The following is a 72089-nucleotide window of genomic DNA, read 5'->3' as shown; positions in this document are numbered from 1 at the left end:
GGATTTTTATACGTAGGAATAGTGGTTTCAAATAGCCACAGGATGACCTCTCAATCTATCACGTGTTCAGTAAGTAGCTTCTTGTCTTCTTCCAGCCTCAGCCTCTCCTGCCCCTTTATTTTCTCATCTAACGGAGCTGCCCACAAAGGCCTTTCTTTTTAAAGGCCTTCTTACAGCAATAATAATTTACAAGGTGTTAAGGAAAGAGTGATACCCAAAAGGTGTTCTTTCTCTGTTTTAATAATTGAATTGAAAAGGCCATTGAAAATTAAATGATGTTCTACAGAAATGTGATCAGCATTTTGTGCAATAAATGTCACATTGTTAATGTCTTGATAGAGAGCATATGGTACTCTCAGATTCCTCTGTTTGTGGGGCTAAGCTGCGTTTCTTAAGATTGAGTAAGGTACCCTGTCTGTGTTATTCAGATTATAGGTGCAGAGCCATATTCAGCTACATGTGTCCCAAATTAATAAGAAAACAGAATTTTAGAATTTTCCCTGATCTTTGGGTTTGCCCTGTAATTTTTGTGATCACTTAGAGAATCTATATTCAGCTGTTATTGTGGAATGCTCTATAAATGTCAGTTATAACCTTTTGGTTGATGGTGCTATTGAGTATTCTATATCTTTGCTGACTTCTGTCTGGTTGTTTTAATGCTAAGAGAGTGATGGTTAATTCTCCAACTACGATTTTGGATTGCCCCTTTGTACTTTCAGTTCTGTCTGGTTTTCCTTCATCACACATTTTGTAACTTTTGTTTGGTACATACACATTTAGAATCGCAATATCTTCTTGGTGGATTGATCTGTTTGTCATTATATAATGTCAACTCTGTTTCTTTAACTCAGAGAGTTCATCAGGTTCTGCCTGAGTTTACCCTTCCTGTGCCACAGACTGGAAAGTCTCAAGGCAATATACTAGGGCAACTGTAGGCTCATCTCATTTGTTTCCCATCATTCAGGGATGCCTGTACTTCACTGATGGTTCAGTGTTTTGGAAACTTGTTTCTTTTTTTTTCCTGTTTTTTTTTTTTTTTTTTTTCAGGATTGGGGTATTTCTAGAGGTGGCAGGGTAAAACTGGTTCCCATTTTATTCCATCTTTGGCATAAAGCAAAGTCTCAATATGAGTTTTAATAGTATTGGATGTAACAGAGTCCTTCCCTGTGTTCCTATTCTTTAAACAACAGCCTAGGAAATTTAGACCTTCGGTAATCTCCAGCTCAATACTATGAATAAGGAGTGAGTCAACTTTGCTTTACAGTTCAGAGATAACGTTAAATTTCACAGACAAGGCTCAGTGACTCTCTTTAAGAGCCAAGTTATGTAGCTGTTCTGAGTCCACATTTTCTACATCTCAAAAACCATTTTGATTCAGTAAATAAAGCCTCTTCTCTGAATGTTTATTATTAATAGACTAATATGTAGAATAGTTTCCTTATAGGAACCAAGTATTTAGGGAGATGTAACCAACAGACATCATTATTAGACAAGATTTCCAGAAATTAGTTAACTTTCCCAAGTTTAGGATTGCTTTTCCCCCAGTACATCTGGATTATACAAGCTTTTATGTAGGTACTATGTGATAATCAGTTATAAGTACAGCAGGTCCTCAAACAATTATTTTCATTCAAAATTGATTTATTATAACGTTAATGAGAGAAAATCAATTCCTATCTGGGGTTACTGTCTGTGCAGAGTTCATATGTTCTCCTTGTGTCTGCATGGGCTTTTTCTAGGTATTCCAGTTTCCTTCCATATCTCAAAGATGTGCATGTTAGGTTAATCGGTGTGTCTAAATTGTCCCAATATGAACGTGTGTGTGTTTGCATGAGTGTGCCCAATGATAGAATGGCATCCTGTCTAGGGCTGGTTTCTGCCTTGTTCTCTGTGACCCTAAACTGCAATAGACAGGATGAAAAATAAATATCATTTGTTGTTATTATTCTTTCTTAGATGTATGTATAGCTCATATTTATTTCAACATTTAATATTAGAAGAGTTTTGGGTCTTTGTTTAGAAAATTGGTGATGATTTTGTGACCAGAAATATGGTGCAAGAAGTTAACTCTTGTTTATATCAATTAGCCTATGGTAAAACTGGTTTTCTTATATACATCATTTTGCTTAAAGTCACAATTTCTAAGAACCTATTGACAATATTAGCTGAGGACTTACTGCACCTTTCAAATACAGTGGTACCTCGATACTTGTTAATTCATTTTGGAACTTGTGATGCGTGCTGAAACCAATGAGTACTGAATGATGAGCATTTTCTCTTGCAGGGCAGCATCCTGACTCATACAAGTTTTAGCAAGTGTGGAGAGACCCAAGTAAGCAGGGTTTGACGGGTTCTGAAGCTGATGAGTACCAAAGTATGACTATAAATGAATCATATATACTTTTCATCTGAACTTTAAATTAAGATTTTATTTAATAAAGATGCCTTTATTTGTAGAAAGAGAATCATGACAGCACTGGTCTCTACCCCATCAGTATAATTTGTCTGAACATTGTATAACATGATAGGGACATTCTCCATTCTTTCCAATTTTTTTCAAGAAATTTTGCATACCAAACTTAGGATCAGTTAACTGAAATAGTGGTAAAGCTCCTCTCTTCCTTTTTTATTTATAGAATACAGTTGATGAAATTGTGAATAATGTTTTCAGGTTGTAGATGAGAGATAATCTTATATTTGATTTTTTACAAATCTTGGATTAATCTTATATAATTACTATTGACTTTCTAGGTAGACCACATTTACATCCAAGAAGTCATAACCATTCTAAACATGTGTGCACCTAATAACGGGGTATAAAAATATGTGAGATAAAAATTGTTGTAACTAAAAAGATAGACAAATCCAGTATTATAGTGGTAGACTTCAATACCCCTCTTCCAAGTAATTGAGAGATCAAGCAAGCAGAAGATAAGTAAAGATATAGTTGACCTGAATAGCACTATCAATCATCTGTATCTCATTGCTGACATTTATAAAATACTCCATCTAACAACAGAATATACATTCTTCTGAAGCTCATCTGGAATATTCACCAAGATAGACCACATTCGGAGCCATTAGGCACACCTTAACAGATATTTAAAAAGTAGAAATTATACAAAGTATGTTCTCAAACAACAATCAAACTAGAAATTAATATATGATAGATAGAAAATGATCAAAATACTTAAATATTAAATAACACCTTTCCAAATAACACATGAATTAAAGAATAAATATCAAGAGAAACTTAGAAATATTTCGAACAAAGTGAAAAAGAGAATACAACTTACCAAAATTTGTGAAATACAGTGACAGCAGTGCTTAGAGGAAATTTTATATCATTTAATGCATTTATTAGCAGGGAAAACAGATGTAAAAATTAATCATCTAAGTTTCTACCTTAAGAAACTAGAAACAGAAAAAATTAAACCCAAAGTAAGCAGAAGAAATAAATGGAAACCAATGAAATTGAAAACAGGAAATCAATAGAGAAAATCAACAAAACCAAAAGCTTTGAAAAGATTGATAAAATCAATAAGCCTCTAGCTATGTTAACTAAGAAAAAAAAGGAGAAGACACAAATTACTAATATCAGAAAGGAAAGAGGGGCCATCACTATTGATCCAATGAGCATTAAAAGGGTAATAACAGAATATTATAAACAAATCTACGACCGCAAAGTTGACAACCTAGATGAAATGAACAAATTCCTTGAAAGTTACACAATCTACCAAAACTTACACCAGGAGAAATAGATTACCTGAACAGGCCTATATCTATGAAGGAAATTAAATCAATAATTAATGACTTGCCAAAACAAAAAGCGCCAAGCCTAGTTGGGTTCACTGGTAAATTCTACCAAACATTTAAGGAAGAAATTATACCAATTCTTTACCATCGCTTCCAGAAAATAGAGGCAAAGAGATTACTTCCTAACTAATTCTATAAGACCAGTATTGTTCTAATACTAAAACCAGGCAGATACATTACAAAAAAAGAAAACTACAAACCAATTACTCTTAAAAACATAGATGCAAAATTTTTCAACAAAATACTAGTGAATCAAATCCAACTATGTATAAAAAAAATTATACATTATGACCAAGTGGGATTTATTTCAGGTATGGAAGACTAGTTGAACATTTTTAAAAAATCAATTAATATGAATATATCAGCAGGTTAAAAAAGAAATATCACATGATTATGTCAATAGATTCAAAAAAGTATTTGACAAAAGCTAACACCTATTTATGATAAAATCTCTGAACAAACTAAGAATGGAAGGAGAACTTCCTCAACTTGATACAGAGCACCTATAACAACCCTATAGCTAACATCATACTTAATGGTGAAAAACTGGATGTGTTCTCCCTAAGATTAGAAAGAAGGCAAAGATGTCTGCTCTCACCACTCCTATCAGAAGCCCTGGCTACTGCAATAAGACCAGAAAATGAAACAAAATAAATAAAAAGTATGTAGATTGCTAAAGAAGAAATAACACTTTGTTCACAGATAACATGAATGGCTATATTTTAAAAATCCAAAAATAATAAATGAAAAAAAAAAATCCTGGAACTGATAAGCAATTATAGCAAGGTTACAGGATACAAGGTTAATATGCAAAAGTCAATTGCTTTCCTATATACTGCCAAGGAAAAATTGAAATTTTAAATTAAAAAAAAATCTTCCCTGGCCAGGTAGTTCAATTGATTAGACCATCGTCCCCATATGCTAAGGTTGTGAGTTGAGTCTCAGGTCAGGACACATACAAGAATCAAGCAATGAATGCATAAACAAGTGGAACAACAAAGTGATGTCTCTCTCTCTCACTCTTTGTCTCTCTCTCTCTCAAATCAATAAATAAATACATTAATCATTTACATTAGCACCAAAAAAAAAAAAATAAGTACAAATATAACAAAATATTCCAAGATCTAGATAAGATAAACTACAAAATTTGGATGAAAGAAATCAAGGAACATTTAAATATATGGAGATATGTTCCATGTACATGGATAGGAAGACTTAATATTTCTAAGTTGTCAGTTCTTTCTAAATTAATCCTTAAATTCAACGCAATCCCAATCAAAATCCCATTTGTGGATATCAACAAACTAAGTCTGAAGTTTACTTGGAAAGGTAAGAGAACCAGAAGAGCCAACACAGTATTTAAAGGAGAAGAACAAAATTAGAAGACTGACACTACCTGACTTCAAGATTTAATATAAGCAAAGCTACAGTAATCAAGACAATATAATATTGGCCAAAAATAAAGGATAAAATAATTCAGTGGAACAGCAGAGAGCCCAGAAATAGACCCCAACAAATATAGCCAACTGATTTTTGACATAGAGGGAAAGGTAACCTTTTCAACAAATGGTTCTGGAAAAACTGGTTATCCACATGCAAAAACAACAACAACAACAAAAATTCAAAGTAGATTTTAGCCTTAAATGTAAAATGAAAACTATAAAACTACTAGAAGGTATCAATAACATAGAAAATCTAGGTGACTTTAGGATTGGCAATAATTTCTTAGATACATCAAAGCCTAATTCATGAAAAAAAAATGGTAAGTTGGATTTCATTAAAATTTAAAAACTTATGCTCTGTGAAAGACACCTGTTAAGAGAATGAAAAGACAAGCCACAGACCACAAGGAAATATTTGCAAAACACACATCTGGTAAATGACTGGTGTCCAGAATACACAAAGAACTCTTAAAACTTATCACTGAAACAAACAACTTAACTTAAAAATGGTCAAAAGATCTGAATAGGCACCTCATCAAAGAATATATAAAGATGGCAAATAAACATAAGATACTCAGCTATATACTTCTGTATGTCATTAGGGAATTGAAAATTAAAACAACTATATATTATGAGACATGTATAATTCAAAACACCAAAACACCAGATGCCGGTGAGGTTGTAGAGCAACAGGAACTATCATTCATTGCTGGTGGGAATGCAAAATGGTATGACTGCCTTGGAAGACTGGTATTACAGTATTTAATATGTTAAGTAAAATAAGCCAGTCAGAGAAAGACAAATACTATAGGATTTCACTTATATGTGAAATTTAATGAACAAAATAACAAACAAAATAGAAGCAGACTCAGAGAGAGAACAGACTGACAGCTGTCAGAGGTGAGGGGTTAGGGGGATTGGGTATAAAAGGTGAACAGATTAAAAAAAGCACCTTGTAGACAGACAAACAGTATGATAGTTATCAGAGGGAAAGGGGGGATGGGGAGATGTATGAGAAGATAAAGGGGGTTAAATGGTGATGGAAAGAGACTTGACTTGGGGTGGTGAACACACAATACAATATACAAATTATTATATATAATTTATTATATATAATATATAATAAATTTTATATAATTTTATTAACCAATGTCACCCCAATAAATTCAATTTAAAAAGATGTTAATCACACTGATAAAGAAATGCTCAGGGAAAAAAAATGGAGGACTTTTGATAGATACCCCCACACACAAAAAAATAAATAACTAAACATAATTTTACCGTGTTATCAACAAAGAAGCCGTTGAGCTTCTTGGTATTAACTAAAAATGAGTTTAATATCTAAGTCCACACAAAAACCTGCACACAGATGTTTATAGAAGCTTTATTCATAATTGCTAAAACTAAGAAGCAAAAGAGGTGAATGGATAAAAACATTTGGTACATCCATACAGCAGAATATCATTCAGCAAAAGAAATGAGCAATCAAGCCATGAAAAAGCATGGAAGAAACTTAAATGCATATAAACTGATCGGAAATTACTACATGCTGTATGATTCCAACTATATAACATTCTGGAGAAGGCACAACTGTGTAGACAATAAAAAGATTAATGGGGTCACAGGTTCAGGGGAAGGGAGCAATGAACAGGTGAAGTGCAGGTGATTTGGGGGGCAGGAAAACTATTCTGTACTCTCCTGTTATGGTGGATATATGTCAAAACCCACAGGATCTATAACACAAAGAGTAAACCCTAATATAGACCATGGACATTAATTTATTACAGTGTATCAATGTTCGCTCACTAATTGTAACAAATTACCACACTAGTAATGTGAGATGTTAATAATAGGAAAACTAGGGCCAGGGGGTTGGGAGGGGTGGGTGGAAGTTCTCATACTCCATATGGGAAATCACTATACTTTCTCTCAATTTTCTATAGACCTAAAACTCAAAAAATAAAGTATATTAATTTTTTAATTGAAAAGAAGAGAGTGAGAAGAGAGCTGAAGTAGGGAAAACAATGAGCATAAGGCTATACTTCCCAATTTCTCTCAATCTGTTCGTGGTAGAAGGGTGAACATACAGGAGGCTTTAGCTGCTCCCAGCCCTACTCAGAAGATTATAACGCACACTATCTCAACACACCTGCAGCCCATTTATGGTTTAGGCCACAGAACACCTGTTGGGAAATTTTGCTCTAAGAAAACAAGAGAGAAAAAAGAATTTTAATGACTTCTGAGTATTTTTATTGTGAAAAATCATTAGTTGTGTACTAATTAATTAGCAAATTTTGAAATGATTATTTCTGTTGCTGGCAAGATGTGATGAAACTGGAATGCTCTAACAATGCAGGTTTCACAGTAAGTTGTTATAGTCCTTTCCTAAAACAACTTACCCATAGTTTTCAAAACCCTAATAATGTTGAATACACTTGAATTCAATAATTCCACTATTGGTAACTTATGCTACGGAAATGAATTTAATGAATTAAATTATTGCATAAAATGTTTATTACAAGATTATTTATAAAAGCAAAACATGGAAATGATCTGACTATCCATGTAATAGGAGAATGATTAAATAATCTTTAATGGATTCAATGGGATGTGATGCAGCCATTAGGAGGTCAGAATCCTTGTTGATAATCATGAAAAAGAATAAATACAAAGCTTCAAACATTATATTCTTTTTGCTTAACCTTCACAAGTTTGTCCACACTTGTCCCATAGCATAGAATAAATGAATTAGTGTACAAATACAACTGTGTAAACACCATATGTGACTATAGAGATATTGGCAAGGCATTGAAATTGAAAAGCCACATGGTGAGATTTAGAATTTTCTTTTTAATTTTTTAATTCCTATCATTGTTTGTACAATAAATAACTTATCTTTGAATGATGAATAGTGCTATGTGTCTCCCAGCTTATTAGAAATTTAAGAGACTTGAATGATTACCCTTGAACAGTCATCATGGCAGTACCTACCCTGACAGAAAAAAATTGGGAATTGAGATGCTTATCCAGATAACTTAGCATCCTGCTCATCCTCCCAAATAATCACTTCTTCAAAATTATATAGATAATTAAAACAGATTTTTTTTTCCCTCAGATAAAACTCTCAACTTACTTTGCTGGTTAAAATCTGTTACAGTAATGCTTCTCAAAGTTTAATTGCAAACAAGTCACCTGGGGATTTTGCTAAAATTCAGGCCTTGATTTGGTAGTTTTAGGATGGGGCCTGAGACTATTTCTAACAAGCTCTGGGGTGATACCTGTGCTGCTGGTCCAAGGACGATGCTTGAGTAACAAATCATACAGCATTTGAGTAATTTGCATATCTAGTTGAATCCAGATAATGCATGTACTTATATATGTTTGTATACATATGCATATATGTGCGCATATATGCATCCAAACATATACATATATTTTTCATGTTCTGTCAATTTGGTTAATGTTCCTAGATTTTGTAGGGGAAAAAAAAGAAATATTGAGTTAAATCATTCTGGGGCGAGGTTTGACTTGTTCAATAATAAAAGCAAAATCTGGTTGTAAATATTCAAAAAGCATCAATAGACTCTCCTAGCTTGTTGATGGAATTGACATTTAGCACTCCTCTACCTCACAGACAGTGCTCAATAAACATTTGTTCAGTGATTGCCCCATGAACAAATTCATGAACACCTACAGCTATATGTCTTAGTAATGCATCCTATGCAGCAATTTTTAGCTACTGGTTGAAAATACTATCTTTTTTCATGGTGTTCTCAAACAATAACTTTATCAACTTCAGCTATGTTGAAAGTATTCATTTTGTAGAAAATCTTAAACCAGTGAGACACTGTTTTCTATGACATAGTGCTTGAATTAATAATATCTTCCAGAGCCAGTGAATAACTCTCAACAAATTTTATTTTCCAAACACTATCCCCAGCAAAAATAATGCTGAGAGATCAGGGCACATCTGCAGAGTGTAAAAAGGCAGCATCTGAAACACTCTTTTCACTTTTGTCTTTACATAGATAATGCATTCCTTTCCCCCACTGAATAGGGATTGTTGCCATAGCAATGTTTTAAAAACACAATATTAGATCAATATTAGAACTGCAGAAAGTATCTCAGATACGCTATGCAATTTGTGAGTCTAAAGCTATATATACCCTTACTCTTGTTTATTTGCTCAATTGTGGAATAAAGATTTGAACAACTCCTCATGACTGGTCAGTTCTATAATGTGAAGAATTAGTCAATCAGCCAACAAGTGTCCTGTGACTGCTTCACAAGCAGAAAGGACTAACTATGCCAGGTGCTAAAACACAACGTCAAATGCAGAGGCTGTGAATCTGCCAATCTGGAAAAAAAAAAGTGCATACCAAAATGTACCAGGGGACCAGGGATCCCAGCTGTGTCTTGAAATGCACCCTCTGATTTTTGCCACATAATATTTCAGAGTACACCTAAGGAAATTAAATATTTTTCTTTTTTCACTGTCCTATTCACCTTTAGCTTCCCATCACAATTCATGGCCTGTCCATATAAATACACCAAAGTATCACACAGACCCTGCACAAAATACGAGAAAAGGGTTGTAATTCCTTATATACTATAGAATGTTTAGAATAGAGCTAGAAGGAAAAAATACATCAATTATGCCTTTCCTTCTGTAACAAAGCTGTACATAAACAGGCAGTGCTTATTATGCCAAGATGCAGACATTTTTTTCAAAATAGCCCATTATCTTCAACTACTGTTACACGAAGCTTCTCAAATTATCCCAATAACAAATGTGCTTCTGAGGAACTGGATAAGGAGAAGGCTGGGTTTCAGCTGCAGATTTGCTTTCAGCCATGTGACCCTGAACAAGTCATTTCATCTTTACTGAGTCAGGTTTCACGTGTGTAAAACTGATGAAGCTGTACTTCACAACCTATGAGTCCCCATCTAACTATAAATCCCTTATGACTCCATGAAGCAGAGTAAAATATGGGATTTCTTCATCATGCTTTGTTTTTCTCCACTTTTATGTTTCTTGCTGACATACTGCAGTACTAAGTATCTGTTCTCATGGAGATTTGGCAGTTAACACAACCTGCCTGTCAAAAAGATGTAATTCAGTGTTTTCCCAGTCATGTATATTATAGGAATAAATTCAAGGATTTACTCTGGGAACTATAACTTCAGAGAGGATACTTGTTATTTCAAGTTTTAATATGTATACATATGTAATATATATAAGATAAGGAAAAGTGAGCATTATGAAGTAATTGATCAAGTTGCCTTAATTTTCTGTAAATCCAACCTTAGAAATAAAATAACATCCTGCTACATATGGCTTTTAACCATCAGTCCTGTTATTCCCCCTTTGTAGAGTTGATTGAAATTGCATGAAGTTAGTCTATTGACCTGTAAAACAAGATTTGGCCTTTATAAATGCAAGCTATTTTCAATATAAATCATCCTCTGTTTGACTTGTAAGAGTCATTTTAGTTATATGAAAAGTGCTCCAAGTGTGGGCACAGAATACTAAATTATAATTTAAACACAATTTGGCATAGAGTTGACTGTGCCACTAAATGAATTCCTGGTTATCTGCATTGTGGCAAAGTGCCATCAGCCTAGTAATTGAAAATTGACTGTATTTTCATTAGTCTGAAATTTCCCTTGGCTTGCGTCTTCTCTCCCAATTATCCCTGGTCACTTAACCTTTCTTTAATCAGGAAAATTCAGGAACAATATTGTATGGGACCTCTAAATATCTAGATATTAGAGAAGTAACAGTATAAAAAAGCATATTCAGTATCTTTCTATTCACTCAAATTAGATGGAATGAATAATTGTGACAACTCCTATAATTAAACAGAAATTTACAAGGCTCTGTAGCTTCAGCTCCACTGGAGAGGACACTCCAGCGTCATCGCAAGATGTCAATTCAACACGGGAGGAGACAGATGCCGTGTCACTCCCGTGTCGGACTGCACAGCCATTCTCGGCGGTGCAGATAGACACTTGAGAAGCTACACCATCGTCTCTCGAGACGGACGGCTGCCGACGACGACAAGGTTCAATGACCATCAGGCAACATAGCAGAATGAGCTGATGTGAGCAGGTTCCCTCCCTGCATCACCACTTTTTACACACAGCTTCCAAAACATAGAGATGCTGGAAAAAAAAATAGGACAACAGCACGATATCATGATACAAACTGAGCACAAAGAAAGGTAAAATGTAGGAAGCAAAGCCAAACCCCAGCCAGAGCAGTGTGCAATGGCAGCCCAATGTAGCATTAGCCTAAAGGAATTGGATGGGATGGAGGCTCTAAGGACTACAAATCAAGGACAGAAAGTTCAGCCTGGGCCCAAGGAGGCTCGCTGGGCCTGGGGCATGGAGGTCTGAGCTGCGCAGCACTGCCTGCTGTAGGGAAAATGGCCTAGGAAAGCTCTCCACTAATCTGAACAAACCTTGAGGAAGTTTGTTGCCTTTCTGGGACCTTGGGTTAGAAAAAAGTCACCAGAAATCAAAACCCAAGTTCTGTGACATATTTTGATGTGCAACTTGAATTTATACTGTTTGCATAGTGGGCAAGACCCAGGCCAAGAAACAAGCCTAAAAATCGACCCAAGCGTATTGGGACCCTACGGCTCAAAGGAAGGAATTCCAACTGGGGATCGGGGAAGTTTTCTCTCTTTTTTTAATCCTTACTGGAGGACTTTGTTTTTTGTTTTGTTATTGTTGTTGTTGCTATTAGAGAGAAAGGAAGAGAGAGAGAAAGAAACATCCATATGAGAGAGAAACATTGATTGGTTGCCTTTTTGTACACACCCCAGTTGAGGAGCAAACCCACAACCTGGGTATGTGCCCTGACCGTGAATCAAACCTGTGACATTTCATTCTATGCAATGATGCCCCAACTAAGCCACACCGGCCAGGGTCTGGGAGGGTTTCTTAGTGAAGGTAATATTTCAGTTGTAGCTTGAAGGATAAACAGAATCTCAATAGACAGAACGAGGGGAAGGGTATTACATATGGAGACTTATCCGGGCAAAGGCACAGGAGTATGTGGCATAAAGTAAGGGATTTGTGAGGTGAGTGGAGTGAAAAAACAGGCTGAATTGGGGGTAGATTAGAGAAACAGTATGGTCAAAATTTTTTCATTGTAAAATTAACGAGTATTTTGTTCAAGTTGATTGCAAATGTCATAATGTAGAAGGCAGAAATCAAAGCTTGTTTCTTTCTGCTATATGAATAATGAATGGTATGAATGAGTTAAAGGGTTATTTAATACTGGCTAACCTCCCCCTGATATTTCTTGAGTGAATTATTGCTCATCATCAGATAAATAAATCCTTGGTGCTGCTACTCACCATGCATCTTGCTATAGAGAAGGCTAAAAGAGAAGCAGCTCTGTCTTCATTTAATTTGGAGCATTGGTTCTAGTTATTTTCAATTTGGGACTCATATTTGCAACTATTGTTTGTCTACTATGTCTCAATAATAAACAATCTCTCACTGAATCTCAGTTTCAGCTGCCTTGGGAGATCCCTACCTATCTCCTGATATTTCCCTTGGATCTCCCTAAACATTATTTAATAGTCTACATAGATTATACTTAAAGTCAAGCCATACCCCCCAAAAAAAGCACTGAAAAAATATACATGGCTTGCTATTTTTGCATGATAGGGTGGATGTCACATAAAAATTTTATTAATATAGATCAGACATAAGCAAATTTTTTCAATAAAGAACCAAACAGTAAATATTTTAGGCTCTATGGGCCACATACAATCTCCAGAGCATATTCTTCTGTGTTGTTTTTTTTGTTTGTTTGTTTGCTTTTAAACTATTTAAGAAATGTAAAAGCTTGTCTTTGCTTATGGGCCATATAAAAACAAGCTAAGACCAGATTTGGCCTCACCAGCTGTTGTTTGCCAAATCCTAACATAGATTAATCTAAGGAATGCAACAGTTTTGGCATTTAATTACAAAGAAGCCCAGAGCTAGCATAAGTGAATGCCTGAGACCCCAGGGGAAGACTGTTGGAGTGCTGAGACCAACTTACAGAGAATGTTAAGAACACAAGGCCATGCTTACCTAACAACCAGAGCATCCAGCAAAAGGAAATCATTTTCAAAGTGAAATCATGCTTGCATGATGAACAGGAGAGTATCAATCCAAACAGATGTGTAGGAGGCAAGGGAGAGTCAGAACAATAGGACAGTAGATTATTAAAAGCAAATGAAGGTAAGTGCCAGAGAAGAAGTATAAAATAGGTTAGAATGGAAGTTTAAGGAAGACTCTACATCAACATAAAACTGTACCCTGCTGCATCCCCCACCACCCAGTTTCAAGTTATTTAATAGCAGCTGACTGACTACCACTAGTATACCTATTATAACTATAAACTTATACATAAAGTAGAAGGCTCTGATCTATGAGAAAGGGGGAAGAGAGGTGATAAAGAATGGGAGGAAGAAAGGGGAATGGGAAGGTACAAAGGGAAAGAAAAAGAGTGGAAAGAAAGGAAAAGGAAGAAAAACAACAACATTATATCTAATAAATATTTAAATAAGTATAAAATGGCCATTGGCATTTGTCTTAATCCTAAAGACACTGACTACAAAAAAACTTATGTTTTTCTTTCTTTTCATTTATTTTCCACAAGGAGGTGACAATTTATTCTCTAGGATTAGTCACATGTCCACACCAAGCTTAAAGAAGGATAAGAAATGTACTTGAACTAAGCACATTGCCTCCTCTGGTAAAATCAGGAAGAAAAGGACAATGATGTTGGGGTAGGTTATGACCATCCTTGCCATACTCAGCTATCATGACTTTCACTTCATCATGGTGATTGAAATATTTTTTTAGCCAAGCCAGAGATCTGAAACCTCTAGAAATTTAAGAAGTATTCAGAGCCACAGGTATGTGGCCAAAGTATTGTGATAGATAGACACTAACTCATTAAACAGAAATGAATGTACATTAAATGTACTGCTTTTTTATGCTATTCAAAACAATGTGATAATAGCCATTAAAAAATAGCAATAGTCCTGAACCAAATGAAACATAGTTTATTAGAGGTGAGTTCTTTTGAAATGAAAGCAACTTAAAAAGCGCTGTTGGAATGAGAGAAAATAGTCACAAGACACACTTGACAAAGCATTATCCAGATTATCTAGAGAACTGTTAGAATTCAATAATTAAAAGGTAAACAACCCAATTTAAAAATGAGTGAAAGATTTGAACAGACACTGTAAAGGAGACAGATAACCAATATGTATGTAAATGATGTTCAACATCATTATTCACCAAGGAAATGCAAATTAAAAATCACAATAAGATACCTGTGCACATCCACTTGAATGGCTATTAGTAAAAAGTCTGACAAAACCAAGTGTTGACAAATAGTAGAGAAACATGAAACTATTTTTAATAGTACAGCCACTTTGAAGAACAATTTGGCAATTTCTTCATGAGGTTAACATACAGCCCAGCATCCCATTCCTAAGTATTTACCCAAGAGAAATGAAAATTTATGTACGAAAAAAACCAACAACATAATCTTCCTTAACAGTTTTTCATAATCTCAAAACATTTGAAAGCAATCCGAATGCACACCAACAGATGAATGAATAAACTAATTGTGGTATATCTCTACAATAGAATTCTACACATCAAGGAAAGGGACAAACTGCTGCACTCATCATCCCAGATGAATCTCAGAAACATTTTATTCTATGAAAGAAGCCAGACACATAAAAATGCATAATGATGATTACATGTATACAATTCTATAACAGATAAAGCTAAACTATAGTGACAAAAACCAGGTAAGTGGTTGTCTGGGCCAGTGGTGATGGTGGGGAAATAGACTACAGAGGAGGACATAGGAAATTCTGGAGATTTGGGGAAATTTCTGTATCTTGATTGTGGTGAGAGTTACAACTGAGTATAAATTTGCTAAAACTTATCAAAACATATACTTAAAACTAAATCATTTCATTGTATGCAAATTATAACCCACTAAATTAGAAAAAAATAAATGCTGTCAGATTGCAATTTCAAAATAGTGGTTTATATGATAAAATAGAGTCATTTCATATTCCTGAACCTGGCCCATGAAGTCCTATTCCTTTCTTTACCAGAAAGCCATATCTCTGTCAGTATCTTATACTTTCACCAAAAATTGCCAAGAACGACAAAGGGTCTGAGATTTTACCCTACTTGCAAACTGATAAAGAGGCCTGCTATAGTTTGATGGATGCTGGCAGAAGACACCGGACTCCTGGTGCAATAGACTGATTGTTTCTCCATTATGATGGTATTTGGAGGCAGGTCCTGTAAGAAGTGATTAGGTTGTGAGGGTAGAGCCCACGTGAATGGGATTAGTGCTCTTACAAAAGAGACCCCATAGAGTTCCCTTGCCCATTCTGTCATTGGAGGGTGCAGCAACCGCAGGACCATCTTTGAAGTGGGAAGAGTCCTCACTAGACACCAAATCTGTTTTTCCTTGATCCTGGACTTTCCAGTCTCCATAACTGTGAGAAATAAATTTCTGTTGTTTATAAGCCACCTAATCTATGGTATTATGTTATAACATAAATATACTAAGATACCTGGTTCAGAGACAGAGTACTTTTTACAGCACAGCAAATGGCATAAGCTTCATGTTTGTGTTACTTCTCCTTGCCCCTCAAATCCAATGGGAAAAATGTGGAAGGGCCCATATGAATGCTACAGACACACTGGGTTGTGTTAGAACCCTGGCCTTAGGGAACCCAAATCTTGTGTACTGGACAATAAGCAGATCTATGTCCCGTCTGCTCCAGGACACTATTTTCCAAGGCTATTTGCTATACAAATATCCATAAAAGACAATTCAGAACAAGAGGGAAGTTAGTGCCTTTGCTCATATATGTGCAGAAACGCAACCCATGCATGGAGCATTGTCTCTAAACATCTACTACTTTTCTTGATACTCTCCTTTTTTGGTTTACTTTTTTATTGTCTTTTGCTCCCTTCAGTACATAAGCTCCATGAGAGCAAGGACCTTCTCTGTCTGGTCTCTGCTCTTCTCTATCATCTAAAACAGCATTTGGCACATAGGAGAAACTCAGTAAATGCATGTTGGACAAATAAATCTCTCAAAATCTTACTTGCTCTTCAAAACTCAGCTTAGATAATCTATCTTCAGAAGAGCCATACCAGATCCCAGGAGTGGGAATGTAGTGTTTAAGCATCTGGGCTTTCACAATCCTTATATTTTTAGCATGATGCATGTAATTGAATTTTTTGTGTTATAGTTCTTTGGATTCATGTTTGTTTGACTAGACTGAAAAATCCTTGAAGACAAAGATGGAGTCTTATTTGTAGGGCTGAGACCAGGATGAAGCAAGAGAAGCACCTTGGGTGCAAAACTTAAGGAAGACCTCACTGCCATGTTTGTGCAAGCGTGCCCTGGGTGCCTTGCTTATGTCACCCTAGTCCAGCCCTGTTTATTTATCTTTGTATCTTCAGAACCTATTAAAGTGGTTCTCATCTAATACATATTCTGTCAGCGTTTGTTCAACTAAAATGAATAGAATTTGAAGAATCACAAACAAAAACTGTTTGAGACCAAGTGCTTAGTACCTGTGCCTGATATTTGCCTTTTGCCACTTCAGAGTTGTGTTCTACATTTTGTCCCACTTTGTGCCACAGAGGCTAACCTCTATGAACTGCATCAAAAGGCACTCTTGCCTCTCTCTATCTTCTAGTTGGGATTGGTCAGTGGGAATTTTCAGTAGGAGTTGGAAAGGCAGGAGGGAAATGGACTCAGGGTATTTACTCCCTCAGCTCCCTACCTGCAGAGTCTCCTTGACTGACCATGTCCACAATGAAGATACAGATCTTGTCAATCAGTCTTCTCTCATAGTCACAGTTACTCTCTTCAGGTTTCAATAATGGCTTCCTACCCTTGCTCTTTTATGCCTAAGATTGGCAACAACTCCCGTTGTGGCTAATCTGGAATGCATTCCCATACCTTTTGATATCCCTCAACACTGCCTGAACTGGATTATGTAGTTCATTTATTAAAATTCTTTCAGTTACCTCATTTGAGTATATTAATTTTTCTTAGTCTCTAAAAGAATATAATATTGGACCTCAAGAGATATTCTATGATAAACATGGGAAAAAGATGTAAAATACACCACTTAAATTTTGATATAAAAATGATACTTTAAAAGATAATTTGATGGGAACTATATGGTATTTTATTGATTTCAACCAAAGATATTTAATTTCAATAGATCATAAAACCTAAAATTGATGAAATAATGATATTAGGACAAAGGGGAACTTTTTGAAGGCTGGAAAACTGGTGATATATTATGGATGATGGATACTAGAGGGTGGAGATACTTTTGTAATTCACCTTTATGTCTTTAATAAGTTAACAGCAAATATGTACATCAAGTTAAAATGCTCAGTTATAATTTAGACAGGACCTTGGATGACTTCAAGAATTATCAGGTTATAAAGACTTAGAGTGAAAATTAAAGGGTACCTATTCAAAACAATTTTAGTTATTTTAATGATTAATAGTATAAGCATGAACAGTCTTAATACAAAATGGCATAAATAGCCCTGACCAGTAAAGAAAAAAACATTAATTGAATAGAAAAGGGTTAAAGTTGATATGTTGATACACTGTTTCATCTGGAAAACCTAATTACTGAAAAGTAAAAGAGCAAATTGATTAATAGGTGGCTTTAACAGTGGTTTTGTGCTTTTTATACAAATAGAGTGTGGTGTGATGGAAATCCTACTAATTAGATTTATAAAATCTTAATAAACCCAGAGAACTTTGGATAATAGGTTTATTTTGATGTGGGGCTGACATGTTACATTAGGTTCTGTCTCTTCTAATAGCATCATTTAAAAAATCTTTGGACAAAATGGAAGAGACAATTCTAAATTCTATTTTTTCCTGCAAGTAATTACCTACAGAAAGAATATGATTGCCCATTAAATTTTAAGTATATTTAGAAGATGCAGAGCAGAATTGAATTATTATGCTTTTCTCTTTGTACAGGGACCAAATCATTGATGCAAGGATGAATTATCCAGACTGTGATCTCATTTCTGGACTAAGCTTTAGTAATTTCAAATTAAAATTCAACCAACATTTATTGAACAGCAACTGATTCTAAGGTTTTTCATGGCTGCCTCAGTTCATCTTTCCAACACCTTTGTGGTATAAGTGTCCACTGCATCTGACAGATAAGGAAACTCAAGTTCAGAGAGCTATTAATAACTTGCCGTGGAGTTGGATTTGAACCCACATCCCCTTATTTTTAAGTCTGGCACAGTTTCCTCTACACCATGCAGACAAATAAATGAGAAATGAAACCTGAACATGGGCATCAAAGCCACAAACTCCAGGTAAATACCACTAGCTCAGGAATGAGTTTGCTCCCCTGAGGTTCTAACTAAAAATGCCTTGATCCTTGCTGAAAAGCCTATCATCAAGCATTCTGAGACAGGGAGGAGAATAAATTTACATCATAATCATTTTGTTTTCTTTATCTGTTACCTGTTACTTTCTCTGGTAACTATTTACCACTTTTACCTGATTTTTGAGAAATAGAGGAAATATTATGACATTAAATGGTTAAAAAGTGACTCATGGTTTATCTAAGGACTATAGAAAAGCTTTTCAGAAGACTCCTTTTCCCTTTGCCAATGTTACAGAAAAACATTTATTTTACATATAGAATATCAAAACTCTGAAAGGAACAAAAAGTATTTTAAATTCCAATACCTGAGGAATAAAATATACCAAAAGAGATAATTCCTTAGGTACTTACTGTCTCCTATTCACAGAAAAAAGAATGCATACGATTGAAAATATTTGAGAAAACTGGAAGAAGCAGGAGGTGGAGAGACAGAACAGAATAGATGTTGTCTAGAAAAGAGCAGATGGTTCTCAGTTGGTAAGAATACCAATCGCATTCCAGTGGTGTGTGACTTAGTAGAACCAAAATAAATGACATATTGGTCCAGAGAGAAAACTGCCGTAAGGATAAGCTGGCCAGAAAAATGAAGAGCTATAGAATGTGTTCAAGGAAACATGATTTTATTTGCATTTTCCCCTTGATATGACTTTGTACCTCACATCTCCAGTCTCCTGAACAGTAAACAATGAAATGAGCTTCATCTAGGCCCTCACTTGGTGACCTACCCAAAATCTGTCTCAGTAAGTTCCCTGTAGAAACCTCAAAGGATCCCAGAGAGGTTCATAATGTTGTCCCACATTTTTTATCCCACTTTCTCCTTGCCTTTCTTTGTCCATAAATTGCCTTCATCAGAAATAGTCTTCAGTGAAACCTGTACTTTTTTTTTTCATCTTTTTCTCCATAAGCTAATAGAGTAAAACTCTTATAAAGAATCAACTAGTCTTTCTGGATAAACCTATTAGAAAAATGACAGTTTCTGTGTTCATTCACTTATTCCCCAATTTATTAACCAGTGCCTAGTCATTTCCAGACACTATGCCAGGTGCTAGGGGTTCTGAGGATCCAGCTTTCATCCTTGATGGGAAGACAAGACACAATACACTGTAGATAGGGTATCTCATAGGAATACCAATGTAGGATAGCAAAAATACAGCACTTTAAACACTTATTATTTGAAATATGCTGTTTGAATGTTTGATAGTGATGTTTCTTGCAAATAAATGTAACAAATTCAAAGTGGGCTCTGACCACAGAACGTTGTCATGTAGATGGCTCCTTTACGGTGAATAGATGTTCTCCTTACCTTAGCGGTTTCCAAGTGAACAAACCCTTGATTCAGGTGTCACAGCCTCTTACTGAGTCCCTTAAAATGTTCTGAGCTCTTTATTTTCCTTAACTATTTTGTGGAGAAAAACTCAAAATAAGGAAAAATGCCTACAAATATTTAACACTAAATGTACTGTAATTTGTATCATGTCAGAGGAAGTACCATAGAAGATGTGCAAGAATGCGGTCAGTTTTATTTTTATTAAACCACAGAAATCCTGAAAATGACAGCTCCTTAGCACAGAGGAGATTTTTCTCCTTTCCCTAAATAACTACTCTTTCTGTTAAGCTTTCAAAGCAGAGAATATAATCCACCGCTACCAACACTGCTCCCATTTCCAGGGTTGGCTAATGCTTCTCTGGAGGGGATGGCGCTGGTGAGGGGCCGGGGGAAGGAAAGAGGGGAGAGTCTCATTCAGCTTTTCCTCTGGAACCTTCCTCCTGCTGCTGAGATGGCAAGCATGGCAGATAGGGGTATTCCCCTGCCTCCTCTCCAACTTTTCATGCTGCTCTTTCTGTTTTGCAGAAAGTCAGAGAAGGTCACCAAGCACATAATCCATCATGGAATGTGACAGAATACTCTCAATGCTGAGGGAAGACACTAGGTCATTAAAGGCTTTTGACACTGAGGAAGAGGAACCGGATTATATATGAACCAAATTACTTTTCTCTTGGCCATGAGGGATATTAAGGTTGAAAATGGATTTCCTAGGGCTGTTGCAGGATTGTCCTGTCTGGGCACCTTGAAAAAAAAAAGTACCACTCTGTCTAATACAAGATGAGGAGAGAAGAACTTGGGGGTGAAGAAGATAGCCCCAAATTTTTCTTCCAGCTTTAGATTTTTATTAAATTCTATTAGATACTGGCCACAAGTGCTTTTGGGAAAGTATTAGATACAATGTGAAATAAATTGCTGATCATTTACCTTCACTTAGATCACCTTTGGGTATACATCAGTTGTTGATGAGAAATAACAAAATAAATGGAAACTGTCTACTGAAGAGAAATTGCCACCTACATTTCTGCTCCCTGTAGACTTCCATAAGCAGGAGAATCAGTTACCAGAAAGCCTCCTGGGGAAAATAAAGTTAGGGGACAAAAACAGGAAGAAATCATCTTTAAGTCAGTGACCCCATCTTATCCCCTTCTAAACCATCACAACCACACTCAACATGTCTATCAATTTAAGTGAAAATGTGTATCGGGCCCCTAGTTCCCATTGATTAATCACACTGAGAGAAAAATGAGCCAAGAAACCAATTGAATTAAAAGGCTTCTTTATTTTCTGAACAAGATAAATAAAACCTGGGAATAATCTTTAACATAGACAATTATAACTCAGTTGTGAACACTCAGCACAAAATGATACTGAGACTACAGAGAGAAATGACAGCTATCATTATTATTGTTAGCATTATTAGTTGCTATTATTACCACATTTTATAAAAAGCTCATAAAAAAATAGATGTGCTATGATAAAATTTATCTCGAGAACTTAAAGTATAGAGAAAAAAAGGGACATTCAGGCTTCCATGATTGTACTCTAATTAATGTTTAATATGTTCTGCTAACTTAATTTTTTGGCCTATGACTGACTGAAACTAAGAGACTAAAAGGACTTGTGCATTTTCAGAAGAAGAAAAGGAAATAAAGAAAGCAGGATGCTACAGAAAAATAAATGCCATGCAGTTGATAATTATCACACATTACAGTAAATTTCAATGAACTTGGTCACAGTTTAATTAAAGCCTAAGTTTTATTTGATCATATCTTCAGGAAGCTAGTAATTTGCATGTGCAGTGTGCTTAGACTGCAAATTTTGTTTACCTCCAGTTGTTATTACTAGGTAAATCAATAATGATTGCTTATGACTAGTCCCTGATAGTCACAGAATTTATCATCTCACTATGGAATGACCCCTGCTCAAGACTCCTTAGGTTTCCCTTGTTCCAGAAGGCCAAGGTCAGCAGCACCTGTCTTTAGATAGCTCATAAGTTATTGGCCCTACATGAGGTTATTACATTGCAGTATACATTCTGGACTGAATGTAACAGAAAAGCAAGCAAACAAACAAATGAAAAATAAGATACTGTCCTTTTCCTTTTGAAATCTGTGATCCAGTTTAGGAAGGTATGTTCTTATTGTATCCCCTCACGAGGGGCTCGCAGCCAGTCTTGCTTCCTCTAGCCTCTACCCTCTACCATAGATCTTTCAGGCAGTCTTCCATCTTATCAGTCATCCTAAAATCACTCTAATCTTGCCACTCTCCTCCAGATAGCTGAGTCCAAATTCTTCCATCCTCAGAATCAACACAATGTGGTCCCAATTATATAAATTCCTTCTCCAGTCGCATCATCAACACCCCATGATGATGTTGGCTCCAGCCTTTGTCCCTACCTGAGCCATCACCTCTCCCTGCTTTGTTTAGCCATAGCATATCTGTACTACAAGTTGAAGTTTTCCTCCATAAAACTTGTGAGAACATCCTACCCTTTGGCTTTCTTCCCTTTTCCCATTCATGGGACTTTCTGCTTTGGCAAAGATTTTGTTTAGCAAACCGCCAAATTAAATTGTTGGTTTTCTGTGCAGAGGCTAAAATTTACACCTTTTTGATATCCCTAGGTTTTACTCCAGTATCTATTTTTCCCTACCTAATAGTCCTTAACAAATGTTAGAAAGTCATTGTGGACTATAATAAAAATGATAAATAGTTGATGATCATTTACCACTCTATTTTAAATTTGCTTATGTCTTGCCTCTCCACCTATACTCTGTTTTCTCTGAGAATCTAGATCATGTCTTCTTTCTTCTTTTAGTCCAAATTTTAAGCATAGAAAACTGTAAAGATTTATTAAGTAGTTGGTGGTTTAATTAATTTAGTAAAGCTGACACAAATATCTGCAAAATGAAATACAAATATCTGTGCCACTGCTAAAGGGTATAAACTTATTACTATGCTTCAACATTGTTAGTAGACTGTCCTTTTAGTGATATTTTACTTTTTAGCCTAATCGGTTATTTATTTAATTAACAGTCACTTGCCCATTAGAGTCCATTAGCATACCAAAATTGTTTTTTTTTCTGAGACTTGCCAAAAAAATAAATTGTACATGTGTTTACTCTATGACTCTTAATTGTATTACTTTAAGATAAATTACATCTCATTGATGATCAAGGAGTCCTTAACTAAGATAATAAACTAAGAATTCAAAACATTAGATTTATAACTCTTTTATAAAAGCAAGCATAGTATATGAATTTGCTGATGTTTTAAGTCCTTTCTAAATTACATCAAGGTAAAATAAATCAATTTAATTCTATAGGATTTTGTTTAGATAATAAATACACAAATGCATGAAGATACACATGGGTTAATGTTAGTTGTATCTCCAGGAGTTTCTATGATTTAGTTTTAGTTTGTATTTGTTTCTGAAAGTTTTTGTGGCTTGTTGCTTCTGGCACATAAGAAGAAGACTTTGATTATTATGCTATTCCTAGCTGTAATAAAGTTCTATGCTGGAATCTACTTGGCTTCTACAGCTTATAAACAGTCCATTCTCTATTGAGATGAGAGCCTGCTAAGAAAAGAAGAAAGCTAAATAGCAGCAGGCAAAATAAATCAATGTCCAACTCTACCTAGTAAGCACATGAACCAAACCACTGTCTTGAATTTGGACAGACTAAGATGAAAATGGCTGCTACGAGACACAGAGAAAAATCTGATGTCATTTACTCTATTTCTTGGAATTCACACACTGAAAGACTTCACTTTACCTTGAAGCAAACACATAGATACACATGAACAAAGGAGACCATGGTCTTATTTTTATATGAGACACATGCAGTCCAGTCAGGGATCTCAGCACTCCTGTTTCACTTAGGACCAGATCACTTAATGAAATTATTGAATTATTAAGGAAACACTTCTCACCACCCTATCAGTCACTGTTTAGAGATTTATAATTCACAAACAAAATCAATAGTCTCGTGAGGACATTGCTGCTTATATTGCAGAGCAGCACCATCTGTCACTGAAACTGAGAAATATATATGACATGCTATGGAAGCATCTATATACAGAGACCTTAAAAAGATGTCTATGAGTGCCTCTTAACTGCACCAATTTTGACACATTTAATAGTCCAAGAAAAAGGCATAGTTAATAAGACTAACATTCTCAGCAGTCAAAGACATCATGGATGCAGCATATTCTTACCATCTGGTCTGTCAAACACAGGAAATGTCCAATGTAGAAAAACCACAGGTTTCAACCTGCAAAAGGCCAATCCCTACTGCTCCACCCACCCATACAAAGTATGCATGCACACATGTGGGCACATATGTTTTGTGTGCATTCAAGGCTATAAATTAAAGGTCCAATAGTACATAATCATATCACATGATGCCAGATGTTTTTCTTACTCCAATACCAGAAATCATGGGGAAATGAATCTCTCAGAGGCTAAAGAGAAGCCTCAGAAGGCAGGATTTTGGCCACAGAAGTCATGTGCAACATCAAAGCCAATCCTGATCATAGAATTTCTCAAAATGGTAAAGATAATCTCCACAGAGGTTTTCTTCAAGAGCCACTTGACAAGCTGCTTAAATTCTACTGCATCATTTAAGGTAAGAGTGTCACAGCAGTTGTTTCTAGATGGATACTAGCTCACCTTGTATACTTCTATTTTCTTAGAAGACATTTTGGAACATCTGCTAAGACCCATCTGAAGCTGTTACATTCTAATGGATTATAAAGTGGAATCCATATGAAAGCGTTTTCTTTTTCAGCTCAGGTAAGTGGCCCCCAAAATTTGTATGTTGAAACCCAGTCCCAAATGTGATGGTATTTGGAGCTGATTAGGTGATTAGGTCTCATGAATGGGATCAGTGCCCTTATAAAAGAGGCCTCAGAGAGCTCCTTTGACCCTTCATCACATGTGGACACAGCAAAAAGACAACCAGGAGGCAGGCTCTCACCAGACACTGAATCTGTGGGCACCTTGATCTCAGACTTCCCAACCTACAAACTGTAAGAAGTAAATGTTTGTTGTTTAAGCCATCCACTCTGTGGTATCCTATTATAAATGAATTAAGACAAAGGGGTTCTTGGGAAAGTATTTCACTATACTGAGAAGTTGTGGAAATCACCCCAACCATTATAATATCACAGTTTCAGATGGATCTTAGCAGATGTTCCAAAATGTCTTCTAAGAAAATAGAAGTATACAAGGTGAGCTAGTATCCATTTTTCTAAACTCAGTCATAAGACTAGTGTCCATAGAGAAAAAAAGACAGTGTTCTCAAATCACATGGCCTATTTCATTACATTGTACCAATCTTTGCTAGCTGTAGATAACTTATTTGTTATGGTTGTCTTTACCTTTTCAGGGACTATTCTGGTTATGATAACACAATGGTGAGAAAAGAAGGCAAGATGTCTTCCTGGAGGTTCATTCTTGTTGGGGGAAAAGATAATAAGCATATTAATAAATAAATATGATATTGATACTGAAAAATACTATAAATATATAAAATAGACTGATAAGGCAATGCAATGGCATTCTGAATTAAAAGAACCTGCAAAAGACAATAAAAGTTCTTTGAGAGCAAAATATGCTTTTCCTGTTTATCCTAAGACCTCTGGAGTCTGATGCTAGGCTCAGTATTTAGTAAGTGTGCACCTTTTTTTTTTCTTTAGGCATTGTTGAATTAATTATAAACACATACAAAGTTAAGACATCAAAACTAAAGCAGGAACTTGGAAAGAAAGGATTAGAAATTCACCAACAAAACTTAAAATTTTAGGCAATCAAAATTCTAATGCAAATGACATGCAGCGCAGGGAAAGCACTTAGAGTACGTCTGGCCCCCCTCCCAACAGGACATGGCACGGAAATGTCCTCTTTCATCTAAACCCCAATATATTCTGTGGACGGAAGGGATTAAGGCTTATTATGACAGGGCACACAATTGCTTTATTATTGCTAGATGAGAGGGAGATTATAGGATAAAACCTAGGTGTTAAAAGTCATTTGATGCTGGACTTTCAGCCATACCTCCTGAGGGATCGACCAAGACACAAAGTGGTAAAGAAGTCATCCTTCCAAAGAGGGTGGGCTGCGAAATCATTGTCCCTTCCGACTTGCCAATCAATAGCACGTGACAGGGACAGGGAGAAAGAAGTCACAGGTTCAAGAAGAAAGTGTGAGTTCACTTATTTATTTCTTTGGGCTGTTGGTATTAGCTCTTACAAACATGTTAATTAGAGCAAGTAGGCTGTGGTTGGTTTTGTAGTTCATAGTTGTAACAAGATCCTGTGTCTGAGGTACAGCTGTCTCTATTTATAATTGCAATTTTTAAAAAAACCAAACTTCAGTATCCATAGAGTAGAAGTAAATTTCACAACCTCATTAATTGGGGCAATATTTCTGTTACACTAGCAATAGAAATTGTTTATTAAAATTCAGGGTTTATATTTATTAGGACAATTAGTAGGAACTAACATCCTCACTTTTAAAGGGCACTGTCACAGACAGAGCACTGGACCCAGGGCATTAGCTCACTCATGCATTGGTTCTGACATCACTGACTTCAAGGTCACATCTGGACTCAGATTTTGGCTCTTTCCTCTCTTCTCTGCAAGAGCATGGGCAAATTACCCTTCTTCTCTGAGCTTCTACTCCACCCTCATGAGGATAACAATATGTAGTTCAAAGATTTTATGATGACTAAATAGCAATGTGCATTAGTATGCTAGGGCTGACCTAACAAAGTACCACAAACTCAATAGCTTAAGCAACAGAAATTTATTTTCTCATACTTCTGGAGTCTGGAAGTCTTGAGACCAAGGTGCTGACAGGGTTGGATTCCTCTGAGGTCTGTCTACTTGGTTTGCAGATTGCCACTCTCTTGCTACCTCCACACATGGTCAGTCCCTCTGCACAGGCAGATCCCTGGTATCTCTTCCTCTTCTTATAAGGAAACCAGGTATATTAGACTAGGGTCTCACCATTAATCACCTCTTTAAAGACCTTTGGGTTGGGACCTCAACATATAAATTTGGGAGTACACAAATCAATTCATAACACAATGTTTATAAGGTATCCTTCCCCTTCCCTCTAATTTTATTTTATTTTTTAAAGATATTCAAATTCCATTTATTTTATTGTATTTTTAATTTAATCTTTATTGTATTTTTTTTCAATTACCATTTAGTCCCCTTATACCCCACCTTCCCCAAAGCAATCATCATACTGTTGTCCATGTCCGTGAGTCCTTTTTCTTTTTTGCTCAATTCCTCTACCCCCTAACCTCCCCATCCCCACTAATTGTCATCTGCTTTCTTTCTATGAGTCTGTCCCCATTTTCCTTGCTAGTTCAGTTCATTCATTAGATTCCACATATATGTGAAATCATATGGTATTTGTCTTTCTCTGACTGGCTTATTTCACTTAGCATAATGTTCTCCAGGTCCATCCATACTGTCACAAAGGGTAAATTTTCTTCTTTTTTATGGCCATGTAGTATTCCATTGTGTAAATGTGCCATAGTTGTTTTATCCACTCATCTGTTGGTGAACACTTGGGCTGCTTTAGCATCTTGGTGATTATAAGTAACACCGCAATGAACATAGGGGTGCTTATGCTCTTTCAAATTTGTATTTTGGGTTCCTTCGGATATATTCCCAGAAGTGGGATTGCTGGGTCAAAAGGCAGATCCAATTTTTATTTTTTTGAGTTATCTCCATACTGATTCCCTCAGGGCTGCACCAGTCTACATTCCCACCAACAGTGCAAAAGGGTTCCCCTTTCTCCACATCCATACCAGCATTTGTTTGTTGATTTATTGATGATAGCCATTCTGATAGGTATGAGATGGCCCAGATTAGCAGATTTTAGAGTGTGGCCACAGATCCCTGAGAGTCAATAAGCTTTTTTCAGGGCATTTATGAGATCAAAACTATTTTCACAATAATACTAAGACTAAGATGTTTGTTATTTGACTGTTTTCAGTGTGAATATGCACTGATGGTATTAACCAATGGTGGGTAAAACCACTAGCCCCTTATCATGAATAAGGCAATGACAACAAACTTTACTTGTAGTTGTATTTTTTAACACCATGCACTCACAGTAAAAACAATTGCCAATTTCACTTAAGAATGAACTTGATAAGACAGGGTTATTAATTTTATTAAATGTTGACCATTGAATACATGCACTTTAAATATTTTGTGTGACAAAATGGGATATGCACACACAAAGTATGCCTGCTTCGTACTGAAGAATGATGGTTGTCTTAAGGAAAAGCACTTATGTAGTTGAGTTGTAAGCTAACCTAGCTGCCACTTTCATGGAGCACCAGTTAAATTCTAAGACACACTTTACAGATTTTGATTTGATGAAGTTTGAATTGGAGACAAACAATGACTATTGTGACATTGGTATTTGATGATGTTTTCTTTGAACTAACTGAACTGCTCAATTCAAGGGGAAAAGAAACTACATTTTTTAAGTATGTATTAACTGATAATAAAGTTGAAACTTCCAGACAAAAATTGGAATTTTGGAAAACTTACATCAGCCACCACAAGTTTAACAGCTTTCCAATGCTTAACTATTTTTCTGATGTGACCATAGTGATGTTTAAAATGTGATTTTTAAATATTATATAAGGAAATGTGCCAAACCTTGGAAGAGCCACATAACTCAGTGAATTAATATTTTCCAAATGACCAATATATGCTTTTACAAAATCATGCATTGGTAAAAGATTTATTCAAAGTGGAAGGTGGACCAATAGAGTTTAAACTAAAAGTTCATTGATTTGATTTCATATTCTATATATTTTTGAGCTTTGGTGCAGTATCAAAGAAGAATATCTACAATTATGTGGAAAGACTATTAAAATGAACTTCTCTTTTCCAACCACATATCTGTGTGAAGCCAGATATTCTTATACTTCAACCAAAACAATATATCACTACATAGTGAATGCAGACATAGGTATGAGAACCCAGCTGCTTTCTAATAAGCAAGACATTAATTTACAAAAATGTAAATCAATGCCACTCTATTCTCAATATACTTCTTTTGCTTTGGAAAATATAGTTAGTTTAATAACAACTATGGTATTATGTGTTTATTATTTTTTAATGAATAAATATATATTTTAGATACTTTTTAGTTTTAACTTCTAATATAGTAAATATTTCTAGATATAACCCACATAAATAAAATACCTTTGGGGAGGTTCTAAATTTTTAGGAATGTACATGGTTCCCAAATGACCTTTCCAACCCCTAAAAAATAGAGGTCACTAATAGCCTAAATTAGTGGTTCCCAAGATAAATGTTCTCTAAAATTTAATAATTACAAATTTACTTAACTATTTTATGGCAAATGATACTGGTTACCATTTTTCATAGTTTTATTAAGTTTTCTTCTTTTCATACACTTACTTACATTAAACAATCAATTTAATGGAAACAGATAGAGTAAAACTTGTGATGGTTGTATGTGGATGAATGAAGTGTGGGAAACCCTGGTTCCCAGAATACATTTTCAAAAGCATATATTGCACAAACTTATTTTTTCTAACTTAGGTCTTCTGACCCAACAGTTTTACATATTAACAATTATTACAAAAACAGAATTTACTTAGATAACAAATTATTATCCCTTGCTCTCAGATCACAAAGTTCCATTTGAGGCCTGGATAATTGATTTGATTTGGCTATTTACCATAAACATATGAAGTTTTCAAGTTTTGCAGTTCTAGTTTCACAACAAGTGCTATTACTTGGTGAAATAGAAAACATTCTTACCAGTTCTTTGACTTTAATCTCATCTTTCACCTATTAAGTTCTGTCAAGCTCTGGGCTTCGTTTGAACCAGGAAGCATCCCAAATTCATGCTGTGTGGACACTGACGAAGACCTCTGTTCATTCTCTGTCTCCCTGGAAAGAGACCTGGAAGCCAGTCATGAGAATCAGTGTGGTTAGGGGCAGAGTGCTGAAGCCAACATTAGGAGACCTGGGTTCATATCCTGAAACTGACTCAGTTTTGTCCTGAGGCCCTGGGCAAGTCCCTTCATCTCTACTTACCTGACTTTCATTCTCTGCAAAACAAAGAATTGAACTAGATGATCTTCCAGTTTCAATAACGTGAGTCAGAAGAAGACTAGAAACAGATTCTGGGGGACCCATTTGTCTAAGGATCTCCAAAGGGATTGGAGCAATGAGCTCACAAAAAGTGCCACTCAGACCATTAAATGCCATTATGGACATATACTCCACTTCCATTTAAACTGTGTTATTTTATCTTCATTTGTGACTTTAGAATGGCAACTAAACTTAATGTAATTAAAGGAAGGGGGTGGACACTACAGATGGGTGACAAGGCATGGCTATCTGAGCTCCAGGAGCTGTGAATTCTAATCTTGGTTCTGCCACTGTCTCAGGACGCATCATGTACCCCTTCTAAAACCTAGATAGCTTCCACACAACAGCATTAGCCTATTTCACAGAACTGTTGTGAGAAATAATTTTTTTAAATAGCTATGTAAAAGAGTTTGCAAAATGAGGTGCTAAACCGAACCTTGGGCATTACCCTGAGTATTCTTACCCCATCCAGCAAACTAATAAATATAAATTTGCCATTAGTTGAAAACTCCTTCAGAATATAACCACTTAATCAATACAACACCAGCAGCCTGACAAATTGGCATGAAGCCACAGGCCTGAGACCTGGAAGAAATTAAATTGGTGCTTGATAGAAATTGGACTGTGAGCAAGAAGATTTGTGGAAATTTAAAATCTAACCCACAAAGCTATAACCACATTATACACCTTCAGGGCTAGGTGCATGTCATGATCATGTCCACATTGTTAAACACATTATCATACTATAGGAAATGTGAGAGGACTAACAAAAATGTTTTAAGGAGTCCACAAAATTTTTATATCTATCTGCAAGATTGACACGTAAAATGGATTTTTATAATGGACCGAAAAGATACTTACAAATTTTTAAAAGTTGCTATAATTACTCCAAGTAAATTTACCTTTTAAATAGTTTCATTTAAAATAATCAACTTAAGAATTAACTAAAGGGCAGAAGGGAGAGATGAAAGGAAGGAGGGGAAGAGAAAGAGAGAAAGAGAAAGAAAAACAGCAGTTTATTTTGATGCTTGTTTCTCTTTCCTCTGAGTCCTGTACAAGCAACTTAGCAGGAGAGTTGCGAGAGCTATGTTGATAAAGGGGTAGGTATGAGTTCCCACAGCATCCACATACAAGCCAGGAAAGGAAACAGTTGGAAGAGTCAGTCCATTGAGCTAGACCTCTCTCGAGAGTTGTGGTAATTCCTCTGGTAGCTGGTGGGTCAGTTTTTCTGTTTACTTTTCCTTGGTGAAGAAAGCGAGCCCCAGCTGTCTTCAGGGCAGCCTTCTTAAAGGAAGTACTTTAATTCTGGCATAACAGAAGTCCTGAATAAATAAATTGTAAGAGTTTTTGTCACCTCTGTGTTCCTGGGGACTCTGTCTCTGCCCAACACATCTTGCAAGCCCAGCAATAGTCAGCCCTCCTAGGACAGCAGCAGGCTTCCTTGATTGCCCTGTGTTCCTTTGCTGGATATAAAGGTTTAGTCATGGTCAGATTCCCTTGCCTCTTTTCCATGGAGTTAAACTAAATGACAGTCTGGCATTCAGCCTTGTCTCTCTCAGAGTAAGCAGGAAATGGCAGCTCCACTGAGACCAGTCTGAAGGGAAAAGTCTTTATTTTGCTAGACCCAGCCAAACCAGACTTTTCTTATTCTACAGTTAGTCAATGAAGTATTAATGATTTCAGCTATTTAAAAGGCCCTCAACAAAGACCCTATTCCAGGCTTCCCCTTCTAGGTTTGCGCCTTAGGGCACTTTGTACCTATAGGCAAATGTAACTCAGGAAACAAACTCCAAAGGTAGTTATCCCAAAGTCTGGGCCACAGTAACACAGGCTTGATGAAAGAAAGAGAGTGGGGAAGGGGACTTCCTCTTCCCCATTTTTCCACTGCAGGGAGCTGAAAAACAGCAAGGCCATGACCAAAGAAAAAAAAACTCAAGGAACTGGAGGAGGAGGGAGAAACGACAATCAAATTTCCCTAATTATCAACCAGGTCTGTACATAAAACACTCTGGAAATCTCCATTCCTTTATGGGTGTTAAATAAGGATAATTTTAACAGCTGTTACTCTGGCATTACTTGTTGGCATCTAAAAATATATCAGAAAAAAAAAAATAAATAAAAAAAATAAAAATATATCAGAAGCTGTAATACAGATCAGGGATAAAACTTCCATTTTTTCCCCAAGTGTTTTCTCTTCTCTTTTGAAACCTAGGAACTAACAAATGATAACTTAATGCCTTGAGCAATGGAAATCAAATTAAACAAAGTAGGGTTAATGTCACTTCACTAAAATGCATGAACTAAAAGTGTGATGCAAAATTGTCAGAATTAAAGAAAATAACATATTGATATATGATTTTTTTTTTTTTTAAATGAGACAAATTATTTGCGAAAAGTCATACCTCAGGCACATTTAGTGAGTTTTGATGGAGGAGTGAGGGCAGTGAGTAGGTCTCCAGGTGATGTTTGTGTCTTAGTCAGATGATCTGTCTCTAAAACAGTACCCTGATCAAACCACCCCTCTTCCATTAAAAAAAAAAAAAAGAAAAGAAAAGTCAAAACCTAAGGAACAACTCCTAAAAGTTAAAAAACTGAATGTTTATTTCTGCTATTGTTTTCATACTAAATGAGAACATGAAAGAAGTCTTTCACTCAGCAGCTGCATCTAATTTAATATGAAGCTCCCAAAAGAGGAGCAAACAGGATGTGATGAGAAGCAGTTAAACATTGATGTTAATATTTTGTGAGGCATCTGGTACTGTTCCACCACCTAGAAATCTAAGAATCAAATTAGCAGATTTAATTCTGCCAAATGTATCAAATTATTGTCAAAAGGAGTTTCACAAAGCAGGTTCCTCTTTTCCAACATCTGCTCTACCCATCCAGCGAAGGACCCAAGATGACTATCTATTTGATTTGTTGATGGAGCACATTATACCAGTTGCTGGTCCACTAAATACTGCACCTTTTATCATAAAAGCCTTCAGTTATCGAATCAGTCAAGAGAAAATACTAATAAACTAATGCACCTGTAGGTCCATACAGAGGTATTTCAAATATTTTATTTGATTTACAGAATATCGAATTCTAAATTTTTTATGTATTTTATAAATATATTAAAAACATGTCAAGATTTTAAGTGAAAATACATGAACCCCTACCAGCAAATAAATAAAGGCAGTTCCTTTGAGGGAGCTGTGAAATAATAAAGTAATAAGGATTACCCTAATGTTATACTCAGAGTTTTTGAATCTGCTTGAGAAGTATAATTTAATTCCAGAAAAAATGCAGAGGTTACTACCAAGGACTGCTGCTCATCCTTACGACGCCAGTGAAATCAGATGACAGATTGCTGTGCAAAATCTGTTAGGCAAAAAAGCTGAAATGAACGAGTTCCAGGGCCTTGACTTTGCCAATGTCTTGAGAGAGCTAAGGAATGAAAGAGTACCTATTTGTGATATATGCACTCTGGCTTTTTCATATATGAACTTCTCTTCCCTTCAATTAAAATAAAAGCTGAAGTTCCAGTGTGCATCAACCATATGGATTTGAAAACAACTGACTGGAACCTCACAAGTGAAGATGTGGCGTATGTAGCTCAAATTTGTGATGGTACATCTGCTGTGAGTGGTGTCTTGAATGGAGGCCAGGAACTCTTCCGTCAACCGCATCCATATGCTATTATGCATGTGTTCACTGCTACGCACATCTTTTAAATTTAGCTTTTGTGGGTACATGTTCTACACTTTTCCCCTGTATGTAATTTTTTGTTAAATATGCTTTAGAAAATATACACAATCTTTTCAAAGGCTTTGCTGACTCACTGGGGTTTCTTCTGAATGTTTTCCTTTTGCCAGTTTGAAGTTAAGTAGTCAAAAGTGCACAACTAAAGCTGCTCTAGTCTACTAAGATAACCTAATGGATAAAACAAACAAATGGACAAAATAGAACCAGAGACATGGAAATAAGGGACAAACTGACAGTGACCAGAGGGAGGGGGTAGGGGAATTACAGGAGAAAGAAGGGAAAGGGTCTAGTCAACGAACAAGTATAAGGACCCATGGGCATGGACAATAGGGTGGGGATTGACTGTGGGAGTGGTGAGGGCAGGAGACAGCAATGGGGGGAAAACTGTAATTCAAAAATAATAAAATAAAATATAAAAAATAAAAAATAAATAAATAAAAACCTACCACTTACTTTAACATAGCTGTTATGTGATGACCTGTTAGAAAAAAATTTTCTATCAAGAAGTAAACTATAGCTCTTTTTGATAGACTATAAATTGATGAGAAAAGATGGAGAGATAATCATCCAATCCAGGTTGGGGCTAGCTTATGTGTGAATCTTCCAAACATGTTTTCTTTTCAAGTTTAGCCCAAAGACAACACAGGTTTCAGTGCTACACTTATCAGTATGACTGCCTAGGAAGTGTCTCCTTTAAGCCCATGCTTTAGGAGACAGAGACTCAGACCTTTCTATTTTAAAAATTCAAGCAACTATGTTATCCAGCAGATTGACTTCAATTGTTCTTTTTTCAAGTGGCTGGCAGCATAGTGAATCAAAGTTATTACCTGGGTCATGTGTTCCTGGAAGAAGATTGAGAAATCCAATTGCAGCTCTACTGGAAACTTGGGCTTTCATTCTTCTGATATTTAGTGATTAATTTTATCATCTTTGTATCTCAGAAAACAATAGTGTTGCTATTGTGGATGTTTATGAATGTGTTCTTATTTAAATTAATGCTTTCAAAATATTTCATTGAAGTGTTCCACTTGAACCTAAAATAAAAGTTCTATTGTTCTTTTCCTATAGACAGGTAAGATACCTATGTTTTCATCTCACTTTTTATAAATTCTTGAGAGCCTAAACTAGGCTTTCATTTTGACTTTTCTTTCTTCCCTTTTTATCTTACTGTGTTCATAGCACCTACTCTGTCCTATGCATACAGAAAGCATGCTTAATTGGTTGTTTTGCTCTTCTCTCATTACAAAGCTTAAGACATGGGAAACAATATTGATAACATCTGAAGTAGGTTCCTCTAATATTTTAAATCACTTGAAAAATACATTTAATAATGTAATGTGTAATACAGAGTTTACATTTTTAATATGTATTTTCATTCTTAACTGCTCTGAGGCATCCTTTGAAAGACAGACTGCATCAAGCTTTTCAAAGGGATTAGAAGTACTGTAAAAGTTCATACTTTTAGATTGCGTGACAACAAAATAATTGGATGGCAGTGACATAATTGATTAATTCAGTAAATTCAGCCTGTAAAATGAGTCAGTTTGAATAGTTATGAACAAACATCTAAATATTTTATGTTCAGCCAATCATCTTATCATCATGTTGCCAGCCATGAATTAAAGGAGAAGAAAACCCCCAAGAAATGGTTTTATAAAGCATATTTCTAGAATGTCTTCCCTGAGGAAAATAACCTTCTATTCAGTTTAGCTGATATCTTTGGGGTCACTGCATTTGATAAAATGATAAAGGGAAAAATCATTACAGGATCTTACCCAAGGCTGGGAGCCACTGAGAACTAATGCTCTGAGACTGGATAATATGATACACTGCATGAATCTTTCTTAAGGCTACTATATAAACTCAACCATTCTCTCTCTCTCTCTCTCTCTCTCTCTCTCTCTCTCTCTCTCTCTCTCTCTCTCTCTTCCTCTCTCCCCTCCCCATGTGTGCATGTGTGTGTCTCACTCTAGCAAGAGAGAATAACCAAATTTAATATATACATAAGTATGGGAGGCCCACATACATGAGAGAGATCCCACATACATGAGAAGGTCAAAGATAGAAAAAGAAGCATGGGTATACTAGACCTGCTGAGGTAAAGTGCCTTGGGGCCTTCAAAAGGCCATTGCAGGAGGATAAGAAGAGCAGACCTGTAGTAAACAGAAGTCTCCCTGTCCTACAGATAGGTTAAAAAAAAAAAAAGTTATCTCTGATAATCTCTTACGGGCAAGGCCTCTAATTCAAATTCTTTTAAGTAGTTAAAGCAGCAGATGGAGGCGGATAAAGTTGCCTTTAGTTCAGAACTATCTGAATACCACAGGGGCACATCTGAAACTTCTCTGGAAGTTTCACATTCCAAACATTTCATTAAACCAGTAAAAAGTTCAATTCAGTTAGACAGTTGTGTCCCATTTCAGAAGGCAATGTATGATACATGGACTTCCAGAGTTAAGCCTATGGTGCAAGCAAGCAGGTATTTCAAAAGAGTTATCCCTATGGAAACAAAAGAAAAACAAAATTTACTATACTCCTGGTTTATGAATTCTGAAGGCAGGCAGTCAAGAAAATGTCCAGATGTTTGTATCCAACCACCTTTAGATGGAGTGAAGGCAGGCACTTACAGTCTGAGAGGTCCTCCTGGTCTCCAGTTTGAATGTCTCTGGTGGTCCTCCTGCAACAGGCATGAGAATTATTTATATATCACTTGTGGTGGTGATTTCTTTGAAGTATGTATCAAGTTGCCCCACTTTAGCTTGCATGGCCTTGGGAAATGAGTAGTTTCAGTTCTCAGTGATTCCAAGAGTTAGGGTGGAAAAGTTAAAATGTTAGTTTGGAGGGTAGTAGCCAGATATTTTTTAAAACTAGAAAAATTCAGGATCCAATTCTATTTATAGATAGAAAATCTTTTTAAAAACTTAGATTATGAATAACACTAGAATCTAATATTCACAACATATATTATAGTTTCTATTGAAAAAATTTCTCTCTAATACCCCCCATCTTTATTTACCAAAGATAAAGAAATTAAGACCAATTTATTTGCAAAATAACTCTAGTTCTAATAAACTTGGCCTGATTATTTATATAAGCTCAGCAAAAATAGTATTTAACCACTTAAGCTCTTTTAAATCTACTTTGCTGGAATTTTTCATAAGGAATCTTCAGATTGGACTTATTAGGCCTCTTGAGGCTAAGAAGCCAAGCTACATTAACTTGCTGTAAGACTTTACCTGTAATACCTCTAGATTTGAGGATAATTCATCCCTTCTTGAGGTCCCCAACATATCATGAGTTTCTTTCTTTACATTTCCCAGTAAGCAACCTTCATTTCTTACGTGGAAAGATGACTGTGAACCACTGTTTTTTTCAAGGGGCTTTTATTAAGTAAATCTTAATTCCTTAAAGCTTTCTGGTCATTTTTGAGCCTATCCATGCATGTCTTTCTCAAATATGACATTCCAGTTAAGTCTTGTAATATAGTTAGGTTCAATGCATCCTGTTACAAAGAGAACAGATTGCTGCTGAACTTACGCAAACAAACATATTGCCATGAAAATAAAAATACTTACTCATTGAAAGTTTCCGAAGTCTGGAGGAATCAGTTAGAAAAAAAATAAATGTTTCAGTACTGCTTACAAAGGTGTAATGTACCAAACTGCTGTAAGTCATGGTGTAATTTAAGAGAAAGGGAAAAAAGTGTGTATCAACAAAACAAAAGATTTTTAAAAGCCAGGATTTATTTCAAATAAAAAGCTATAAAATTGTAACTCTTATCAGTTCATTCAGTCTTATGTAATTAAACTTGTTCTGCTTGAATAGAGTTTTTTCATTAGTTTTCTCAACCTTGCCTGATGATTGAGGCTGATAGGGTCAGTAACAATTCCAAGAAGTTTTCAAGGCTGTTCATCAAGGCTTGTATGGTTTGCTCAGTGAAATGATGTCTCGATCACTAGAGATTTCGAAAGGTATACTCCAAGTGGTCCCCCTGGCTGGTTTGGCTCAGTGGATTGAGCGTCGGCCTGCGAGCTAAGTGTCGCTGGTTCGATCTTCCAGTCAGGGCACATCAGAGAAGGAAAACTCTGACTCCAAAAAACCTCCGCTGCCTTGCGGCATACCTCTTCAGGGGAAAGGCTAAGGGAGTAAACCCCGACAGAAAATCCGGAGCCGGAGTCCCTAAGGCGGTTTGACGTTGTAGTCAACACCGGCAACTCCTGCGGCGCACCTGAAGCCAAGCTATATTGACTCCGTCTTTCCCTTGGACCCTTCAGCTGCGAAGAGAGGGGGGGTCTGCTGCATGGGCAACAGCAGACCCTCCATATCACCCTGCCCAGGCTCTGTAGCTTCAGCTTCACTGGAGAGGACACTCCAGCGTCATCACAAGATGTCGATTCAACACGGGAGGAGACAGATACCGTGTCACTCCCGAGTCGGACTGCACAGCCATTCTCGGCGGTGCAGATAGACTCTTAAGAAGCTACACCATCGTCTCTCGAGATGGACGGCTGCCGACGACGACGACTTCAAGTGGGAAACACATTTTCTAAGTTTCTTTGCCACTGCGAGAGCATCAGCTTTGTGGCAGGGGAAAGCTTCAACTCTTCCAAAAATAAAAATAAAAATGTACAATGACGAGAACATATTGATAATCCATACTAAGTGGCAATTGAATGAAATCCAGCTTAAATGTACTATGATAGATGAAGTAATGCAAAAACTGAAAACAATGCCAAGAGCCAGAAAGAACCAAGAGGTCGCTTTGGGTTTCCTATAGCCCCATCTATTCATTTAATTTGTAGTCATTGTTTACCCACCTTAATTTCTCTGATTCAGAAACTGACTTTGCCACATTACAAGAGTATCAGTATGACAATAAAGGGTTCTTTTTGCAAAAACAGGATGGGCTTCATCCACATGTGCTACAATCTGATATTCAGGCTCAGTTGTTTTAGTGTGTCCCTCAAGTTTGATGACAGACATCTTATGTCAGGACATCTCAGATTTCCAGTAATTTCACATATATTTCTGAACCAATTATAACATATACAAATATAACATAAAGAATGCTCAATATTTTTTATTTGACAATGCTTTCTATATCATTTAAACACACCTAAATAAGTCTAACTAATTTAATATTTCTCTTTCATAAGTAAAGAAAACTAATCTTTTGAAGTATCCCAAGGTCTCTTCTGGAACAACCCAAAGTTATCCTCAGGTCAAGACTCTATAATTTAAATTTTGTAAAGTTTGCCAAAATATATCAAGAGGTTTGGACATTTGACTTAACAGGATTTAAAGTCATTGTGAAGCAATACTCATTAGTCATGTAACTAAAGTGGCAATAGGTTTCAAAGGAAAATACAGAAGTTTAGACAATTGTTGACAAAACTTATAGTTTTTACTATTGAGGTAATTCCATTTTCTTAAGTAACCAAGGACCTGATTAAGACAGCATAAAACACAGAAAATTATTTTGATAAAACACAGAATCTTTGCTTTCTAGGCAGAAAACTTCTTCATATATCAGTAGCAAACCAACAGTCCTATCGGCAGAGAGAGAAAACCAAACTCTCATTTTGCATCTATTTACTTTTGATACTTAAATTCACTTACTTCAGTAAAATTTCCTGTCTCAAGATTCTTTTTCCACCAACCTTCTAGAATTGTCCTTTTCATATTCATATTTTGTTCTATTTTTCTTCTTTCCCATTCTGAAATAATCAGCCTTACTTTAGAACAAAATTAATTTCCTTTCCCTCAAAAATACATCTCTATATAATACCCTTTTTAAAAGCCAAAACATACCTTATTTTTTTGTATGCATAGTTGTTTTCCTTAATGTTATTTATTTTTGGAGCTTTAATTACATATATTAGAATTCTTAACTTTTAAAAACCTTAAATAATGAAAATTAAGAAGTAAGCAATTGTGAATTGTCTGTTACATCAATATTCTTTAGATTGATACATTTATGAACATATTTAATAATTTCCAGAAATAAACTCATAGCACAACTTTTTAAATGTGGCACAAGACATATTTACTAATGGACCCAAATATCTTTAGTTCCTCTATAGTAAGCAAAAAGTAGATAACCCTATGCTCAGTAATTAATGTTTTATTATTTTATCTTATTTGGAAATAGTCTAGGCATTCCATAAATATTCATCATTTAATACATCTAAACAAACTTCACAGTTTTGAGTTACCAAAGAGATTTAGGAAAACATTTTAAACAATATAGTAATTATTACCAAAGAGTTCACCTAAAAAAAAAGATTTTTATTCTACTTAAATTCAGTTAATTTACTTATTCCTAACAATAAAGTTTAGAATACTTATAAAAATTCTATTATACCAAGTTCTTTTTCTTGCTGACAAAATTTGCAATAGAAATAACATGAACTTATTTGACTAATAAACCCAGGAAGAATAAAAGTATTATTTAAGGCTGATTATTTTAAAGATATGCCTATTTAACAAACAACAAGTGCTGGTGAGGATGTTGGTGGGAATGCAGACTGCTGCAGCCACTATGGAAAACAGTATGGAATTTGCTCAAAAAGCAAAAAATGGAACTGCCTTTTGATCCAGTGATTCTATTGCTAGGCTTATACCAAAAAAATCCTGAAACACCAATTCAGAAAATCCCATGCACCCCTATGTTCATAGCAGTACTATTTACAATAGTCAAGTGCTGAAAACAGTCTAAATGCCCATCAGTAAATGAGTGGATCAAAAACCTGTGGTACATTTACACAATGGAATACTGTGCAGCAGAAGGAAAGTAGGAACTCACCATTTGCAATAACATGGATGGAACTGGAAAGTATTATGTTTAGTGAAATAAGCCAGGCAGCAAAAGACAAATATCATATGAGCTCACCTAATACAGGAAATTAATGAACAAAACAAACAAATGAGCAAAATAGAACCAGAGACATGTAAACAAGGAACAGACTGACAGTGACCTGGAGGAGAGGGGGTAAAAGAAAAAGGGGGAAAGAAGGGGAAGTGTCTAGTCAAGGAACTAGTATAAATGATCCATGACATGGACAACGGGATGGGGATTGACTGTGGGAGAAGGAGTGAGTGGTGTAGGGGAGAGCAATGGGGGGAAAATATAAAACAACTATAATAGAAAAACAATTTTTAAAAAAGATATGCCTATTTAACCAAACTTAAACTAGCTTTTATATCAAATGTTTTCCTATATTACATATTTCTTAAAAGCCTTTGGACTAGTTTCTGTTATATTTTTGAAAATTCCCATATAAGCACCTTTTGTTTAGGCCAATTTAATAGAGCTCAATTTTTATAAATCAACAATACCATCCAGAGGTAGGAAATACCACCCAACATATACAAACAGACATGAACAGAAACCTAGCCTTCATTTTAAAATTACTGCACCAAAATGGATATGATGATGTAAAGAAATAGATGCACTTCCGGCCAAGATGGAGGCGTAGACAGACACGCTGCATCTCCCTCCACAACTAAGAAGGAATACAACTACCTCAAAACTAGAAACAACTAGAAGTTCCAGAAAATCAAACTGCATGGAAGTCCAGCAAACAAAGATATAAAGAAGAAATATTCATCCAGACAGGTAGGAGGGGCAGAGCTGGGGCAGAGAGGATGCAGTGTGGTGGTGGCAGCAGCGGCAGCAGTGGCAGCAGTGGCAGGCTGGCAGAAAGCACAGTCACATGTTTTAAAAAGTCAGGAGGGACACCTGGAGAGCATTCCCAGTTCCTCACAGGACCTTACAGCTCACGGTCCCAGCACCAGGGGAAATCAAGCCTCATTTCTACTGACTGTGCAGACCAGTGTAGGTTGGGGTAGAGGCAGAAACTGCTGGTCTCAGCAGAGTCCACTTGTATAAAGGGACCCCATGGTCCTAGAACATCCGCAGACACACCCACTCTGGGAACAATGGCCAGAGCAGAAGCTAGAGGGGTGCCAGTCCAGGGTGGAAGTGGGAGAAGTGCCTGGAAAAGGGATGAGTGCTGGGCAGGTGGCATTGTTCCCTCTTAGACCCCTCCCCCACATACAGTGCCACAATGTGGTAAAATAGGTCACCCTGTACTGACACATCCCTAAGGCTCCATCACTTAAAATGTAACAGGAGCGACAGCTCTACCTGGGATGCAGAGACAAACAAACACAGGAGCCTGTCAGAATGAGGAGACAGAGAAGCATGGCTCAAAAGGGGGAACGGATCAAGTTCCATAGGAGAACTAAGCGATGAGGAGATAGCCAACCTAACAGATTGAGGAGATAGACAACCTAACAGACGCAGAATTCAAAACACTGGTGATAAAGATGCTCACAGGCTTGACAGATATGCTTGAGTATGGCAAATGCATACGGGAAGAATTGAAGGCTTATGCTAAGTGAAACGAAGGAAAATCCACACAAAACCAATGGTGAAGGGAAGGAAACCGGGGTTCAAATCAATGATTTGGAACATAAGGAAGAAAAAAACAGTCAAGCAGTTCAGAATGAGGAAGCAAGAATTGAAAAAAATGAGGAAAACTTCCCAAATTTTGCAAAGGAGATGGACATACAGGTCTGGGAAGCACAAAGGGTCCCGGGTGAGCTGGACCCAGAGGGGACCACACCAGAATGCATCATGATTGAGATGCCAAAGGTGAAAGATAAAGACAGAGTCCTGGGGGCAGCAAGAGAGAGATGGAGAGTTGCCTACAGGGGGGTGCCTATAGGACTATCAGCTGATTTCTCAAAGGACACTTTGCAGGCAGGAAGGGACTAGCAAGCAGTATTCAATGTGATGAAAAACAACCTGCAACCAGGATTACTCTATCCAGTAAAGCTATCATTTGGAATGGAAGGGCAGATGAAGTGCTTCCCAGACAAGGTGAAGCTAAAGGAGTTCGTCATCACCAAGCCATTATTATATGAAATGTCAAAGGGACTTACTTAAGAAAAAGAAGATCAAAACTATGAACACTAAAATGACAACAAACTATTAACAACTGAATCTAAAAAAAAAAAAAAAAAAAAAAAAAATCCAACTAAGCAAACCAGAATAGGAACAGAATCTTAGGTATGAGGATCATTTGGAGGGTTATCAGCTGGGAGGGGGGAGGGGAGAAACGGGGAAATGGTGCAGGGATTAAGAAGCATACTCAGTTGGTACAAAATAGACAGGGGTAAGTTAAGAATAATATAGGAAAGGGTGAAGCCAAAGAACTTATATGCTTGACCTATGGACATGAACTAAGGGGAGTGGGATTGCTGGAGGGAAGGGGGGTACTGGGAAGAGGGAAACAAAGGGGAAAAATTGGAACTACTATAACAACATAATCAATAAAATATACTTAAAAAAAGAAAAAAAAGAAAAAGTTGAATTTAAACTGTGTTTCTAGCAGGATAAATTAAGATTAGCTGTGTAGATGGTTAAAGCTTTTTCTTATTAATATTTGTGGAGAAAGCACTTGATAGTATTTGTCCTTGGCAAGGGAGCCTTGGAGCCATAGAAGCACGTTGTGCTTTCAAAAACACCCTAGTATCCCCCTTTTTTCTTCTTTAGTCTTGTGAATTGGGGATGATGAAAAGGTAAGCTTGCTGCCTTTCTGGTTTCACAAAGATTTATAAGATAATAACTGCTCTAAAATTATGGTTAAAACTTAAGTGATATCATAGGTTGACCTACCTAACTACATAATCTCCAATTTTCTTCTTTCCCTCTGGATATAGTTTTATTTTAGCCTAATGAGGGCACTCAAAATAAATTTTTAAGAAGTCCTTTTATTTTATAAAATAAAATAAAATAATTAAAAGTCCTATCAGGCTATGACATTAGTTTTCAATTTGGTCAAATTTCTGATCAAAAAGTTATTAAATTTTTTCAAATATCTTGTCAGCTTTCAGCTAGGAAAAATATTGTGATATTATCAAGCAATTCCATGGACCCAAGAGTTCACAAAAAGTCTTTTCCTCTGCAAGCCAAAAGAAAGAACTGACCATCTTTATGTTTCAGTTTCCCAGTGTGGTGCAATGTCTACTTCCACAATAAAATCAAGTAGAAAAGATATAATTAAACTGATATAAACATTCCAAATTTCATAATATTATCAAACCTTATATTTCCATATTCCTTTAATCTAATTTTATTTTGAGTCAGGGCTTCACCAATGGGTTTTGATATCTCAGTTCATGATTTCCCATATCAGAGAGTCCTGGAAATTGTTCTTTTATATCTCCTGACCATTTTACCTACTCGAGAAAAAAGGCTTTGTGTACCCAGGAAGGGGTCAAGCCAAGGGCCCCTGGCCTTGTTATCAATCTTTAAATTGATTTAACTGGCTGGACTATTACCCCAAGCAATTGCTGATCAGGTTTCTTACTGTAATCTCTTCCTTCCAATCTTTTAAATTTCCCCACACTGGTAAATAAAGCAGACTTGTTTGGGGTCCTTTAATCTTGGGGATGTTAATAGGTGGTCACCTTGGCCCATTCAGCCTTTGATAGGGCTGTTCTAAATCTTTGTTTTAACCCTGTCAATGTCTGGTTTCTTTAGCCCAATTATTTTCCTAATTAACACATTCTTCATAATGGCCATTGTAATTTTAGATTATAATTTCTTTAAGGATTACCAGCAGTTTGATAGAACCATAGCTGTAACTGGAGTTTAGCCCACATTTCTGTCTGGCCACATTTTAGAGCTTCCAATCTGACAATAACCAAGCCAAGTTCTTAGAACATAAAATTTTAGGTTGTCTTTAAGTAAGATTTTATTCTTTTTTTCTTTCATTTTTATTTTTAAGTGCAAGACAATTGTAATTCCAATGTCCTGATTTTTACATTATCTGCAAATGTCTAAAGGCAAATACAAAGGGGTCTGAGTAGACTTTGATATTTGTTCTAATTTATGTCCTTCCATATTATTAAGAAAATCTTAATGACTAGCTATTATAACAATATAAGAGCTCTCTAAGAAAACTTTTTGCTTTCTTTCTTTTCAATTTAGAAGTTTTTCCAATTAAAAGGATTCATTGTCCAGCCTTAATGGTAGGATCTATAGTGACCCAAACCAATACAATGGATGCAAAAGGCATCCCCAAAGAAGTGTGGAAATTAGTTATTTCCAGAGTTAGCCTAAGAAATATGGGAGCCTTGTCTTTAAGCAGCTGTTCCAAAACACATGGAATCATGTGATTTCCCCCTTGTACAGAAAAAATTTTAAGATTCCCTGAGCTTGGCTTCATAGCTTCTTCAGCTGCCTGCCAATTACATTTGCATCATTCAATTGGTAGAGGTGATAGATTGCCTCTGGTAGAAAAAGGATAGACACAGAAAACTCCTTGAGAGCTTCTAATGGCCAGATAGAGAGAAAGGTGTGTCTTGGCAAGTACACCCTCTGGTTGTAGATGCCAGAGAGAAAATATTCTCACTAGTCATAAGGCCAAGTTCTCATGACATATAACAGTATGAAAAGAGAGAAACCAGACAGAGACAGAGAAAAACAAAACCCATGAGTACTCATACCAAGTAACCAAGAGTCACTAGCCCAAGAAACTAGTTTCATAAATATTTTCTCCTGCCAACCTAAATTTAGAAGAGAGAAAAATACTATTAACACTTCTTTGTTTCCACTGGATCCTGCAGAAAGAGATCTGGAGGATGAGGGTGTTGTCATTGTAAGAACCCTCATTTTCTGTAGGCCTGTGTCAAGACACCCCAGGATTTCCTCATCTATAGCAGCCTCATGGGGAAGGGTGGGGTTCCAGCCAGTGAGTTTATCCTGTTCAAGGCTCTAATTGTGGGAGAGCAAACTTTCCTCTACCCACAAGGTTCTTTTGGCTGGTCTAATAATCAAATAGACATAGGAAACATTAACAAGAGAGAATAACCAAATTTAATTCATACATATGTATGGGAGCCCCACATACATGAATGAGTCAGCACCCCACCTGCCCAAGAGGTCCCTAAACTCAACGATTTTCAAAGATGAATTCAGAATAGCATGAAACATCACATGCCTGACTCACAGTGCATTATTTGTAGGGTCTAGCAACTCCCCTTTGTCCTGCTCCTTACTCGACTCACTCATCCTCCTTTATGCATAAATGCATGGTGCTCTGTATTTCCTTGTGATAAAGAGTTAGAGACCAACTTGTAGTTCACTTCAAAATCGGATAATTCAGCTAGAAGGAAGTTATTGACTTTCTCTACACATTTCCCAAACATTTGATCTTATATTACATCTGCCTAAAAATTAGCCTTGTTTTTCCTACCAAGGGAGAAGCATGAAAGCCTTTACCCTGTGATCACTCCATCTCCAATCCATCCAGTCACTGAATCCTGCCTCTTCTTGCTCCTACATTTCGCTCATCAGCCCTTTTGTTTATATGCCCACTGCCAATGGCTTATTTCAGACCCCCCACACTCTGGATTACTACAATCCATCCCACTCCTTCAGCCTACTTCTGTACTTGATCCTCCACACTGCTGCCAGGAGGATCTTTTTAACTTAATTTTGAAATAATTTTAGACTTAAAGAGAAGTTGCAAAATCAGTAGAGTGCCCTAATCCAGCCAACCAGAAATCTGTAATTCTGTCTCTTTGATTACCATAGTACAATTACTGAAGGATTTCTAAAATTATATCTGTGTCATTAGCTTAGACTCCTCCAGCCTTTAAGATAAATGCAAATCTCCTGGCATAGCTACAGTTCCCTATATGATCTGACCCTCCCAGCTTCATTTTCTACTGCTTTTCTAACTGTGATGATTAATTTTATGTCTAATTGACTGGATTGGGGTACCCAGATATTTGGTTAAATATTATCTCTGGATGTGTTTATAAAGATGTTTCCAGATGAGATTTGCATTTGAATCTCTAGACTTGACTCTCTAAGTAAAACAGATTGCCCTCCCCCAAATGGGTGGGAATCATACAATCTGTTAGGGGCTGATTAGAAGAAAAAGGCAGAAGAAGGGAGAATTCACTCTCTTTGCCTGACTGATTGAGCTGAGACATTGATTTTCTCCTGCCCTCAGACTGGGACTTACACCATCGGAGCTCTACTCACCTTCAGCCGGAAACTGGATATGGTTTCTTGAATTTGTTTATATTTCTCTGAGCTTTTGTGTATATTGTTTTCTCTCTCTTGGATGTCCTTCATTCTGATCTCCACCCCTGCATTCCAAACCTTCCTGTTTTTACTTCGCTGACACCAACCTGGCATTCAAGACTCAGCTCTAGGCTATTCTCTGACTCTCTCAGCAACTAGGCATCTGTTTGCCATGTATTATCACACTCTTAAGTCTGCACACCAGATCCTCTCTTCCAGTTTTCAGGACAGTAGTTAACATATAGTGAGTTTTCATTATGTCTAGCATAGGGACCGGTAAACTGGCCCCTAAGCCAAATTCCACCTTCCTTCAGTTTTATAAAGTTTTGTTGGACTATGGCCATGCTCATTGATTTTTTTTTTTTTTTTTTGTACTGTTTATGGCTGCTTTTGCACTACAGTAACGGAGTTGAGTGTCTGCTACAGAGATCATATGGCCCACAAAGTATAAAATATTTACTATCTGGTCCTTTCCAGAAAGTTTCTCAACCACTAATCTAGTGAATAAACCAAGCACTTGATTATTAATGGCAATAGGTGTTAGGAATCAATAGATGTGTTTAGGAGACCTTTTTCAGTGCATTAATCATCATTATTATATATTAGAAAGTAGGAATTAACAAAGATGTTTTAAAATAACAATTTCCAGTGGTGGCAAGGGTTCAGGGAAAGTCTCACACACTGCTGGTGTGAGTGTGGATTAGTACATTACTTCTGAAGGGCAATTTGACAATTTGCTTCAAAAGCATTAAAATTGTATATAATTTTTATTCCAGAAATTTCACTTCTAGGAATTTTCCCTAAGGAGTAGTCAGAGATATGCACAAAGATTTAGGTACCACAATGCTCACTAAAGCATTATTTACAAGTGGAGGCATTATACAAGCTAAACACCAGCTACATAGCTAGCACAAGAAAAAAATGGTTAAATGAATTATATCTACAGCTTAGGAAATTAATATAGCCATTATAAATCACAGGACAGCACATATTAATATAGGAAAATGCTTATAATATATTTTTAACTTGGAAAAGCAAATTTTAAAACTATAATATCATTTTGATTTTGTAAATATATGTAATATATGCACAGAAACAAAAAGACTAAAAGAAATATGCCTGAAGGCTGAGTTACCTCTATTATGTCAGATATCTATTTTCCTTGTTCTTCATCTCTAAATTTTCTACAATAAACCTATATTACTTTGACAATTATAATTTTTCTAGAAGAAAAAATATGCAGGTCACCCATTCCCAACTTTAGAAGCATTTTTACTTTTTTTACGTTAAATAAGTTTAAATAAAGAATGTAAAATTAAAGATGCTCTAGCTAAATTGAAGTCAGGAGCTAAGAAATGCCTCCCCCATTCCACTCATCTCTACCCCATGGGAATTGACACAACTCAACTGGAACATTATACCAGAGAAAGGGAAAAATGCTCCTTTGGGTGTGTCAGTATTGGGATAATTTGTTGCCTAAGGTCAACTACAATTAAGTTTAAGCAAAGATCAGTGGCAAAAAAAGGTTGAAATATGTAAACTTCTGGGGGGTTCAGGGAGTGAAATGAGCTGTCTACCTAGTTTCATGTAACTAGTTTTATTTTATTCCACATTCAGCTAGATATTTTATTCCACATTCAGCTAGATATTAGGTGTTACATAAACACAATCTTTAGAATGGCCTAACACAATTTACCCTCCAAAGGACAAGGAAAATTAGAACCTAATGGCCCAAAGTGCAATGAATGACTGCGGTGGAAGATGGAGGTAGGGAATAACATGGGGGTAGATGGAACTTTCTATTTAATAAATCTGTGGACTCAAGTTTTATGTCTGTCTGTGGTATGTATAGTTTTTATTTTTTAAAATATTGTTGAATAATTGGTCATTATGTTCCAGGACTCTCCTTTTTTTTTTGCTCTTTGTTTCCTTATCTGTTCCTAAAGCAGTCCCATCCCCACCCCAGCCACTCCACCAGGCTCTCTATATTACCTCCTATCTCCTCTTCCTTGCTATACCCTCCTTACCTCACTTCTCTACTTTCTCTTTCTAAAATATGCTTATGATTACAGCCCAGTAAAATGTTCAACGTCAAGGTTTCTCAAAATGTCATCCAGGTATCAAATTTATCTGAAGAATACCAAATGAGAATCTCTGAGGTTGTGCCCAAGGATTTGTACCACCATCCACTCCCCACTTGGTTCTACAGCATATTAAAGTTTGAGAACGCCTGGGTTAATGAGTGCTACCATTTCTAGGTAGATCCATTTTTAATGAAACTTTGGGGAGGTAAAACAATTCATCTTAAAACATAAATGTAAAACATAAAAGTAAAAGCTAAAATGTTAAGGACTGTTGAGGAATATTTTTTAGAGAGAGGGTGGTACCTTATGGCTAATTCTCTTCCCAGCCCCCAAAAGTCACACCTATTCTGCAGAGGAGAATGGGGCTGGCCCAAGAGAGAGTTAAGTAGTAAATCCATATTAATTATTAATATCTTTAAGAATTTTGTACTCTTGAAGCACTTGGTATTTAAATTATTTTTCTTGTTTTTAAGCTCTAAAATGGTCAATTCTAAGTCCCAGAGAGATTATTTTTTGCTTTATTATTCTACTTCTTTATTTACATTTCTAAACATGATTTAGTCCATCCACTCTACAAAAATTATTTTGATTGAAATAATATCTTGACTGGGATAGCTAATTGAAATTTTTGTCTTCAAAATTAATTTAAATGACTGTGTTACTATCTGGGATAGGGTAAAGTATTAAGTTTGGGAAAGCAGTATCTTTGTTTTTTGATCTGATATGTAGTGATAGGCAAAAACAGATCTCTTCTGGAGGGAAAAAATTTTCATTTTTCTATCATTTGCATGCATATTCATACCAGTTCCAAAAGCAATGATTACAACTCTGCAACTATATCCTCAACCTCAATTTACATTTTTTGGGGGGAGGGGAAATTGAGCATATTATAATGCCACATTACTTTAAATTCCCAATGGATTCTATTATGTATTCGACTGCTGCACAATAACCTTTATCTTGCCATCATCTTCACATTCTCAACAGTTTCAGAGATGATCTATTGCTCTTCATGAATATGACAGTTGACAAGGTACAGACTGCTGAGTTTGATCTTAATAGAAGTTGAAAGATATTCATCAGACTCTTGCCTCTCTAAGGTTCTACAACAGATAACAAAATTGTGAAATGCTACATTTGAAAGACCAAAGATTGACAAGTTCACATTCAGAGGACATTTGATATTACTCTGACAGAAATATCTCTGCAAATGAGGGTCTCATAAAAGCTTTGCCTAATAAACTTCAATGCTTCCAGACCCCCAGGTCAGATTGGAGCACTGTAGTTTCTGTTGCCATATAAATGTGACAAGCTGTGATGGGAGCTTTAGCTGTTCATTCCTGAGTTATAAATTCACCATTGCTGAAGATATTGAATAAATAGGGTTCTGCTTGTGTGTGTGTTATGTGTGTATATTCTCTGCATATATGATTATTTAAAAAAATGGTATTAAAAAGGAATGAAGGTACCCAAACATTATTTAAATCAAATGTTATAACAAATAGAAACCTTAAAACATTATGGTCCATTATATATTATGCACATGATGAAGGATGTGTGTATGTGGTGGTGGGAGCAGGGGGAAGTATGAATTATTTAAAAATTCAGACATCTGACATTAACAAATGCTTTTCTGGTCTTCCATTAGGAAGATGAAAGACAATTTTTTGATTGATTTGTCCCTGGATATATATATATATATATATATATATATATATATATATATACACACACACACACACTATGGGAGAGGGAGGTTGTTTGTGTTTTAATTTCAAGCCCTTTATAGAAAGCATCAAACCTTAGAAAATTCTGGTGAAGTAAGGCTAATTGGTAGTCTAGTATGTATACTCAATCAAAAACAAGATAGAAGTGAAGAGGTTCTATCACTTTCTAAAAATTAAAGAAAGTCAGGAGGTGAAGTTGGGTTGGTGACAGTGGGAAATTTAGAACTCAGACTCTGAACACTCTAGGCATTATAATATAACACATACACCTGCCAGCAGGAGCTTCAAACTTTAAGTGATAACTTTACCAGTAAATAACTCTCAAATACAGACTTGCAATATTTTTATCTGATATGTCTCCCCAGGCAAGGGAAACAAAAGAAAAAATAAACAAATGGGACTACATCAAACTAAAAAGTTTTTGCACAGCAAAGGAAACCATCAACAAAATAAAAAGACAACCCATGGAATAGGAGAACATATCACTGATACATATGATAAAGGTTAATATCCAAAATTTATAAAGAACTTAAAAAAGTCAACACCAAAAAAAGAAAAAAATCCAATTAAAAAATGGGCAAAGATGGGCACTGCAGGAAAAAAAATAATGGGCAAAGAACCTGAATAGACACTTCTCTAAAGAGGACACACAGATGGCCAATAGATATATGAAAATATGCTCAACATCACACTGAGATATCACCCCACACCTGTCAGAATAGCTATCATCACTAAATCAACAAACAGCAAGTGCTGGCGAGGATGTGGAGAAATGGGAACCCTTCTGCACTGTTGATGGGAATGCAGATTGGTAAAACCAAGCAGTATGGAGATATCTCAAAAAATTAAAAATGGATCTGCCTTTTGACCCAGCAATCCCACTTCTGGGAATATATTTGAAGAAACCCAAAACACTAATTTGAAAGAACATAAGCATCCCTATGTTCATTGCAATATTATTTACAATTGCCAAGATATGTAAGCAGCCCAAGTGTCTATTGGTAGATGAGTGGATAAAACAACTATGGCACATTTACACAGTGAAATACTATTTGATACTTGAACATAAAAAAGAAGAAAGTTTTACCTTTTGCAGTGGCATGGATGGATCTGGAGAATATTATCCTAAGTGAAATAAGCCTGTCAGAGAAAGACAAATACCATATGATTTCACTCATATGTGGAATCTAATAAACAAACTTAACTAACAAGCAAAATAAGGACAGACTCATAGACAGAGAGCAGAATGACAGCTATGGGGGTGGCAGATTAGGTGGTGGAGGGATTGAGCAAAAAGGAAAAAGGGCTCCTGGAAATGGATAACACTGTGGTAATTGTGGGGAAGAGAGGAGTATAAGAGGGCTAAATGGTAATGGAAAAAGTACAATAAAAATTTTTGTTTGAACCTGACATTATTGAATAGGTAAGAACTTGCCTTTGGAGGGTCCTCTAGTAATACAAAATGCAATCTCCACATAAAAAAATACAGACTCAAAGTAAATTTAATAGATAAGATGTTGGCCCAAGACAAGCAAGACTAAATTTAACAGGATAAAAAGTACCATATTTGATTTTAAAAAATCAGTTAAACAAATAGAGACTGAAAGAAACTTCTTCACAAAACAGCAGTTCACTGGAAGAATAATTGGGGCTTAGACTTGGCCAAAACTAACATAAACTAATAGTAATAGTAGATAGTAGCAATTTACATTTTTATAGCAGTCTTTGGTTGACAAACCACTTTCACATATATTATCTCATTTGATCCTTCCAAAGATGTTGTAAAAGAAGTGCTTTAATCCCCAAGTAAAAAGATTAAGAAAACTAAAATTAGGAAAGATTAAGAGCTTACTCCTGAATAGCATACCAAGAACCCACGAAGTTAATACACTTGAAGGCAGGATAGGTAATTAAAATTTATTGAGCGATGACTAGGTACTGAGCCATTTTTATATATTATCTTATTTAAACCTCAGACCATTACTATAAAGTGATCATTGTTGGTTCCAAGTTATAGATGAAAATTGAGGCTCATACATGCTTAAAATCATAGTAATAAAGATGGCTTTAATGAGATGGAGGGTGACCATCAAAGGTATGAGGTCCTAATCCCTTGTATTTGTGAAAGTTAACTTATTTGGAAAAGGGGCCTTTGTAGACGTGATTACATTAGGGATCTTCAGATGAGGAGATAATCTTAGATTATCAGGATGCATCCTAAATGCCACACAAATTTCTATGTTAAAGAGAGGCAGAGATAGATTAGACATCACACACACAAAGGAGAAGGTGATGCAGGAAAAAGCAGAGAGTAATGCAGCTATAAGCCAAAGAATGCGAGTAGTACCTAAAAACAAGAAGGGCAAGGAAATAGTCTCTCCTCCAGCCTTCAGAGGGAGTATGGCCCTGCTGATACATTGGTTTCAAACTTCTGACCTACAGAGCTATGAGGGAATAAATTCTGTGTTTTAAGCCATTCAGTATGTAGTAATGTGTTATGTCATCCCAAGGAAACTAATACAGCAGTGGAATTAAAATCCATATTTGTTAGACTCTGCAATCCATGTTCTTTGCATTCTGAAGATGCCAGAGAAGGAACATTGTGGGAGTCAAGGAGAATATGAGGGAAGAGGGACAAGGCTACAAACTGTTTTCAAGTAGGATATCGAGGGCAGAAATATGGAGAAGAGTCCTATAAACAAATCAATCCCTCCAAACTGCAACTTCAAGAAAGAGAAACAGAAAGCTAAATGTGTTCATCACCATCAAAGAAGTAGTACAAGAAATGTTATAGGTACTTCTTTAAGAAGAAGAAGGGGGGGAAGGAGAAAGAGAAACAACCAGACCCAGAAAGACAAACCTCAAAGGTAAAAGGCAAATTTCTATAGTTTCAATAAATACATATAATTTTAAAACCAAAAGAAAAAAATCACATTTACAAGAGCTAAGAGAAGATGGCTAATATCAAACCAGCAAAAACTCACAGGCAAGGGTGAACTAACATACTCATGGTTAAAAGGAAATGATAATTATAAAAGAATGTGCCAGTATACTAACACATGTGATGAATGTTGGGGCCACTACAGAGGAATGGAAATATTACCCATAAAAAGAACCATTGCAGCAGAATAAAGAACTAGTTATGCATTAGAGGAACCAGCATAGCCACTCCTACTTCGAGTAACTTTACACAGACAAATGCTAATAAAAGAAAAGATGATGGATGTGAAGGATTATTTTAATCTAGAAAGAGGTCTATGGCAAGACACATGATTATACTTGTCCTGTTTCTTTCTAGAGGTCTCAACCAGATTAATGAGAGGAAATTTCAGAAAAAGCCATTTTGGCTCAATAAAATAAATTTTAAACAACCAGGATTTTTCAACAATGAAGTGATTCCCCCTTGTGTGACAGTGACCTCCTCATTACAAGAAACATGACAGTGGAGCCTGGGTGACCATCTGTGAGATGAGATTTCAGCATCTCTAAATTTTAAGGTTGCTTCCAACCGTAGGAAACTATGATTTGAAAATACACATAAATTATTTAAAAATTCAGCCCTGGCTGGGTGATTCAGTTGGTTGGAATGTCATCTTGTACACCAAAATGCTGTGGGTTCAATCCCCAGTTGGAATACATATGGGAGGCAACTGATGGATGTTTCTCCACCAATGTTTCTCATTCTTGCTTTCTCTTTCTCTCTCTAAAATCAATAAACATGTCCTCAGATGAGAATTAAACATTTTTTTAAAAATTAAAATTTTATAAATATGTTTGAAGAACAACTAGTTTTGATAATGTTTAACATTTCTCTAAAGAGAATCAAGAGGTTATTTTAAAAAGTTTAGTTTTTAAAGCACAATGGTAGCTAATCCAAGTTCTCAAGTGGATATGTGAGTATATCTAGTTAACATATTTCAATAAAATTTAATATATAAGGAGAGGTTAAATAGCTATTTAACCACACTAATGGAATCTAGATTTTGTAGATGCATTAGATGTCAGTTTGTAAACTTTCTTGGCTAGCAGTAGGTAAGGATACGGTAAAGAGGTAGAAGCAGGTGGGAATTTGGAGTAACGGCCAGAGGCACAACTTCCTAGCTCTTGACAAGGCATTTAACCCCACAGAGCTTCAATGTCCTCAACAGTAAATGAGAATGTTGTAAGAATCTAATGAGAAAATGAGTATGAATGTGCTTTGTAAACAGTGCTAAGGACACGTGATTTAGTATTATCAGACTTCAAAGCCTCACTAGCTTTTGATGTTCTTATAACTCTTACAGCTATAAACCCTAGGTTGGGCTGGGCAACAAGCAGACTCTAAGACAAGGATTTGGGTGAGAGTTGTTTGTTTGGATGGTGTTCCCAGGAAGCTCTAATAGGCGAGCAGCAGGGAAGTACCAACAAGGAAGGGAAGGAGTTCAATATGGGTGTGTATTAGGAAGTAAGTTACTGCTGCTGCAGGTAACTGAGGTGCAATCATGATGAGAACCTCTGGGAGGCAACATAGAGCACAACTGAGTGGTGAAGCTAAGGTCTTGCTCCACCAGTTCCCATCAGAGACTGAGGTTTACTCTTAAAACTTCTCACTTGCCCAAGCCCAGGCTAACCATGCTCCAGTAGTCAGAGGAAGCCCACAGGCAAAGCGTCACAGGTGTGTGCAGTAGAAGTCATCGGGTCTGTGTGCTCCCATAGGGAGAGGCAAGGGGACTATGCACAAAGTCCCAAGAGCATCCCCTTCCATACTCCTATCTTCATTTGGAGAAAACTAAGGCACAAAGAAGTTTTAAGACTTGCCTATACATATGTAATTGCAAATAAAAGATACATATCACAGCCTAGTGAGTTACTCAATTACAAAGTGTCAAGTTTCACCCTACGTGTACCAATTCATCAGAAGCCTTTGATTTTCTTAAAGGCCATGAACATAGTAGTTGACAGTATGACAATATTTTAGCACTTTTTTAGACCAAAGGGACATCAGATTGAGAAATATGGATATAGGAGAAGTGTAAAAAGACAATTAAAATAAAAAATGAATGATAAAGAAGAATGAAAATATTTGTAAGGGGACATTATTATTCAGATTTAAGAGTCTCGCCAATAAAGATTCCTTACCTGCTTTCTCCACCTTCACTCCAACTCCCATCTTGGTAAAGGTCTTTGGAAATATCCACAATATATTTCACCTATGCCTGGTTCTGCTCTTCCTTTTCCAAGCACATCCTATATCACATAGCCTTGCAAGTGCATAGTTTTCTCTCTTTCAGGGAGCTAGCCCTGACCTGCACGCTAATTCTCACTTATCTCGGCTGTAAAGTATGATCTATTACAGCACTGGCCTGTCAGTCAGGCTTCTTAATAGTGTAAGGAGTGGGATTCAGTTCAGCAATATACTGTGAGGTGTGGGATCTGGGAGCTCCTTTCTTCTGAGCATTTGATGTCACTGACTTCCAGTGTGGCCTTTGAGCAAGTCATTTAACCTTCTTGGCTCAGTTAACCATATGGAAAATGAACATGATAATATCTCACAAGGGCATTGTGAGATTACTCAATGTTTATAAACTGCTTGGGAAATGAAAGGCCCTGGATGTGCCTTGCAATGTCATTAATCATGTGGCCAGTTGAATTCAGGCAGCTGGAATGTTACAGAAGTCTTTACTTCCTAGACAATTTCAGTGCAGTACCTCACAAATTCACAAATCATAAAGTTTAAATCTATGAAAATTTTGATGATGAATTTCACACCATAGTGGAAGACTTGAAATATTTTAAGTATTCACATTTCAGCCACACTTTCATTGACTGTTTCTTCCTTTCTCGAGAGCAGAAAATTATTCACACTTACCATTTTATTTCAGGAGCTATGTAACTTCTTCAAGTGCAATGGGCTATTCTTTATCTTCATCTGCTGCTTTGTTTGTTTATAAAGTTTGTTTGTTCAGTCATTCAACAAGCCTTCATTGGTCCCTAGCTATATTCCAGGTATTCTGCTAAGTGTTAGATATAAAAACACAAGTTTTCACCTTGGAGGAGCTCCCATCCAGGAAGGGGAGACAGGTACATTCACAAATAATTGCAAAGGTAGCTCATGCTCAAAAGAGCTATGGAAACCCAGGTAAATGTCTAAATTCTGTGTTGGGAGGTAAATTAACTTAAGTTCTCCTCTAGGATGATTCTCTCCTTCTGGAAAACTCTTCCTTGAATTCCATGATATTACACTGTCTATCCTGGTTCTTTTACTACCATTGTTCTCCTTCATCAGTCCCTCTTTTTTCTTCAGTTCCTTAAATGCAGGCAATTCTCTATGGTTCTATACAGTATTCCCTCACCTATCGTGGGTATTACATTCTAGACGACACCACCGCCACCACCACCACCACCACCCCCACAATAGGTGAAAAACCGCGAAGTAGGAACCTTACATTTATTTTAGTATTTATATATATTTTAAGGCTTTATAAACCCTTCCCACACACTTATAAACCATTCCCAGTCCCTTATTAACCTTTCCCACTCTCTTATTAACCTTTTCCACACTTTTATAAACACTACTTATGTTCTTAAACATATTCTACACTCTTAAACCTACGTAACTTTAACAACATACGTGTACAGTATCGCAAAATCCCACGATATAGCGAAAAATCCGCGATAAATAATTAAATATAGTATTTTTTTAAATCCCGTGATACAGTGAGGCTGTGATAAGTGAACCACGATATAGAGAGGTACTACTGTACTTGGTTTTCTTCTCTTTTTACCTTTCTTTCCTCAATACATCATCTATCCCCTAATGCCAGTGCCTGTTAGAAGTGCATAGCTCTCACCCTGACCTCCCTCCTCAGTTTTAGACCAACCTGGAGACCCTTGGTCTTAACAAGACCCCCACCAAACTCACAGGTTTCCTAACAATGTAACTTCCTCTGTATGATTTATCTCTTAATGGTACCACTATTTCCCTGCAAACCCAGGCTTTAAATGTGAGCACCACATGGGGCTTTCTCTTCTCACTCATTTGCACATTAAATCAACTACCGTGTCCGCTTTGCTTTGATTCTCCAAGACCTCTCAGATATTGCATCCCACTACTAGCACCTCCCATTGTACATGCTTGAAAGGTCTCTTATCTCCTATCCCCATGGGTAAGTTCTCCTATGGTACAGTCCATATACATCTATACCAAGTATCAGAATTTTTTAAGCATTCTTTTATTTATATCATTTTCTTGCTCAAAAGTATTGATTACTCCCCAGTGCCTACTTAATTATAAGAATATCCTTATTCTGGGACTCCAGACCCTTTATAAAGTGCCCATAAACTTACTTTTTAGCCTTTTCTTTCATCACCCCCTCACACTGAGCATAAGATAAAGCCAGGGAGATGGTTGCTCATCTCCAAGTAGATATCCCACTCGTTCCCCCTAGGTGTTTGCACACACTATGCCCTGTCTGGAAAGCTCTTCATGCCCTTCTCTGCCCAGTACACCCCACATACACAACAAGGCCAACCTCTAACATTGCCACTTATAACACCTCTTTCTAATTTCCAGTTGTGTTTAGCTGATTCTTCCTTCAAACCTCCAGAACTCTTTTTGGTTCACTTCTACTCTGTTTGCATTGTTGTCTGCCAAATAGAAAACTCCTTAAGGAAAGAGAATGTATCTTATTCCTTCTTTATTATCTCCTGAAGCACTTACAGCAATACTTGTTGAAGGGAACAAAATTAATCCTTTAACCACAACCTTGCTGTTACTTCAACTATTCTTCATTTGTATAAATATGCCTTGTTCTACAAAATATTTTAAATGTAATAGCTGGTTTCTTTGTAAAGAAAAAAAAAAGCAACAAAAATTAAAACAAAAAACTCTGTGGTGTCTGCTTTAGTAATATAAATATTTACTCCCTATTTCAATTTAAGAATGAAACAAACATTTTTTTCTTTTGAGTCACTGAGTCTGTGATTTTTGTGCAGTGCTGAAATATAGACATGAATAACACCTCGTCCTTGCCTCAAGAAGCTCATAGTCAACTGGGGGAGACAAACTAATAAATAAATGCATTGCAATGACAGGTAATAAGCACAAAACTAAAAATATGACCAAGACACAGATGGAGGCAATAACTTAATCTGAGAGAACATGAGTGTAAGAAGACTTGTCATAGGTAAAGTCAGACAGAGTTGTCCCTGAAAGCAAAGGAAGAGCAGCAATCCAAGTGGAAAGAGCAGCATTTGCAAAGACCAAGGGCCATGAAATAATGCAGTGCTGTAGCAGGACCCAGACCAGTTCAGAATTGCCGCAGCACAAAACAGACGGAGAAAGGTGCCTAGTGGGATGACAATAAAGAAAAAATCAGCAGTCACATTGCAAATAGCCTTTGGTGTCTTGCTAAGAAATTTGGATTTTTTCCTATAGATGCTGATCAAGGGTTTTAAGCAAGGCAAAGGGTCTGACAATTCTTAAATTGAATTTTATTGGCTCAGTGCTGAGAAAACAACAAAACTAACACTGGCAAAAAAAAAAAAAAGGAAGTCAGGCTGAGATATGCAGAAAAAAACACTGCATTTAAATCGCCATCAGAATCTGTAGGTGGAGGATCTTCCCGTTAGAGTTGCCTTCTATAAGAGCAGCAGCAGTACTGAGGGCTTACTTATGTGCACCAGGTAGTAGTCTAAGAATTTTTTATGGACTACTTCATTTAATCTGCCCAACAATCACTCAAGGTTCTCTGTACAGAGGAAGAAACCGAGGCACAGAGGGATTAAGCAGCTCATCCAAGGTCCTCCAGCTGCTGAAAGGGATGACCAGGGGCCAGGGCCGATTTCCGTCCCCTGCGGGTCACGGCTTCCCCCCAGTGATGTGAAAACCATTGAAAAGAAAGGGGCCTCCGTTTGTTTTCCTCTTCCTTTTAACGTGAGAACAAATCTGTTTACCACGGGGAGCTGGCTGTGCCACTGAGTTTATCAAGAAGCGTTCTGGGGCAGGCGCTGCCTAGCACCGAGCCAGCGGATTCCGGATGGGAAAGGCTCCTCCCTCCTCACGCGAGTGCCTCAAGCTGTGGGAAAGAACGTGATTGTTTTTCAAAGCAAAACTATTCTTACCAGCCCTAGAAACTACATTTACAAGTTAAGAACACGGTTTCTAAAAGTGGAGAAAATTCCAGGAGGGGAGCCGCTTCCCCTGCATCTCGCAGTTGGGAGGGAGAGGAAGCATCTCATTGCCTATTCATGAGCCCCTATCTCTCATGCAAGGTAGCATTTCCAAAGAAGCAGTGCCTAGAATGGCAATGACTGGGAAGCAGCAAGTCCCTGGATTCCAAATCTTAATGTAAACATACACAACACAGACCTCAAAGCTTGCTTTTCATCATTGCACTGCAGCATCTCTAATGTTAGCCCTTTGGATGTTCCATTGTGAGCTTCTGTGTAGGGACATGTATCTCAGATACCCATAAGAGTCATATATGTACAGGCTGAGGTATACATCTAATAAGAAGATTCCCAAAACCACATCTGACAATCTCTGTACAACTCTGGAGTCACGAGTCACGATTTGCCTGTGTGTGTGTGTGTGTGTGTGCATGCCCGCGTGCACACACACACACAACACACACTGGGATATGATATATGTCTATCTATGGCTTTATTTGGAAATGTGGAGATCGAGGGTAAATACTACCTCTTCCTTGTGTCTTCACTCATGCTGCCCTAATCTTTGCACCCTTGGAAAAACTCTGGGCTTTTTGGGTTTATCTGTGTACCTTTCCAAAGGAAAGGATATGCAACAAATTAATTGAAACAGATCTGCTGCAGAAAATGGACATGTGCTTCACATGACAAAATTCCTGCCTTTCTCAAACTTGAATTTGACTGCCTAAAGTTGTTGAGTAATGGAGCAAGACTTCTAATGGGACTAAAATGTCTATATAGTCGCTTAATTTCATCTTGTTTTGTCTGAATGTACAAAAACAAAAACAAAGACAAAAACAAAAAAGAACAGCATTTGTCTTTACTTGAAAGCTCTGCAAACCTACTGCCTTCCATCTAGGCTCATTATGACTGTCAAAGTGAGCTCAAGAAATGTGCCATGTTTGAAGTGGTAAAATGCACTGAGGGTACGGCTCCTCACTCCTGAATGTGATTTTACAGGGCATAAAACTGGCAAATTTTGGTGCTAGATGGGTTTCTAGGACCTTTGTGAAGGGGATCTGAAAGTGGGGTTCTAAAGAGCACTCAGGCTTGCTGATTGGAAAGCTATCCAGGTTATAAGAAGTAAGATGAAGAAAATTATACCGTCTAGATTTGGAGGTGACAAATGAAGCCAGAGTGTAGAAAGGTGGCTTGGGCACAGATAAAAGGAGGTCAGGTCAAGTTTTGAAGATTAAGAATGGCTATATTCCATTAAGGACTGTAGGATAAGATGAGATTTACTAAAAGTACTCATTGCCTGAGTATTGTAAGAAAACGAAAGTTAGCACACTGGAATAGACTTTCAGAAAGAAGAAAGAGAAGTCAGAAAGTGGAAAGGATGAGGCTACATTAATAATCAAGGAAACAAGGGAGTATTAAAAGGCAAGCTACCCTTGGGGGACCTGAATGTGGGGGCAGCTCTTTAAGGCAATTTTCGCTGATGCTGCAAAATATCAGTTTGAATGTCATTAAATATAACCTAATGGCAAGGATATAAGTGGTCCTTGGTATGAGGAAGAGAAGAATCCATAGTTAGTTAATAGTAATTAAGCTGCTTACACAGGACCCATCCACCTTTGAAGGGGACCTTGTCTCAGCAGCTCATCTTGTCTGCTTCCAAATTGGTTCAGCGTCTCCACTACTGTCCTCAAAAGTAATGACCCCCACCATCAAGCCAGGCAACATTGTAAACTCTTCATAAACACTGGTGTGACTACCAGAAAGTATGTCTATACTTGAATTGAATAGGGTTTTTCCATTTGAACTAGTGACCTTCCACACAGTAGTAGAGGGGGCTCAGAAACCTTAGAGAGCAGGGCACAATATGTCATGCAGTTGGCATACAGTCACAATGGTCTGTAACATCCTTCTTGTTCAGTGTGTGTGTCCATAGCCAACCATAGAAAGCAGCAGAGCAGAAACCTTTTTTGTACTTTGGTATTAGATGCTTTTCCTAACCCTAAGGGGCACTCAAATGTGATGGCGATCAGATTTGTCACCACCCAAAATAAATTCTTGGTCATTTACTGAGGACTGGGAAATATATAGCTTAGATAAATTAAATCTAGAGTTAATCTCAAGCCTTTTATAAGCCAGTAGTTATAAATACTTACCGAAAAAATCCTTTACCAGCACTGTTTTGACAAAGGCAAGTTTCCTCTGTTCCCCCCTTATTTCATTTCCTCCAATATTTGCTAATGAACTGAGCAAAACTTAGTAAAAAGTGGAAGATGAAGTGAGACTCTGAAAATTTAAGTGCTGACTCTCACTGGAAATAGGACTCTTTATTACAACTTCCCTCCAGAACTTGAAAATTAATTATGGTCATTTTTAAGGAGGGTTAATTAGTTAAGAACAGAGTTAATCAATAAGAATGTACTGAGACCCAGAGAGTGCCACACACTTCAGAAGTGGGCCAGCTGTTACATCAGGGTCCCCTCTAGGGCCTGAGCCAAGCTGACTGGTATAAAAATGATTTTTTAATGCTTGACCAGAGACCATATTGTTAAATAGGAGAGGCAGCAGAGTGGGTCTTTGGCCCCCTCCACATCTCCTCCAATATTCTTGCTCTCTGTTGGATGTCCAAAAGTCTTTCTGAGGTTCCTTCTTAACTAACATGATAAGAATTCCAGAACTGATCCCTCCTGGGAAGGGGAAAACATGAGATTAAAATAGCTATCAGTACCAATATAGGCTAGGACCATGGACTGACAAGCAATGGAGTTGATCTTTTGGAGCAGAGCCCTTAAATTCCACCACATAGAATTAGTCTAACAGCTAAGAATTGAAGGGAGACAACTGCACTATAGGCATGTTGCAGGAAGTTCACTTCGCCACTCTTCTCCAAATCAAGATCATGGAGGATTTCTGGAGTGGGGAATGGGGAGGGTAGTGGCAGTGGGCAGGTACTGCCCTTATCCCACTCAGCACCAGGGGAAAGGTGTGCCCTGCCCTTCCCTGATCTCTTCATGAAATCATTCCAAACACTTAGTCTCAAAGCATATACATATTAGATTTGTTGTTAATATCATTTCAGGTTGATCAAGGATATACTCAATTGACAATGCTGTCTGTAACTGTTTTGTATCACTGGGTGTCAGACTACATTTCCTGCCTATTTCAATAACAAACCCCAGGTGTGTCTGCCACTACATCTACCAAATTCCAATCATTTCATTTTGAAAAATGCCACCCATGGGTAGGTACATAGGGACTCTAACTTTGAAGTTAGTATGTCTCTAAACGATGCTGGTTTTAAAATCCCAGGGAATTTTTTTTTTCTTTTCTTTTCTTTTCTTTTTTCTTTTCTTTCTTCCTTATTTATTTATTTATTTATTTATGTATTTATTTATTTATTGTGACAAAGCTCCTAGGGTGTTTTTTACACAAGAAAATGAAACACTAAAATTACAGTGTAAGGTATTCAGCTTATTTCCCTGGAGGCTTTGGTTGGGAAGAAATGTACTACTGTGAAAATTTCATCTATCACAGGGTTGTAGGATTTATCTCTTGCACTCCTAAATCCATGTAGGCAATTCAAAAACCTCAGATTTAGGACATCTTATTTTCTGTTTATTATTTGGGAGTAATACATTTTATTAAATTAGCTATTGATATTTTTGTAAAGTTGTTTCGAATGTTTCTAAGCTTTTTTACTTTGATCTGAATTTTCACTTAACTTTTATAGATAGATAATACATGTCCATGATACAAAGTTTCAAAAGTATAAAATGATATATAGGGCCCTGACTGGGGCCCTATATATATATATCAGTTGGTTAGAGCATTGTCCCATGTACCAATACATTGTGGGTTCTATTCATGGTCAGGGCACACCTATGTTGCAGGTTCAGTCCCTGGTCTAGACACATATGGGAGACAATCTATCAATGTTTCTCTCTCTCTCTCTCTTTTCTCCCTTTCTCTCTCTCTGAAACTCAATAAACATATCCACGAGTGAGGTTTCAAAATAAATAAATAGAAAATGGAAGTCAAGTTGGTGGAGGCTGAGCCTATTTATTCATGCCCCCAGCATGGATTTTCTGCTTATCTTCTGAGAAGTGACCTGAGCAATCAATGGAATATTAGTTGATATACATTTTTTGAAGCCAAAGAGTGCAGAGAAAGAGGTTTTATAAGTGAAGAAGAAATTTAGGGAGCTGGAGTGTGTGGAGAGCCAGGCAGTGGCTCAGTGCTGCAGTATGGGTGCCATAAAGGGACATTTTTAAAGAGCAGAGCAGAGGCATGGTTGGGCAGGGACCACATGTGCCTGCACAGTGGCCCTGTCAGTGCAGAGGCCAGATTGAAAGCACAATTCATGCCCACTGAGTCCAGCTGACCAGCAAGACTAGAAGGCTGCATGGCATAGGGATTACGGGGCCTCACCTAGCCCAGCTGGGGAGCAGGGGATGGGGGAGGGGGGGCTGCATGCAGAATGGAGGGTTTGGATCTGAGCCTTTTGCCAGAGCAGTGAGCTAGGAGCTGGACAGGCAAGAGTTAAGCACCTGAGATTCTTTGCAGCCAGGCAGGGCCACTCACACCAGAGTACAAACCACTGGGAAAGGGAAGGTGAGAAGACATGTCCATCCCCCACCTGCAGGACTGCAAACTCCACAAAACAGTAAGCCAGGCTCAAGAACCTCATTTTGGGGACATATCCACAGGGAAAGAAGGAGAAACTCCAGAGGACCCCTTTATGAACTTTTACCAGACACTACGCTGGCTCCTCCTGGAATTTTATTCCACTGAAAACAGTAGAACAAAGAGATTAGGAATGGGCACAGCAAAAGATATTCAGGGCCCCAACCAGCCTTGGCTCCCACAAAGAGCTGCCATCAGTGCCAAGCAGGAAAGAGCTGACCCTTTTACACAGATTGTCCCCTCACATGAAACAGACAGCTAATTCATCAGAAACTATACATTATTGCAAATAATCTAGGCCAGACCAAGATGCGTGGTGCAGGGGCGGGGGAACACACCCACCATCTTCCCTGAAGACTGAACAGTGCTTCCCAGGGGGTGATTCAGGGATCCCACCCTATTGATCACACCACAGGCCCCCTGGAGGCAGGTGAAGGTGGTACATGCAGTACTGTTGAATGTTAGATGAAATACTCCTGGGCCTCATGCTAATAAAAAGCCAACAAAGCAGAACAGCAAGGACCAGCCAAGCCTGAAAGAGACAGCCACAGGCTGTGAATCACTTGTAGCCTCAAACACGCTGCCTAAGGCTAGACCAGGACACCAGTTAACATCAGGGATGGATCCTGAGAGAGAAAACAGTAGGCAAACAAACACTAAAATCTGCTGAGAGGAATTCCACCTCATTCTTTTTCATTGTTTGCATTACTTTTTTCTCTTGCATAGCTTTTTAACATTGTTTCTTTGTCTACAGTTTTTTTTTCTATTATTTCACTAATTTTAATTTTAATTTTATTTTTATATATTTTTTAATTTTTATTATTTTTTATTTTAGCTTTAATTCAAATCTCATATTTTATTCTTATTCTATCTTACTCTAGTTTTTTTTCATTCTTCTCTTTCTTACTTTTGTTTTAAATTTTATTTTTTCCCTTTTTACACCTTGTTTCTATCCCTCACTCTTACTATTTCTCCTCTCTCTTGCCTCTCAAAACCATCCTTTCCATTAGTCATCTCACATTTTTTCCCTTTCTTATAATATCTTTATTGTTGTTCTACATTTGTTAATATTTGCTCAGTTGTCATTGATAATGGGGTTGTCATTCCTTTTGTTCAATTTTATCCCTAGTTGTTCACTTTTTTAAAATTTTAAGTCTCATATTTTACTGTTCCCCTATCCTAGTCCATTACACCTTCCTCCTGCTCTGTCTTATTTTCATTTTAAATTTTATTTTCTCCATTTCTTAGCCTGGTTTCTAACCCTTACACTTATTAATTCCCCTCCTTCTATTCTCTCAAGATCAGTTTCTTTCCTTTAGACATCTCACAATTACTCTTTTCTTTCCTTTATTTCTTATTTACTATAATATTATTATTCTCTTTCCACCTTTATTATGCTCATTTGTCATGGATATCATTGTGTCTTCATCTGAGTTTCTATTTTTTCACTATTTCTCCTCCAAACCCCATATTGTACTCTCCCCTTTTCTTGCTCCATTTTTCCCTTTTCTCTCCCTATTTTATTTACATTGTAAATTTTATTTTCTCTTTTTCTTCACCTTGTTTCTATTTTCTATTATTAATATTTCTTTTGCCCTTACTCTCTCAAAAGCATTTTTCTTTCTTTCTGTCATCTCATATTCTTTTTTCATTTCATATAATATTCTTATTCTCTTTCCACCTTCATTAATCTTAGCTCATTTGTTATTTTTTTTTAAGTATATTTTATTGATTATATTGTTACAATAGTTCCAATTTTTTTTCCCCTTTGCTCCCCTCCGCCCAGCACCCCCCTTCCCCAACAATCCCCTCTCCAAGTCCATGCCCATGGGTCGTACATACAAGCTCTCCCGCCTCACCCTTTCATATATTCTTCTTCTTCTTTTTTAAAATTAATTAATTAATTAGTTAAATATTTTAACAATAAAAAATAACAATTCCTCCCTCTCAGACTTAAGACCCTTTACAATCTTATAAAGGACAATGGATGAAGGTCTCGAGCTCCTCTAGCTGCTTCAAGCTGGACATGGTCGTCGTCCTACCTACCCGTGGGTCAAGAAATCCCTAATAAGAGTGGGGGTGTGGAGGGGAGGGTGGCCTTCCCACAAGGGGAAGGATCGTGCAGACTCCAGGTTGGTTGGCTGTCTCTGGACAACGGCATGCTTGGTTTGACAGGCTGGCATCCTTGTTGTATTCTGGGGGCAACAGGGTTAAAGGACATCATTTAATCCGTAACCACTAGATGACAAAAGACAGGTATTAATTTTTCAATGTCCCACATTAGGGAAAAGAAGGGCTTCTTTGGAGGAAGGTGTGCCAGGTACATCTCACCTGTCCAAAACCCTTTTGCCCATTATACTTATTTTGGACTGAGGGAAATATTTTAGGTTTCCCCCATCTCAGGCCTCTGGGCTTTTTCTGTCCAAGCCATTAGGATAGAAAAGAGAAACCAGTTTTAAAGTGAAGCCCACAGACCACCCCGTTCTTCACCAACCCAGCCACTTAGTTCAGCCAAACCATTGAGTCTCAGGAGGCAGCAATGCAGACAGGATTAAGTGAAGCCTATGCATACAGATAATCACTCAGGTAATGAGATCGTAGGCTTATGCCCTTTGAAAACAGAAAACACATGTTAATTTATGTAACATAACCCACATACAAGTCTCTAAATCTGTAGGACTGTCTTATCGGAAGGAAAATCCTTGTCCTTCTAATATTCACTGAACTTGCATTTCTATTCTTTATATTTTTATTCCCCCCCCACTAAAAAATTTTCTGTTTGTTTGTTTTTCCACTACAGTTGTCTCACTTTTTTTCCCCCTCTTGCTTCCCTGCACCCTGCCCCCCCCCACAGTCAGTCCCCACCCAGTTGTCCATGTCCATGGGTCATTCATACATGTTCTTTGACTAGACCCTTCCCCTTCTTACCCCTTCTCTCCCTCCCATCTCCCCCTTTGTTACTGTTAGTTTATTCCTTGTTTACATACCTCTGGTTCAATTTTGCTCATTTGTTTGTGTTGTTCATTAGTTTCCTGTAACAGGTGACAGCATAAGGTAATTTTCTTTTGTTGCCTGGCTTATTTCGCTAAGCATAATTCTCTCTAGTTCCAATCATGTTGTTGCAAATGGTAGAAGTTCCTTCTTTCTTTCAGTACTTATTCATTGTCATTTTCCCCCTTTGTACTCGTGTTCCTCTCTGTCTCTCTGTTTCTTCATCTTCTTAAAGCAGACCCTTTAGCATCTCTTGCAATGCTGGTTTGGTGGAGATGTATTCTTTTAGCCTTCTTTTGTCTTGGAAACTCCTTATTTCACCTTCCATTTTGAATGAAAGCCTTGCTGGATAGAGTATTCTTGGTTGTAGGCCTTTGTTTTTCATTGCTTGGAATATTTTTTGCCATTCCCTTCTGGCTTGTAGTGTTTCTGCTGAGAAATCTGATGATAGCCTTATTGGAGCTCCCTTGTATGTTATTAGTTGTTTCTCTCTTGCTGCTTTTAGGATTCTCTCTTTGTCTTTGAATGTTGGCATTTTAATTATGATGTGTCTTGAAGTGGGCCTGTTGGGGTTCATCTTCATTGGGACCCTCTGTGCTTCCTGGACTTGCGTGACTCTTTCTCTCGTCATGTTAGGAAAGTTTTCTGTCATTAGTTTTTCAAAGAGGTTTTCTATCCCTTGCTCTTCTTCTTCTCCTTCTGGAATTCCTATGATACGGATATTATTACGTTTCATGTTGTCCTGCAGCTGTCTTAGAACCTCTTCAGTCTTGTTCAGTCTTTTTTCATTTTGTTGCATTGTCTGGGAGTTTTTGTGTAGGTTGTCCTCCAGCTCGCTGATCCGATCTTCTGCTTCCTCTAGCCTGCTTTTAATTCCTTCTACTGTGTTCTTCAATTCAGAGATCGTATTTTTCATTTCCTCCTGGCTCTTATTGATAGCTTCTATGTCCTTTTTCATGCTCACGTAATTTTCTGTGAGTTCCTTGTAGTTTTTCTGGAGTTCTTTGAAGTTTCCGCTGAGCTCATTCAGCTTCTCCATAATCCATGTTTTGAATTCCATATCTGATAGTTCGCTCCCCTCTATTTCATTTAGCACTCTTTCTGGGGATTCTACCTTTCCTTTTGATGGGAGGTTGTTTCTCTGTCTCCCCATTTTTTTGACTCCTATTGTTTGTTGGTGCTTCTTGGAATGATCTGCACTTCCTGGATCTGCCTCTGGTGGCGTCAGATCATGTACCAGTCTGGCCCTAGGCAGCCTGTTGGAGACTTCCAGGGATCTACTGCTGTTGTCTGTCTTCTTTGATTGTTAATCTATTCAATCTGTGATTAGCTGTCAGGCTTAAGGACTGTGGGTGTGGCAGCTTAATTCCTGTAGGCAGGGCTTTTGCTTCCCCTCAGGCTGACGCCACTTGGAGGGGAATGGTCTACCCGCAGTACTGGGGATGAGTCAGCACTGGGACCCAGTCAGCTGCTCCTCCAGTTCTCCCCTCAAAGCCACCGTGCCAAATTCTCCCCAAGTGTCTCCAGCCCTCATTGCCTTCCCTGTGCTTGAGCCCAGGGTAAGTGGTGGCCAAAATATTTTCGTATGTGATCCACTTAAGAGCTCTTTTTCTCCTGCTGTTTCTCTCCGGCTAGCAAGAAAGCCTGTGGCTTTTCGCTTTTCACAGCTGATACTATTTTACTTTCCACTCTGTCGCTGTAGGCTGGGAAGCCCAGCTGGGGGTTTAGACCCTGCCCTTCTCAGGGGGAATCCCCGGCTGCTGAGCTGTTTCTCAGCCCCTTCAGCTGCCACCCGTGGGAGCCCCGCCAGCCCTTCCACGTCTCCGCACTCCCTACCGGTCACGTTGTGATGTAGCGGCCTTTTCTGTCTCTCCGTGGTTATAAGACTTCTCTCCAGCTGGTGTTCGGTTCGTTATTCCAGATGATTTCTCCAAAATTACATTGTAAATCCAGACTAGTTCTAGGAGGAAGTTAGTGTAGCTTCCACTTACTCCTCCGCCATCTTGTTTCTCCGCTCATTTGTTATTGATACTGTGGTAATGGTTGGAGGTATTTTTGCTAGTGTGGGTTTTGTTTACTGGGTTGTTTTGTTTTGTTCCGGCAGCTCCTGTACAACAGCATACAAGACGTGGTGAGGTTGTGAATCTCAGTGAGCCATCTGGAAGGGAGAAACCACCAATGAATGGGCCAACAACAACCAAAACCTAATTACAACAAGAGAGCCCATATAAATTGCATAAAGGGCATCTGTAGAACATCCAGCTCAGGAGTTCAAGGAGACTGCACCCACAGGACTCCTACCACAGAAAGTCACCCCACGAAGACAGAGTCAAAGCAGATCAATCTAATATACAGAAACAAATGAAAAATGTCACTAAAATGGTAAGACAAAGAAACAACCCCCAATCAAAAGGAAAAAAGGAATTCCCAGAAAGAGTGCTAAATGAAATTGAGACAAGCAATTTATCAGACCTAGAGTTCAAAGTAATGATTATAAAGATGCTAAAGAAATTCAGAACTACAAGGAACTTAGTAGGAACTACATCAGTATGAAAAAGAACTATATGTGAATGAAGAATACAATATTTGAAATGAAAAATATACTAGAAGGAATTAAAAGCAGGCTAGACAAAGTAGAGGACTGAATCAGTGAGTTGGAATACAAGGTACAAAAAACACCCAGTCAGAACTACAAAATGAAAAAATATTCAAAAAGAACAAAGATAGTTTAAGGGAGCTGCAGGAAAACATGAAACATAAAATATTTGCAATATATGGATACTAAAGTAGAAGGAAAGGAGCAAGGGATAGAAAGTCTCTTTGAAAAAATAATGACAGAAAACTTCCCTATCTTGGTGAGGGAAAATTCATGCAAGTTCAGGAAACACAGAGGAACCCCATTCAAAATGAACCTAAAGAGGCCCACTCCAAGATATGTCATAATTAAAATGGCAAAATTTAAAGACAAAGAGAGAATCTCAACGGCAGTAACAGAGAACCAGCTAGTAACATACAAGGGAGCTCCAACAAGGCTATCAGCTGATTTCTCAGTCAGAAAACTACAAGCCAGAAGGAAATGGCATGAAATACTCCAAGTAATGAAAAGCAAAGACCTGCAACCAAGACTACTCTACCCAACAAAGCTCTCATTCAAAATGGGAGGTGAAATCAGGAGCTTCCCAGAACACAAAAAAAAGGAGCCTAAAAGAGTACATCTCTGCCAAATCAGCATTGCAAGAGATGCTAAAGGGACTGCTTTAAGAAGATGAGGAGAAAGAGAGAGAGGGGAACATAGGCAGAAAAGGACAAATGGCAATGAATAAATATCTATCAATAATAACTTTAAATGTAAATGAATTAAATGCTTCAATCAAAAGACATAAAATAGCTGAATGGATAAGAAAACACAACCCGCATATGTACTGTCTACAAGAGACCCACCTCAGAACAGAAGATCTACACAGGCTGAAAGTGAAGGAATGGAAAAAATATTCCAAGCAAATAGGCATGGAAAGAGAAAGAAAGCTGGGGTAGCAATACTTATATCAGACAAAATACACTTCAAAACAAAAGCCATAAAAAGAGACAAAGAAAGCCACTGCATAATACTTAAGGAAGTTGTCTAACAAGAGGATATAATCCTTCTAAATATATATGCACACAACATAGAAACACCTACCTATATAAGGAAAATCTTGGAGGATTTCAAGAAGGATATCAACAGCAATGCAGTTATCATAAGGGATTTTACACCCCACTGTCAACAATGAATAGATCATTCAAACAAAGAATCAACAGGGATATTGTGGCATTGAATGATAGCCTAGATCAAATGGACTTAATTGATATTTACAGAGCATTTCACTGAAAAGAAGCAAAATATACATTCTTTTCAAATGCACATGGATCATTTTCAAAGACAGACCGCATAGTAGGACACAAAACAAGACTCAACAAATTCAAGAAAACTAAAATCATATGATACATCTTCTCAGATCAAAATGGCTTGAAACTAGAAACCGACCTCAAAAAAAACCTCAAAAACATTCAAATATATGGAGACTAAATAATGTGTTATTAAATAATAAATGGGTTAACAATGAGATCAAGGAAGAAGTCAAAAAGTACCTAGAAACAAATAAAAATGAATGCAAAACAACCCAAAATATATGGGACACAGCGAAGGCGGTGCTGAAAGTGAAATTCATAGCAATACAGACCTACCTAAAGAAGATAAATAAATATATCTCAAATAAACAACCTAACCCTATAGCTACAAGAACTAGAGAAACAACAACAAATAGAGCCCAGAGTGAGTAGAAGAAAGGAGATAATCAAGATCAGAAAATAATTAAAT

Source organism: Furipterus horrens, unplaced genomic scaffold (assembly GCF_987537825.1).
Source record: "Furipterus horrens unplaced genomic scaffold, mFurHor1.1.pri manual_scaffold_6, whole genome shotgun sequence".
NCBI classification, from domain to species: domain Eukaryota; kingdom Metazoa; phylum Chordata; class Mammalia; order Chiroptera; family Furipteridae; genus Furipterus; species Furipterus horrens.
Note: the sequence above shows the minus strand (reverse complement) of the source record.